At 37.8% G+C, this 63843-nt stretch overlaps 4 protein-coding genes across 6 annotated transcripts; 2 read left to right on the forward strand and 2 right to left on the reverse strand.

The window, feature by feature from the left end:
* The first annotated feature begins 19549 nt into the window (after positions 1 to 19549).
* On the forward strand, positions 19550 to 23802 carry LOC110875713 (E3 ubiquitin-protein ligase RZFP34). Its single transcript, XM_022123921.2, has 12 exons — positions 19550 to 19693; positions 19890 to 20007; positions 20716 to 20803; positions 21633 to 21692; positions 21791 to 21823; positions 21928 to 22005; positions 22095 to 22179; positions 22724 to 22806; positions 22903 to 22994; positions 23127 to 23196; positions 23293 to 23334; positions 23425 to 23802. The coding sequence occupies exons 2-12, from the start codon at positions 19913 to 19915 to the stop codon at positions 23584 to 23586; spliced, it is 888 nt and encodes a 295-aa protein (XP_021979613.1). The 5' UTR covers positions 19550 to 19693; positions 19890 to 19912; the 3' UTR covers positions 23587 to 23802.
* Positions 23803 to 24879: 1077 nt separating this feature from the next.
* On the reverse strand, positions 24880 to 27633 carry LOC110875700 (protein UPSTREAM OF FLC). 2 transcript variants are annotated; one of them, XM_022123914.2, is made up of 7 exons: positions 27499 to 27633; positions 26868 to 27051; positions 26550 to 26619; positions 26341 to 26456; positions 25463 to 26096; positions 25151 to 25369; positions 24880 to 25068 (listed from the first exon to the last, which is right to left on the reverse strand). In XM_022123914.2, exons 1-7 carry the CDS (start codon positions 27502 to 27504, stop codon positions 25005 to 25007), a joined length of 1293 nt encoding a protein of 430 aa, XP_021979606.1. In that variant the 5' UTR covers positions 27505 to 27633; the 3' UTR covers positions 24880 to 25004. The 2 variants fall into 2 exon arrangements, with proteins under 2 accessions (XP_021979606.1, XP_021979600.1); XM_022123908.2 differs by having other exon boundaries at positions 25463 to 26165.
* A 23469-nt stretch (positions 27634 to 51102) lies between these two features.
* LOC118491277 lies at positions 51103 to 54020 on the reverse strand. Its single transcript, XM_035988904.1, has 2 exons — positions 53003 to 54020; positions 51103 to 51122 (listed from the first exon to the last, which is right to left on the reverse strand). The coding sequence occupies exons 1-2, from the start codon at positions 54018 to 54020 to the stop codon at positions 51103 to 51105; spliced, it is 1038 nt and encodes a 345-aa protein (XP_035844797.1).
* Positions 54021 to 55146: 1126 nt separating this feature from the next.
* LOC110875688 (DNA ligase 1) lies at positions 55147 to 60524 on the forward strand. 2 transcript variants are annotated; one of them, XM_022123894.2, is made up of 16 exons: positions 55147 to 56112; positions 56177 to 56293; positions 56406 to 56507; positions 56596 to 56712; positions 56787 to 57017; positions 57097 to 57191; positions 57966 to 58053; positions 58158 to 58289; positions 58413 to 58525; positions 58657 to 58758; positions 58871 to 59004; positions 59602 to 59675; positions 59767 to 59826; positions 59923 to 60000; positions 60085 to 60162; positions 60291 to 60524. In XM_022123894.2, the coding sequence occupies exons 1-16, from the start codon at positions 55312 to 55314 to the stop codon at positions 60357 to 60359; spliced, it is 2391 nt and encodes a 796-aa protein (XP_021979586.1). In that variant the 5' UTR covers positions 55147 to 55311; the 3' UTR covers positions 60360 to 60524. The 2 variants fall into 2 exon arrangements, with proteins under 2 accessions (XP_021979586.1, XP_021979591.1); XM_022123899.2 differs by having other exon boundaries at positions 55148 to 56112; positions 59770 to 59826.
* Positions 60525 to 63843: the final 3319 nt, after the last annotated feature.

The following is a 63843-nucleotide window of genomic DNA, read 5'->3' on the forward strand; positions in this document are numbered from 1 at the left end:
ATTGCAAGGCTTTCTTTGTTGAATCTAACGATGAAACTCTTCCCCGTCTCATTGTCTCGCCGACGAATATAGAGGAGTTCGTTTTGATCTTTTGTGTGTCGCCTTTGTTGACTGAATTGTAGCCGGAACTTGACCACTAAATCTTCAAAACTGTGAATTTCCCCTACGGGTAGGCTATCCCACCATACTCGTGCCGCTCCTACCAGCGTTTGAACGAACATCTTGCATCAGATAGGCATGGGCCAGTAGGCTACCTCTCCCGCGCTTTTAACAAATTGAGGTGGTCATCAGGGTCGCTCAAACCATCATAATTGCCCACGGTCTGCGGCATCTTAGGTTTCTCCTTGATCAGGGATTCAGCGATTCTTCTTGTAAATTTGGACCTGAAAGTAGCGTCCGCAGGCTTGTAAGGCCTGGTAAGGTCGTCATCTTCCACGTTGATGAGCTGTACTTGTTGAGTCGCCCCGCCCTGGCTTGTTCCCTGGGTAACAGGGGGTTGGGCTGTGGTGATGTTGAGCGTAGAGCTGTAACCCCTGTTTGGAGAGAAACGAGGTCTTGATGTGTTTCCCCTGTCGTAAATAGGCTCCGCCGTAGGCGGGGATTGAACATAAGTTGGTTGTGACGTTGGAAAAGACCACCAGGGTGGCATGTAAGCCGCGTATGGCGGCTGCTGGGCATAACTCTACGCTGTCATCTGAGGTGAGTACGCCTGGTTGTTGTACAGGATTAGGTACCCATAAGAAGGTGCATAGTAATAACCCGGGAAATAAGCTTTATTCCCAGGTGTAACTGGAGCATTTATGATTCCAGCAGGCATGATTACTGGCTGATGGGATGGCATGAACAATGCTGCTGTAAGCGCCGCTGTAGAAAACGGTGGCATAGCGTGCGTGATAGGCCGCTGATAATACTGGGACATGCTCATCTGCTGTGTAATGTTGCCTGGACCCGCGGATGTGATAACAGGCATGGTGCTGTGACGTATAGTCTGTGCACTTGTCGTCGATGCTAGGGTAGAAACAATGGTGGTTGCTGTGGTTGGAGCTACCAGTCGTAGTTGCCACAATGTGTATGAGAGAGGGTCTACAGCAGCCGTCTCAGAGGGAGCGACTGAGGCGCTCGCAAACCCCGGTGGTGCTTCTGCTTCAAACTCCTAGTCTAAAGACCTGGTTATGGCGGGTGAGGCCGGCATGGTGGTAACCACAGAACTCGTCACCAGTAACGGATTACTGGTAATCACTGCTTGATTTGGTGTTGTTTCCGTTTTCTGATCGCTTGCCATTGCGTCTAAGTTTGCAGATGTTACCAAAAGGTCCCACGGATGGCGCCAATGAAGAAACACTGACCTGAACGGTAGGCTCCGACTAGGACTTCAACTCTTGGCGATCCGAACAACTGACTGCAAAACAGAACACCGTTAGGACTCGTTACAGGAATAGGGTTATTCCTGTAACCACCCACCGGTGTGACAATAAGTCTCGGTTTTGGGAGTAAAAGAATATATGTAGAGAGAGAGTAAACGAGAGCAAAATATGCATAGCTTTGATGTTTACCTCTATTTATAGTATACCATTAGGGTTTCCTCTAACTTAGGATGAGCTCCGATAAGTTAGGGATTTGCATGATATTCCCAAAAGTTTTAGGATTCGGTTACGTGGTTTATCCATGCAGAATAGAAGATTCTAGAATAAACATGTGTAATTATATATTAATAATAAAATAATAGGTAATGACTGGGTCGGGTTAGCCGTTCCGGGTCATACCTCGTCAGTCGGTAACATATTCATTTCAGCTCGCCACATAAAAATGTTACACTTGTTCGGGATCCATTTACACCATCTAAAAATGAACCTTCCATCTGAATCGCATTTACCCGCTAACCACTCTTTAGCTGATGAGACCGAGAAGGTATTTTCATTCTTATATCTCCATTTTCAAACATCTTGGTTACTGTTAAGTAATCTCCCTTGTAATAATCTCCCACAATCCTCCCTTTCCTTTATTAACTTTTTTAACATAGTTTCCCCGTTTCTAAGGGGACCGCTAAAATGAAAACCACCTCCAGTTGTAAGAACTGGGAGAACCACTTTCTAGCCATTAGATCAAGAAGATAGATAGATGAAATTGAAAGTAACTAAAATTAATATTAAATAGATTTTGTCTTATCATGTCTTTAATATTTTAATTCAAAAGGGTAGTTTAGTAAAATTACTCTATTTTGTCTTTTTGTCTTTATTATTTTTTAATATTTTTTTGTTTTATTGTATTACTTTTTATTTTTTAAAAAGAATTTTTTTATTAAAAGCATTTTTAAATTCAGATTTTTTTAACAAGACAATTTTTTTTTCGCGCCGGATTTTGCACGCCGTTTTTACGCCTGACTTTTTCACGCATAGTTTTTTAACGGGTCGTTTTTGCACGCCGTTTTTTACGCTCGGCTTTTTCAAGCGTCGTTTTTTTAACGCGCGGTTTTTGGCGTCCCGTTTTACCACGGCGTTTTTTTACGTCCCGTTTTTTTGCGGCGTTTTTATGCGCCGCATTCACGCCCCCTGTTTTTTACGCGCCTTTTTTTCAAGCGCCTTTTTTTCAAGCGTCGTTTTTTAGGTAAAACTTTTTACGTTTACTGTTTTACGTTTTACGTAAAACTTTTTACATTTTACATTTTACGTAAAACTTTTTACGTTTTACGTTTTACATTAAAAAGGTTACGGTTTACGTTAAAAACTTTACGGTTTAACTTTTTTTTTACAAAAACTTTTTTACACAAAAATGAACGCACCCAGAAATCGGAAACTCGGGAGGTGTCTCAGATATATTGTTATCATCATCGACTAGGGGGAAAAAATAAAAAACCAACAACATCAAAACAAAGTGTATCTCGAAAAAAAAAACGGGTTTTGGCTCAGATTATCCGATAATCAGAAGGCTGCAAAAAGTGGGGTTGCAGGTTCAAAAAACCTACCCTCCGCCGTCCTTGCCGCGCCATCGTCATCAAAATCTACGTTTTTTTTTTCGCATCATCGCCACCCAAATCCAAAACCACACTTCAATCGACCACCGGCACCACGGGGCACCACCGGCACCGCGCAAGGACCATGGGGCAACACCGGCACCACAAATCAAACAGTTTCTCTAAAATCAAGTTTTCAACCACAAAGATCAAACATTGAGGGTCACTTGTAACACCCTAGTGTTTCGGAAGTCAAAGTCAAAGTCAAGATTGAGGTCAAAGGAAGAAAAGATTGCTAATTGCAATCTGTCTCTCTTGGCTCAATTCCTGTTTTGACTTCTTTGACTATAGTTAGTCTATTTTATGTTTTACGTTAGTTGTATTATGTGTAGTAATTAATTATAATCGCAATGATCGACAATAATTGACGAATATTTATCGCTACGAATCGCTTTACGACTGTGAACAATAGGAAGTAACAATGCGATAAAGTCAACTAAACGCTAATCGAACTAATCTAATCAACATCGCGCTCGCAACTCGAATTACGCATTTTGGTGATTGTTATACATGTGTGTGTGCCTTATGTGTTACTTGTGCATGTTTATTTATGTTATGTGTGGTGATCAATCGAATCGCAATCGAACTCAATCGCAATCGAATCGCAAACGCAAAACGAATACGAAATAAGGATGAATGTATGTAGATATAGTATGATAATTAGTGGAGAAGAGATAGCGCAAGATATGAGTAGTTGGGATTAAAAGTAATTTGACTAGGAAACTCTATCGCATCACAACGCTCGCAATCGAAATTTCGAAACAGCAAAACTCGTCGCACCGAACACTCGAACCAGGCGACCGATCGAACTGGCTGTCTGATCGAGCTGCCTGGCCGATCGGCCAGCCCTTTCCTCTTTTGGAACTCTATAAATACCCATGTCACTTTCATTCTTTCCACTTTTGGAAACTCTCTGACCGACCAGCTCGTGCTCCCCACCTTTTCTTCGATTTCTCTCGATTCCGGTAAGATCTCACCTTAAATCTTGTACTTTCTTGATCTACACGCACTCCTACACCTTTCTATCTTTTGAATCTTAACTTTTAACTATGAAATCACCATGATTCAAGGTGTTCTAGAATGATGTCATCATGTGTTCTTGAAGAGCTTCATGTTTTGGCCTCAATCCACCAAGAACAACTTAGATCTAACCGATTTCCACATAAACTAACGAAGATCTTTTACAGATCTAAACATGTTCACGGTGAAAAGGATTGAGAGATGGTTCTCCAACTTTCTTTCAACTCTTTTGCACTCAATGCACTCAAAACCGATAGAATCAGGGCTTGTACCGACTTCCTACTCAATATGTGGATGTGTTGGTCCAATATCTGGATCCTATCAACGAGGGTTGCCGATTACGGGTTAAGCATGGAACACCGTCTTGAACAGTTAACTGACCGGATTTGGGTGGTTCCTGTCCGATCAGGAATACTAAGTATTGACGAGGTTCCTGTTGCCTAACACGTTATCAAAAACACCTCAATAAAACGACAAACAATCAAACAACCAAGTGTCAGATGAACGGAACGACCAGGACAGAATGCCGTCCGATTGGACCACCATCTGATCAGACTGTCATCCGAACGGGTTGTCACCCGATCGATCTGCACCATGGGTCCCACACTTAAACTATTCACCAACATTTGAAGTCTGATCGTTGAATGAGTCGTCGTCCGATCGAACTAGTATCCGATCGGGTTAACCACTCGAATGTGTGACCATTAGACTTCAACACTTAAATAATTTTCAACATGTTCAATGCACTAGGAATGCCACCCGATCGAATTACTGTCCGATCGAGTGACATCCTGCTGTGAACTTGTTCTCACTGAAGTGCCCAACCGAACGGGTTGCCGGCCGATCGAACGACCGTCCGATCGACCGACCTGAAAGGTAGAGACACTTCAATGCTTTCAAATGCTACAACAAAAACTTCAAAAGTCAAACCATCATACACAAACACATCCTTCCTAAAGGAATAAACAATCCACTCGAACGGCCATCCGACCGGACAGCCGTCCGAACGGACTGTCACTCGCACGATCAGCTGTCCGATCGGACTACCACCCGATCGACCAGCTGTTCGACCCACCAACACTTACTTTCGTTTTTATGCGTCACTTATCGTATTCTATCGAACTATTCAGGCTAACCTTACTCTCAAGCGTTCCCTTCAATCCATCAACCGTTGTGAGTATACTCGATCCCTTTTTGCTTTACGCACTTTTGGGTGTTACATACGTTACTTATACTAAATCACAATCGAACACACTACACAATACTTTTAACGCTGACCGTTACCGCATGTTATACGTGAGTTAATGAATGCTTGTTTGTTATGTTTACACATGGAATGTTGTCTACCTGCCTTAGCAAAGATAGTGCTATAGTTTGGACTCAGCACCCGTTCACACAGGGGTTGTTAAGGACAATTACTTGCATGGATTACAGTGGTGATCATGTATTGCGAACTGCTTTAGGCAGTCAACCCGCAGTCATTGGTATCGATAGGTTCATGTCTATAACTAACATGCTTCGTTTTACTCAGTGTACGTGCTGGTTATGCGTAAACTATTTCGAACTCTATATGCTATTATCAAACTTGTATACTCGCCTTTACACTATGTGTATTGACTGTTATTTTAACGTATGTGACAGGTGCTTAAGGTGTCTATTTGCTTGGAAATCAAGGCTAGGAAAGAGTTTTAGTGACCAACAAATAGTTATCTGTAGTGATGAAACCTGAGTTGTCGAAACAGAACAATTTGCCTAGATTTTGTCTGTAATAATTATTTTATCTTATATGACATGGTATGGGACGTGTTACTTAAAATATTTGGTAAATGTAATTGTTATGGAAACTTCTGGACAATCTGTTTCGCTCAGTGCCGCGCCCCGATGTTTCCGCCATCGGTTGGGGTGTGACATCACTTTATGCAAACACAAAACCCACCAGAATCACCATATGCAAAACATGGTCACTTTATGCAAACAGAAAACCACCTAAATCAAAAAACACTAATAAAGAATCCAAAACCAACATAATCAGAATCAAAGAATCCCAAACCAACATAATCAGAATCAAAGAAACCCCAAACCCAATCAACCCCCAACATACCAAAATAAACCCAGCAAGGTCGCAAAAGGGTGACCGGAGAGATGGTGGCCATGGCGGTTCGTTTTCAAGCGATGGTGGCCGGACACCACCGCGGCTGTCGCAAAGACTCCCACCAACCACCGCCCCACCACCGCCTTCCGCCTCTGCACAACTCCCACCAACCACCTCCCACACCACCGTCTTCCGACCAACCACCTCGCACAACCGTCTCCGCCACCGACCAACCACCTCCCCACCACCGCCTTCCGCCGCTATTGCCGTTGTTTGTGGTGCACCGCCGCCCAAAGTGGTGGTCGGATCTCTCTGCCGTCGATTACTGTGGAGATGGAGGGGAGGGGTGTTTGGCTAGTGGTAGTCGCCGAAAACAGGGGCACCTTGGGGATGTGGGTGGGTTGCAGGTTTTGTGATGAGAGAGATGAAAATAGAAGGTCTGCTACAACTTAAAGAGAAGAAAAGAATAGAGAGGAGAGATTAAAGATGTGCTATAATTAATGAAGAGAGAGATTAGACAATAGGAGTAAATTATCAAAACACCCTTTTTGTTGGCGTAATCTGATTTGTGGAGAGTGGCTCTCACGGTTCTTACAACTGGAGGTGGTTTTCATTTTAGCGGTCCCCTAGTTTCTAAATTTTCTAAATAAATACATTCTTAACTTTATATGTTAAGAATATACTAGTAATAAGTCTCGCGCGCGTTGCGGCGTGGGTACATCACAAACATTGAATGGATTAGTTCAAGCATTATGTGATGCGTTAATCATATGAAAACGCGTGTTTCGACGTGACCAATTGAACTCGAAGTAACCTATATAAGCATTGCGATTGGATCAAAACGTAATGTAATTTATACCGCACAACCATAACTTATTAAAAGAAAAATTGACACGTGTAATCAAATGAGATTAATTAGAACTTTAAAAAAACCACAATTTGACTTCATTCGGCATAGAACAAAATTTAGGAAACGTACATAAAATAAGCATGAAAAAGTAATATATTTGACTTGACTTGTTTCCAAAAACGTTTACGAACGCAGACCAATTAGAACTTATGCCGAGACGTATATAAAAATATGCAGTAGAAATGCTTTATTTTTAATGAAAATATATTATATTTAACCTAACTTGTTTCCAGAAAAAAGTTTGCGTTGAAAATAGACTAACTTGAATTTATACCAGCACATACATTAAAATATACACGTAAAAAAAATAGTCTTTATAAAGTAAAGAAACAATAGAAAAGAAATTAACGAGCGAAAGTTATTGAATGAAAAATAAAATAGTAAAAAACTTAATATAGTAAAAACATATATTATATATTCAATAAAATCCTCTTACTTTGACTAATGGTTTTTAAATTAAAGGGTATTTATGTATATTATATATTCAATAAAATCCACTTATTACTCTTGTTAAATAGTTTTCAAGTAGTAAAGGGAATCGGGAGAAACAACAATCCCTTTGAATGGAAAAGATCAAATAGGAAGTTAATTTTCGCTAGGAAGGATAGGAAGCCATAGGATTATGACATGTGGCAAATTTTAAAATAAAGAGAAAGGATATTTTAGTCAATCCAACTCCTTCTTCTTCATTTTTCAAAACCCAGTAAATTCAAAAACCCACCATTTTCAAAACCCACCATCTTCAACTATTTCTTCACTTTCTATCTCAATAATCACTACATTATAGTGCGATTTTCATCACCAATCAATGATTCAGAACCCGATCAACGTGTTCTTCAGCTTTTTTTGAAGAAAACCCAGTTTAATTTCATAAAAAAAATCTCGTTTTTCCGGTGATTTTGGAGATAATCACTCGATTCGTTCGATTCGAGTGTTGATAAGTGTTTCTATCATTCAAATTTCGTCAATTGATGAAGAAATCGGCTTCAATCCATGTAAGAAATTCTTTAATTTCATTTTCATGATCTGGGTTTTTGATTTAGTCATTGCGTTTTACGATCTTTACGGGGGTCCGGGGGCGGCAGCCCCTGGTGGGGTCCAAGGGGCAGAGCCCCTGGCTGGGGTTGAATTAAATTGTTGTACTAAAAACGCATCAGAAAATTAATTTTTTCAATTAAATTGCTGTACTAAAAACGCATCAGAAAAATTAATATAGATACAAATTAATTTTTTTCAATTAAATTGCTATACTAAAAACGCATCAGAAAAATTTTTTTTCAATTAAATTGCTGTACTAAAAACGCATCAGAAAAATTAATATAGATACAAATTAATTTTTTTCAATTAAATTGATGTACTAAAAACGCATCAGAAATTTTTTTTTCAATTAAATTGCTGTACTAAAAACGCATCAGAAAAATTAATATAGATACAAATTAAATTTTTTCAATTAAATTGCTGTACTAAAAACGCATCAGAAAAATTTTTTTTCAATTAAATTGCTGTACTAAAAACACATCAGAAAAATTAATATAGATACAAATTAATTTTTTTTCAATTAAATTGCTGTACTAAAAACGCATCAGAAAAATTAATATAGATACAAATTAATTTTTTTCAATTAAATTGCTGTACTAAAAACGCATCAGAAAATTTTTTTTTCAATTAAATTGCTGTACTAAAAACGCATCAGAAAAATTAATATAGATACAAATTAATTTTTTTCAATTAAATTGCTGTACTAAAAACGCATCAGAAAATTTTTTTTCAATTAAATTGCTGTACTAAAAACGCATCAGAAAAATTAATATAGATACAAATTAATTTTTTTCAATTAAATTGTTGTACTAAAAACTCATCAGAAAATTTTTTTTTCAATTAAATTGCTGTACTAAAAACGCATCAGAAAAATTAATATAGATACAAATTAATTTTTTTCAATTAAATTGCTGTACTAAAAACGCATCAGAAAATTTTTTTTCAATTAAATTGCTGTACTAAAAACGCATCAGAAAAATTAATATAGATACAAATTAATTTTTTTCAATTAAATTTCTGTACTAAAAACGCATCAGAAAATTTTTTTTTCAATTAAATTGATGTACTAAAAACGCATCAGAAAAATTAATATAGATACAAATTAATTTTTTTCAATTAAATTGCTGTACTAAAAACGCATCAGAAAAATTAATATAGATACAAATTAATTTTTTTCAATTAAATTGCTGTACTAAAAACGCATCAGAAAATTTTTTTTTCAATTAAATTGCTGTACTAAAAACGCATCAGAAAAATTAATATAGATACAAATTAATTTTTTTCAATTAAATTGCTGTACTAAAAACGCATCAGATAAATTTTTTTTAATTAAATTGCTGTACTAAAAACGCATCAGAAAAATTAATATAGATACAAATTAATTTTTTTCAATTAAATTGCTGTACTAAAAACGTATCAGAAATTTTTTTTTTCAATTAAATTGTTGTACTAAAAACGCATCAGAAAAATTAATATAGATACAAATTAATTTTTTTCAATTAAATTGCTGTACTAAAAACGCATCAGAAAATTTTTTTTTCAATTAAATTGCTGTACTAAAAACGCATCAGAAAAATTAATATAGATACAAATTAATTTTTTTCAATTAAATTGATGTACTAAAAACGCATCAGAAAATTTTTTTTTCAATTAAATTGCTGTACTAAAAACGCATCAGAAGAAGTAATATAGATACAAATTAATTTTTTTCAATTAAATTGCTGTACTAAAAACGCATCAGAAAATTTTTTTTTCAATTAAATTGCTGTACTAAAAACGCATCAGAAAAATTAATATAGATACAAATTAATTTTTTTCAATTAAATTGATGTACTAAAAACGCATCAGAAAATTTTTTTTTCAATTAAATTGCTGTACTAAAAACGCATCAGAAGAAGTAATATAGATACAAATTAATTTTTTTCAATTAAATTGCTGTACTAAAAACGCATCAGAAAAATTAATATAGATACAAATTAATTTTTTTCAATTAAATTGCTGTACTAAAAACGCATCAGAAAATTTTTTTTTCAATTAAATTGCTGTACTAAAAACGCATCAGAAAAATTAATATAGATACAAATTAATTTTTTTCAATTAAATTGATGTACTAAAAACGCATCAGAAATTTTTTTTTTCAATTAAATTGTTGTACTAAAAACGCATCAGAAGAATTAATATAGATACAAATTAATTTTTTTCAATTAAATTGCTGTACTAAAAACGCATCAGAAAAATTAATATAGATACAAATTAATTTTTTTCAATTAAATTGCTGTACTAAAAACGCATCAGAAAAATTAATATAGATACAAATTAATTTTTTTCAATTAAATTGCTGTACTAAAAACGCATCAGAAAAATTAATATAGATACAAATTAATTTTTTTCAATTAAATTGCTGTACTAAAAACGCATCAGAAAAATTTTTTTTCTATTAAATTGCTGTACTAAAAACGCATCAGAAAAATTAATATAGATACAAATTAATTTTTTTCAATTAAATTGCTATACTAAAAACGCATCAGATAAATTTTTTTTAATTAAATTGCTGTACTAAAAACGCATCAGAAAAATTAATATAGATACAAATTAATTTTTTCAATTAAATTGCTGTACTAAAAACGTATCAGAATTTTTTTTTTCAATTAAATTGCTGTACTAAAAACGCATCAGAAAAATTAATATAGATACAAATTAATTTTTTTCAATTAAATTGCTGTACTAAAAACGCATCAGAAAAATTAATATAGATACAAATTAATTTTTTTCAATTAAATTGCTGTACTAAAAACGCATCAGAAAAATTTTTTCAATTAAATTGTTGTACTAAAAACGCATCAGAAAAATTAATATAGATACAAATTAATTTTTTTCAATTAAATTGATGTACTAAAAACGCATCAGAAAAAAATTTTTTCAATTAAATTGCTGTACTAAAAACGCATCAGAAGAATTAATATAGATACAAATTAATTTTTTTCAATTAAATTGCTGTACTAAAAACGCATCGGAAAAATTAATATAGAGACAAATTAATTTTTTTCAATTAAATTGCTGTACTAAAAACGCATCAGAAAATTTTTTTTTTCAATTAAATTGCTGTACTAAAAACGCATCAGAAAAATTAATATAGATACAAATTAATTTTTTTCAATTAAATTGCTGTACTAAAAACGCATCAGAAAATGTTTTTTTCAATTAAATTGCTGTACTAAATACGCATCAGAAAAATTAATATAGATACAAATTACTTTTTTTCAATTAAATTGTTGTACTAAAAACGCATCAGAAAATTTTTTTTTCGATTAAATTGTTGTACTAAAAACGCATCAGAAAAATTAATATAGATACGAATTAATTTTTTTCAATTAAATTGCTGTACTAAAAGCGCATCAGAAAAAAAAAATTCAATTAAATTGCTATACTAAAAACGCATCAGAAAAATTAATATAGATACAAATTAATTTTTTTCAATTAAATTGTTGTACTAAAAACGCATCAGAAAATTTTTTTCAATTAAATTGTTGTACTAAAAACGCATCAGAAAAATTAATATAGATACAAATTAATTTTTTTCAATTAAATTGCTGTACTAAAAACGCATCAGAAAAATTTTTTTTCAATTAAATTGCTGTACTAAAAACGCATCAGAAAAATTAATATAGATACAAATTAATTTTTTTCAATTAAATTGCTGTACTAAAAACGCATCAGAAAAAAAATTTTTCAATTAAATTGCTGTACTAAAAACGCATCAGAAAAATTAATATAGATACAAATTAATTTTTTCAATTAAATTGCTGTATTAAAAACGCATCAGAATTTTTTTTTTCAATTAAAATGCTGTACTAAAAACGCATCAGAAAAATTAATATAGATACAAATTAATTTTTTTCAATTAAATTGCTGTACTAAAAACGCATCAGAAAAAAAAAATTTTCAATTAAATTGCTGTACTAAAAACGCATCAGAAAAATTAATATAGATACAAATTATTTTTTTTTCAATTAAATTGCTGTACTAAAAACGCATCAGAAAATTTTTTTTTCAATTAAATTGCTGTACTAAAAACGCATCAGAAAAATTAATATAGATACAAATTAATTTTTTTCATTTAAATTGCTGTACTAAAAACGGATCAGAAAAATTAATAAGCAAAGGGATATAACATATAATATGCACCGACATTTCTTTTTAATATAGATATATCATGGTTATTAATTACCAACCTACTAATTTAACCTCTACTCTTTGTTATACGTAATTACGTATTATTACCAACCTACTAATTTAACCTCTACTCTTTGTTATACGTAATTACGTATTAAAGGGATAAACGTGTTCTTTTAACAGTGAAAAAAATAACTTTATTAAAAAGAGTAAATTGCCAAAATCGACCCTGAGGTTTGGGCATGTTTGTCATTTCCATCTAAAACAACTTTTTTTATACCATGTATATTTTTGTGATTTTTTTTTATTTTCATCCAAACGTCTGATTTTTTTTTTTTTGCCAAAATCTTTTATGAGATTAGGGATTTTTTGTCATTTTCATCCAAATGTTTGATAGAAAAAATAAAACAACTTAGATGTTTGAATGAATTGAGTTAAATGCCATTTTAGTCCCTGTGGTTTGGGCCATTTTGTCAGTTTAGTCTAAAGGTTTCATTTTTCGTCTGTGGGTCCAAAAAGGTTTCACCGTTGCCATTTTAGTCCATTGGGTTAATTTCATCCATTTTTTTTGTTAACGAGAAGGGCAGTTCGGTCATTTTATATGGCCGAATTGCCCTTCTAGTTAACATAATTACATATAAAATGGCCGAATTGTCCTTTTTGTTAACAGAAAAAATAGATTAAGTTAACCCAGTAAACTAAAATGACAACGGTGAAACCTTTTTGGACCCACAGGCGAAAAATGAAACCTTTGGACTAAACTGGCAAAATAACTCAAACCACAGGGACTCAAATGGCATTTAACTCGGATGAAAATGACAAAAAATCTCAAAAGTGAATGACTATATTGTAAAAAAAATTATTTTAAATGAAAATGACAAATATACCTAAAATTCAGGATAATTTTAACAATTTACTCTATTGAAAAACATGTTAACAAAACTGTTATCACCCAAGCCGTACATACATCAATATATCTCATACACCTATACCAGCCAACTCAGAGTTACACCATGATCATGAAAGAACATGCACTTTAAATTGTGCCTTCTTATATAAAACTCACATTTTTATCTTATTTTATTTAGATTAGAGTGTTTATTATTCAAATCACACTCAGATAACCTGAAATTCAAATAAAAAATAAATTCAAATTTCGGGTTTACTTTATCATTTAGGGTAAAAGGGTTACACCCCTCATAAGATAGGGGGAAATTTTCACCCATCTAATCATAATATGTCATGTCAATTCTCATCTAATACACCACTTTTGCCTAAAAAAGATAAGACCATTGGGTGTGGTTTGGTTAATCTCTTTGGAGACCACCCGCCATGTAGGCGCCACATCACTACGGGAGGAGGACCATTCCCTTGGGGATTACCCACTTTAATAAAAAAATCAATATATAATTGAAGGGGAGAGAGAGAGAAACCTGAAGGATAGAGAGGGGGGGGGGGGCGTCGCTGCCGTCTTCCATGCGATGCCAGGGACGTGACGAGGGGTAGGGGGCGGTGTGGGACGAGGGGACGAGCCGGAGACGAGGGGGACGATCCCCACACCCACTGGTCTAAGGGGTGGTTTCACCCAAACCATTTTAAAAAAAATACATGATTGATTGAAAAAGAGTGAGGCCCACCACTACTCCCTCTCTTTCTTCTCCGCATGCGGCAACAACTCCCCGCTTAAGACCTTCACCGCGAGGCAATTGGGGGACGGCGGCGGACTCTCCACTCGGCAAACTCCTTCCCGCATGTTTTGCCGCTTCCACCTCTTCTCCCTTATGAACAACGAATATTGATTTTTGACATTTGCAATTATGTATGTGTTAAAAGTTTAGAAAAACAGTTATTTAATTTTCTATTATTAGTTAGTTTTGTTTTGTAATTTTTCGTAAAATGAATTCTAATTCGAACAAGTTAAATAAACATGAATCCACCAGTTATGAATTGACAAGTAGAGTAGATGTACCAGATTGAAGGTTGGGTCGGATGATTAAGCTCTTTTATATATTTTTTTTTCTTCCTATAATATAATAATATCTTATTAAATTAACATGGTTTTTTACAGGAAAATGCCCAGCTTAGACTAGAAGGTATGGGGGCCGGCTTGGCCCGGCGCCGGACCCCCACACCGCCCCCCTCTTCCGGCTTCCGTCACAAACGGCGACCCACAGCCGGGTCCGCCGTGCCTCCTTCTTCCTTTTCCTCTCACATATACCTACACATATATACATATATATATACATAAAGGGGTTCATCCCCCACCCCCCTAGGTCCATCCCCTCCAAGCCACTTCTACGTGGCGCCTATGTGGCGGCTCATCCCCTCCAAGCCCATCCAAACCATACCTTCTAGTCTTAGGTGTCTCAAAAGATATTTTGAGCTGATGTAGTGCCACGTCATTGAGCCTATCTAAACAATGGGCGCCGGCTACATCCAACGGCTACGACTGTTCTCTGTCAAACCAACATCCAATCACTTCAAACAATACCTCACGCGCCACCCTACTCTACCATCCTCACGCACTTCAAAGATCAAATGAATCACTCCCACACTCAAATATAGAGGTTAACACCCGGTAGTTTGGTGCTAAGGCTATGGGTATGGGCTTGGGTTGGGGCGTGGGTTGAGGAAAAACTCTTAAATTACCATCTTGGGTGGGCTTGGGTTGGGGCGTGGCCCAAGGGACGGGGGTTTGAAGCCAGGCGTGGGGCGGGCTAGCCATCCTATGTGGTGGGCTCCTATTCGATTTGTTGGCCATGTCGTAGCGGGGCGGGGTAATTTAAAATTTAAATTGTAACCGTTTGGCCAAGCCAAGCGGTCACTCCAACCCAACAGTCAACATCCACTATAAATTTAACCCCAACCCCACCGGCTACCCCATCCCAAACCATCGATGTCCACCGCTACCCCAACCATAACCCACTTGATCGAACCCGCTACCCCAACCCACTTGACCGATGGCCTCTTGGACCCACGAAGAAGAGCTAGCTCTCGTCACAAGCGTCGTTGACGCTATGAATGGGCGACAACCCGGTCAAACACGATATTGGCCGGAAGCCTTCGCAAGCTACCGACATAACGTCGGACACGACCGGCACAACTTAAACGCGTGCCAACATAAATAGCGCGAGCTACGGCCCAAGCTTGATCGTTTCAAGGCCTACTACGAAGTCGTTCCAAGCGGTGAGTTAAGCCACGAGGACCGAGTGGCGATGGCGAACATTGAGTTTCGGGGCAAGGAGCGAAGGCCGTTCGACAAGCTCGCGCTTTTTGAAATTTTACCTAACGCTCTAGGTTTTTTTTTATTTTGTAATCGTTTTTAGGTTTTTTTTTTTGTAATTTTTAGGTTTTTTTTATTTTGTAATTAATAAAATTTTAGACTTTTTTTTAATGTTGTGTGTATTTTTTTAATTTTTTGTAATTTTTTTAATAAACTGCCAAGCCACGTCATACCCCACGGACACGTCACTCACCGGTGGGGGGGCTCGAACTCCACGTGTCAACTCATGCCCCCAACCCAAGCCCCACCATACCCCACGGTCTAACCTCCTTAGAGTTTATTTTCAAAAATTTGATGTCTTATTTCCGGTATTTGCCTAATTGCATCAATGTTCACCTCTTAGCGTGGGAAAAAAACGTTTTTTCCTTGATAATAAAAAAATTAGACTAAACGACACATTTACACCTTATGTTTTACCTCAACTGACACGTTTACACCCTGTTTTATTAAAGTTGTCTTCTCCGGCAATGTTCAGACCACTCTGACGATATTCCGACCACCAGAGTAAAATTTGCAACTCGTCTCTAAACTAACTGGGTTCATGCTCGCCTAGTCGAACCTATAATGCCTCACATTGCTCCGTTCAACCGTCTCATCCCGAACCCATGACCCGTTTGCAACCAAGTTGCACCAGCCCTACTCGAAATCCCATGAACGCACAAGACAAATATTGACGATGGTAGTCAGATAGTCGGCTTCGGTTTTGGCAGGCGTTCAAACTCTCTAACGAGTCTCTGAAAGTCATAGACAACAAAGCATGAACAAATTGAAAGTGTAGATAGAGTAGTTTAGACATCAAGCGATGTTTAGCCAGAGTTACAGAACTCCAACGGGCTTCCGACTCGGTCTCAGTGGCACTAGGGAAGAAATCGTGTGATCTTTTAGATATGAAAGGGTGTGGATGAGGATTGAGGAAGACGACTTTAATAAAACAAGTTTTGCTCTGCCATGCTTCCGACTCGATCCTGATGACATCAGGTTTTGCTTCGGTGATCGGAATATTGCTGGAGTGGTTGGAACATCGCCAGAGAATACAACTTTAATAAAATAGGGTGTAAACCTATTAGAGTAGGTAAAACACAAGATGTACAACTGAAGTTTACAATATTAATATGGGTAAAATTATGAAAAATGCTTTTTTGGTAAGGTTACAATTTTACCCCTTAGGGGGTACATTGATGCAATCAGGAAACGTCGGGCTGTAAAACAACAATTTTTTGAAAATAGGAGGTAAGGGTGTCAACGCCTCCAAACCACATGATGTAAAATTACAGTTTACTCAATATTTTATCTCTCCTTCATCACAACTATTTCCTAAAATATACAAAGTTTACTCACAACTATTTTCCTTAACTACACATAGGCGTCACATCACCTACTTGACCCTCTTTCACTTCACCTCACAACAAGGTAACGTCCCTTAAATTAATTAAAATACACATATATATATATATAGCATGTTGTGTGCGTGTAAATTTTGCAATGCTTGATTCTCTCCCTCTCTCTCATAGTCAACTTCTTAACATATGAAGCTTTTAATGTCTCTTAACACCCTTCAGGAACGATATAACAAGTGTTAACGAATGCCAATTAGAATTAACACCTGTAAATGTTAGAGTATACCAAATGGCCTAATATCTTTTAATCTTGAAGTGCCAAAGTATAGTCACTTAATAAACTATCCTAAAACACCTAATTTCATGGCATCAAATACCCTAAACTATTGTATTCCTTTTTTATTTAAAAATAAATTCCCATTTTAATTTAAAGAGTAAAACATACAATTAAAGAAATAGAAAACAGAATAACCTACGATCAATCTTTCTCAGTTACTCAATAATATTCCTAACCATATAGTGCCGCTATTTCTTGTTTTCGTTGTAGAATTACTTGCAACATTTTACTCTGATTATTGTTGTGCGGTTTTAAAAACGTGGCCGAGTCTTGGTTAAATTGCCTTTGCTTCTGAAACTCGTGTTGTTCATCCAACAAAACTATAGTTTTTTGAACTTGTTTCGTTTGTATTTCCACCAAATTGTGAAGCTTGTCTAACTTCATTGCGAATCGGATGTGAGGTTTTTTTTTTAAGTAATCAAGTTCTTTGAGTAAATGTGTATTTTGATTAAATCATATCATTGGGGATGAAGGTCCTATTGTGAATGCTCTAAGCGTGTGTCTACGTCTCCCTCCTCAAAGCAGGTAACACAGTTTTACATCCTCTGTTTCGCAACTCGAGGGGCTTAAAACTTATTAAGGAACATTTTTTTTTTGTAATTACAATATGTTATATATATTTTGTACTAAAAGTTTTTTTTTTTTTTTTCAAACGGTTCTAAACAATTTGATTTGAGGCATATTTGTTGCATACAAAGACTTTTTAAAAGAGGTGGCTTGTCACGGCTTACACAACATAGCGTGTAAGGAACAATTATACATTGATTGAAAACAAGAATTTAGTCAAGTTTCTTCATGTCATAAATTGTGTGGCATGACAGAAACGTATTTTTTTAAATATTTTATATTTGATCTAAATTAAGAATTTAAAGAGTTGAATCAATTAATTGATCCTAATTAAAGTAAAACTGTTTTGGGTTAGATCAAATATCATCCAAGAAGGTCTAAGTAAAATGGGGGTAAGCATTGATTATCCGATTTACGCAAACCATATTCTATTAGATTGCGAAAAGGACATACGCACAAGTCTATTATTGATGTCGTGTTACAGTACAGGGCTTGCGTTGCGTTTAACTTGGTAGCAGGGGTATTAAAGTTTACAAATTACATGCTAATAAATGCGTAGTGATTGAGGTGAATAATGCCCCACCCTTGGGTGTTGTCCGCCACGTGTCGTCAAAGGGGCGGTTTTTCTAAAATGGGTGTAGTGGGGATATAGGTATTATGTTAATATGAGTGTAAAGAATTAAATAAATAAAAAAAACCATGAAAAAAATTGATTTGACAAAAAATAGGATGATGAAGGGTGATTGGACAAATAAATGGGGGGCAAGGGCGTGGAAAATAGCACGCTTCAACTGATTTGGACCATAAAAACGCCCACAGGGGCGGAGGTGGTGGCGTGCTCCGGCGTTGTTGGGCAAAAAAACGCCCGAAATATACACCACTATGGGTGGTTTAACAAATGCTCTTTGGAAAATAAAAAACATTGCATTCGATATTATTGGCAATGTTGTGGTTCATTTGGTATGAAAAAAACTATTTCGTAAGGAGTCAAAGATATTATTGGCAATGGCAATGTTGTGGGTCATGTATGAAAAAAAAATGATTTAACTATTTCGTAAGGAGTCAAAATCAGTGGATGGTTTTCATGTTAGAGGATTTCGTAAGGAGTCAAAATCTGTGGATGATTTTCATGTTAGAGGAGATCAAAACGGGCAAATTCTATTTGATAAAAAAAAGATTAACAAACATGCGTGAGAATAAATTCATGGTTTACATTTAATTTCTAACTAGTCACCCTACTAGGGGTGTTTAAGATCGGATTATCTGATTTTCGGATATCCGAAAATTTCAAATAGTAAATACTTATATCCGAATCCGTATTAAAAAATTTCGGATAGTGAATATTGCCACCAAACTGAGTGTTTTAGGTAGTGGATGATTAGAGTGATGTGGCACTACAGGATTTGGGGAGGGGGGGGGGGGTTAGAGTACGTTAGGGTAATGATTCCACGCATGGTTATAAAAATCTTGAATAAGCACCAATTAATCTTAATAAATTTCTGATTAATTACAATTAATCCTGATTAACTCCGATTAGTCCCCAATTAATTACTAGTCCCTACCTTACCGACTAATTAACGACTAACGAATCATGAAATATGGAGACCCGATAAATAATATCAATCTCAAATTGCAAACATTTTTCTGCTTAGAGCGTGTAAAACACACGAAAAGTGAACGAGTGGGCTTCCAAAATTAGGCCATCAAAAAGTTCAAAATATCATCAATAATTAATTAATATTATTATATATCTTGCTAAATATATATATTATCTCTCTCTCCGATCATCAAACCCCATCAATCATTCGGTTTACATAAAATATTCAAGCAAGCGATCCCTGTCATCTCGTTTATCTTCACTTGGATATAAACATCAGCCAGCGTTCTAATCCACAACACCCAATCGCTTCAAATTCGTCAAATCAGGTGTCTACATTCATCACCGCTAGCTAATCTCCAGCTTTATTAATATTATAACAATGACTGCATTAATTAAAATTTGAACACCCAATTTCTGAGCTGTATCACTCGATTCGATTAACGTGTTGTCACAATGAATGTTTTCAAGATGTATATTAAGATCGTATCTAATTCAATATTTTTTTTTTGGGATTAAAAACAGATAAAGTTGAAGGGAACACGAGAATGGAGAATGAAATTGATCCTCAAGCACCGGTTATTAATGTACAAGTGGCCAATGCAGATGATTGTTTGGTGAAGGTTGATGAAGGAAATTATGGGTATGTTCTTGTTTTCTTTTTAATTCATGTTGCTTTAAGTGTTGTTTATCCTATACTATGAATGTTATGTTAATTTAGGGGTGTTTGAATGTCTGATATAAGTGATTATTGTGTGTTTATCAAAGTGGTGCGGGTTCGAGTCCACAGACAAACAAGGCATTACTAGGAGTAGATTTTAGGGGGGTGTTTGTCGTTTTAAAAAAAGAGTTAAATGTCATTTTAGTCCCGGTTTAGGCCATTTTGTCAGTTGAGTCCAAAGGCTTGAAACATTGCCATTTTAGTCCAAATAGTTTGGAACGTAGCCATTTTAGTCCACCGGATTAACTCCATCCTTTTTTTCTGTTAACTAGAAGGGTATTCTGGTCATTTAAAATGTAATTCTGTTAACTAGAAGGGTAATTCGGCCATATAAAATAACCGAATTACCCTTTTAGATTACAGAAAAAATGGATGGAGTTAACCAAGTGGACTAAAATGGCAACCTTTGAAACTATTTGGACTAAAATGGCAACGTTTCAAACCTTTGGACTAAACTGGGAAAATGACCCAAACCACACGGACTAAAATGGCATTTAACTAAAAAAAAAAAAACTTAAAAAGTTTATAATCACCTTTTAACACGCATCCAAACACCACTTAGTTAAATATACTTGAAGAGGAAACATATAAATTTTCAGGGATTTATACCTTGTTTATTGGTTTATTTAGTTGCATACATTATAAGAGGAGATGCAAGATCAGGGCACCATGTTGTGATGAAGTTTTCGATTGCCGCCATTGCCATAACGAAGCCAAGGTAAATTCTTTATGATTTTGATTATATACTAATTTGGGTATTCATTCATATGAATATAGAAAAAGATTCAAGGGGTGACGTTATGGTAAGCGCGTCTGATTCCCATATAAACGGGTCTCAGGCTTCCCGCCTTAACCCCTTGAAGGCCACATGCCTGGTATAAGTTGCACTTTAGCGGGTCCCGCTGATAACAAGGTATTGGTGGGGCCGTGAGTTTTATATAATAGGTTCTCAATTTTGGGTTGCAAACGAATCAAACGTTCAGCGAACAGTTTGTGAACCGTTTGACAGGAAGTTCATTTGTGTTTGCTCGTTTATTAAACAAACAAATATGATCAAGAAATTTCGTTCGTTTAGTTAAATGAACCAACATCAACAAAGGCCGCTTTCGTTCATTTATGTTTTTGAAAGTTTGGTAATGTGTTCGTTTATGTTCGATAGTTCATTAGTGTTTTTAGTTTTTATATTTAATATAAATACTTCAAACTTCCGACAAATAAAATATATAACAAGTGTCAGTGTATTATATATCATGTTCATGAACGGTTGTTAGTGTTCGTTTGTTTCCATTTGTGTTCATCAACGTCCGTTTTCATTCTTTGCCTAAAATTAACAAACAAACACAAACGACCACGAACACGCTCATTTCCTTAACAAATGAACACGAACTTAAAATCTCGCATGAACACATATATTTCTTAACAAACGAACATGTTCGGTTCGCTTGCAGCCCTAGACTTCTCATGGTACCAAATAGAAAAGAAAAAAAAAAGAAAAAAGATTTTGAACTTTATTAGCTGCTAACTTTTTACTTGTTTCAATAAACCAGAATTCCATTGACATTGACCCGCTTCATCGGCACGATGTTCCTCGACATGAAGTTAAGAAGGTAATTAATTATAGTGTTTTTAATATTCCAATTTCTAGTCTAAATTCCCATTTTGGTTCTTATCCTGATTGTTTTTGGTTTCATTTTGTTTATTTTAGGTCATATGTTCTGTCTGTGACACCGAACAAGACGTGAGTCGTTTAGCTAATATACATACATTACAATCAAGAAAGTCGGTTAATTAAATTCGCATGATTTATGGTTTAAACAATTAAACTTTGCATACTTTCTTCAGGTTCAACAAAATTGTATCAATTGTGGGATATGTATGGGGAATTACTTCTGTCAGAAATGCAAATTCTTTGATGATGATGTAAGTCTTCGACATTATATGTTAATATTTTGCGAGTTCTTTTATCTGCAAAATCAAACACATTTATAATTCTCTTAAATCATCTTCAGGTTTCTAAGAATCAGTATCATTGTGAAAAATGTGGGATATGTAGAACCGGCGGCCAGGATAATTTCTTTCATTGTGACAAATGTGGTAAGTAACAATACAAAATACCCTAATCGTTCGTTAAACCACAAAGTAATTTGTATATTCATTGTATATAATAAAGTAATTTGTATATTAATTGTGTATATATATATATATATATATATATATAGAGAGAGAGAGAGAGAGAGAGACCAATAACTATGGCTGCAATCTATGCAGTTAATATCGGTCATATATTAATTATATCGGTGTCAAATATCGGTCAGAATATTGGTACCGATATTATCGGCAATATTGACCGATACTTGACCGACATATTACCGATAATTGACCAATATAACACTGAATTGTTAGTGTTAAATTGCTATATATATAATTCTGCATGATACAAGAATTACCGATATCCCACCGTCATCTCACCAAGATAACCTATATCTCAAATATCGGTCCTTGACCGATATCTGATAATTTACCGCATTAACTGCATAGGCTACAATGTTACATACATATATTAAATATATATCTAGTTATCTTTTGTTTCTATAAATCATCTTTAAACAAGTTTTGTGGATTCGGATTAATATTGTAGGATGCTGCTATTCAAGATCGATTAAAGATACACATGTATGTGTGGAAAGAGCAATGCACCATGATTGTCCTATTTGCTTTGAGGTAATAACACGATGCACTCATTGTTTTTAAACTTTTTTTATAGTTAGAAATGTTTTCTTGACTTCTAGAATGAACCATTTGCGTTTCGCTTTGCAGTTTTTGTTTGATACGTTGAAGGATCTTACCATCTTACAATGTGGGCATACTATGCATTTGGATTGCTTGAAAGAGATGCAACAACATCATAGGTAAAAAACCAAAAATCCTATTTTAAGTTTTAAGCGCGTTATTAAAGTATAATCGTGACAGTGGGTCCCGCTTAGAAACGAAACAAAAAACGTTACGAACGATAAAACCTGATTTTCTTGATGACGTCACAGGTATTCTTGCCCGGTTTGCTCGAAATCTATATGCGATTTATCAGATGTTTGGGAAAAGCTTGATCATGAGGTGTGTGTATAGTCAAAGTAGTCAAACCATATGCCGATTATTTAAATAATGTTTTTTTTTTGGTTTTGTTAATCTGACGTTTGTTAATATCTTTAGGTTGAAGTAACTCCTATGCCCCAAACATATCGAAACAAAATGGTAAGTGTTCGTTTAGATTCAAAAACGCATTTTCGAACATTTTTTTTGGCATAAAGTTGAAATGGGATTTTTGTGTTTGTTTATGACTAGGTGTGGATATTGTGTAATGACTGTGAGAATATATCAAGAGTGCAATTTCACATAGTGGGACATAAATGTGATAAGTGCAAATCTTATAACACAAGACAAATAAGAGGACACCCTTCTTCTTCATCATACACATCATCAGTTTCTGAGGAAGTTGTTCATTAGGTACACATAAATGTTGGCAATCATGAAGGAATCAAAGCATTTGTGGGGAAAAAGGTGCCATTTTGATGGTTTGATAAGTTGTTTCAAGTTTTTATGTGGAGGAAATAGTGAATGAATGATGGTGGGTGGGTAGTGGTGGTTTTTGGGGGGTTGATAGTAAAAGCTTGTATTTTATATTTACTATGATGGGTAAATTGAAGTAAAAAAGCTTGATAATTGATTGTGTTTGGTGATGAATGACCCCTATTTCCTAAAGTGCAAGATAACTAGGATATGGTAAAAATGTTGACTGACTGAAAAAACTGGGCGTCGATCGGTATATATGTTGTTAATTCGTTAAGACCGTGTTTACTTGTCCAAATACATAAACATTATTTCCATTAACCTCAACTTGCTATTTTCATACATCTTAAAAAATTGAATACAAATGTTAGGGTGCACGGAGTGGGTACGGGGAAGGGCTCAGTGAGTGCAGCCCCGATCAGGAACATTGCCCCATTCCTTTTGGGGCTGATTTTTGGCAATCAATATTTTAGGGTAGTCCCGAATGGTATCCTAACGAGACTCTCTCTCTCTCACACACGTATGTGTGTGTATTATTTTTTTAAGTTAGGGAAATATGGTATTTAGGGAGTTTGGAGAGGACACCTTTCATGAATTCCCCATGTTATTCAAGTAAAAGAATTCAATGCATTTCACATATAAGAAATCTCTCTATAACTATTCCACATTCCAATTTTTTTTAAATAAATTTACAAACTTTTAATTATTTTGTCAACTTAACCATAATATAAATCACTATTTTTTTGACAGATTTTAATTCCATTAAATTTTATTTACTTTGACACATTCAATGTCCGGTCCCTTAAATCTAACTCCTTTTGATATATTCAATTTCTTTCAAAACCAAACACCCAAGTATTGCCCAAACTTTTTAATTTAAAAATGAGTGACACATATTCCACATACCTTTATGTGGAATCCATGTTTTCAGTGAGGATAGTTCAGAAAAACATGGGAATGGGACATATTGTGTACTGAAATTCAAAAGCCAAAATGCAAACAAAAACTTTTTAAAGTTTGACTTCTTTTGGTCAAACCACTTGAAAGTAATTGAAAATTTGCTACATTTGACTCCACAACAATATCAGCAACAGACAGGAAGATCATATTCATATCTCCAAAGTTGAAAAACTAAACACACACCCAACAACTTCACATAATGCCAAAAACATAAGTAAATTAATAAAACTAACACAAAACTATAATGCAAATGTAACACACATTTGGGTATAAAGAACCAATCCAACACTATTTCTTCCATATTTTGGTTCACTTTTTTGTCAAATTTAAAGAGTGAATTGACTAAAAAACCCCTCGTGAATCATTAACCAGGTAAGTTTGTCTCTAAAACTACCTTAACTTAACGCGGGACAATCATTAGCTTCCAAGTGGATGATGACTCGCGCTCCTGAAGAAAGCCTGTTGAAAGGAAACCGAATATAATTCCAAGTTTTAAACAACTTAATATTTTATTTATAATTTAAATAATTAAGTAACTTAACTTTCTTCGATTTTGATCACATTCTCCTTATTATCTCCAAAGGATTCGGTTCTCTTAGATGGTTTCTTGGATAAGCACGAGCTAGTGATTCGGTTGCTACCGTTGTTGGATAAGCAAGGTGATTGAATGCATGAATTTGGATTTTCACAGAATCTCATTGACGCACTTTTAGAATGTCTGCTCAACGAACCCATGATCGATCTAGGCGTGCACTTCATCCTGCATAATGGAACTAATTACAGGTCTAAATTTGCACCCGAGTCGTAACACAAATGTAAATAATAATGTGTACAACCAACCAAACAAACAAACCTGTTAGCACTAAAGGAAGACGATCGTTTTAGATTATGGATTTCTTCGTTCTTGAGCAATTTTGTCTCTACCAAACTCCCACTGAAGTATTGCTTATCTCCTAATTGCATACCCGTATATTTCCGATTTTCAGACAAGCAATCTAGCTCACCCAACATTACTGACGACGAGATTATACGTGATTTTGAATCTAAGGACTTCGATCTGCAAGTCAAACTTTGACTTAAGTTGTGATCTTGTGGTGAAACTGACCCGCATGAGATTAGTTGCAACAGTCCCCTGATCTTCGTGTTGGTTGGAACTTGATATTCATCATCATTGTCTTCTTCTTCTTCTTCTTCTTCGATTTTTTTAGAGGTGTGAAAGTGATGATCATCGGCTTTCATTAAAGATTCTAATGTATCCGTCTTGCAAGCGGATGAGCATGCACCGGATGAAGATGGAGAGTCATTGGTCAATGAGTCAACAGGTCCATTATCAGTTAACAGACTTCTTGTGCACGTTTGTTGTACGTTTACATGTTCATCCGTTTGAGTTGAAGCGTCCGCAAGGCCATGAGTGCTCTTGTAGATCTTGTATTTTGTCAAGCTGCGACAACCGTCGTCCATTACGTTCGTTGAAGACGAATAATCGTCTTGAGTAATCGACGACGGTTGTTCAGATAACAATTGTAAGCTTTGCAATTTCATGTTTCTAGCGCGGCCTATAAACAAATAATTTATAGAATAATAAATTTACCAGGGTAACCTTTACCCAAAAAAAAAAACAATTTATAGAATAATGAAAACCCCGCAAGTATACAAATATACAATAATATATAAATAATTACAATAAATCCTAACTAATATAAACGTATAATCAATTGATCTGTTAATTACCTGAATAATTTTCTTCAACAAGTTCTGAGCCTTTAAGAATATACTCATTTTCATGAGCAGGAACAATAAGGTCATCTTCACCAAGATCATTCCAAACAAAAGCATTCTTGTAGCTTCTGCATCATCATCATCAACAACAGGACAATCTAACAATATGCCACGTGGACACAAAAAAAAAAAAAAAAAAAACAGATTAAGAAAAAGTCTACCTCTTGCAAGACCATGAATACATTGAAGCCATGCCTCTTCCTCTTAGAGAATCAAACTTTTCAATCACATCTGCAACACAAATTTCACAAAACAAATTATTCTTAATACATATGTTTTAAAATTTAAACAACACAATCTGTAATATTGTGTGCTTTGCTCCCGAGCTGCCCGGAAACTTATGGTTTTGTTTTCGTCAAACAACTCGCCCAGTCAAAACGCGTCTTGGTAGAGTTGTGTTTTTAATTAAATTATTTATTTTGAACTATTTGCCGAAGAGTAAATCCAACAAATGAGACCCTCGGGTTTGGGACGTTTACCTCTCAAGTACAAACCATCCGGTGAGACGAGAGTGACTTCAATAAAGTGAGGATGCTCAAGCTGTTGATTCCGGCAGAGATAATAAAGCACGGGAACTTTCCGGCCTTTTCGCTCCCGGGTTAGCTCCATATCCGGCTCCGGGTGCCCCTGCTGATCCACACGGTTCATTGTCTTCTCTTCTAACTGTGAAAATTCATTGGTAGCTGAGTTAAAAGTGTAGCTAACTTTGTAACTTCAAACTGTGAAAATTCATTGGTAGCTGAGTTAAAAGTGTAGCTAACTTTGTAACTTCAAACTGTGAAAATTCATTGGTAGCTGAGTTAAAAGTGTAGCTAACTTTGTAACTTCAAACTGTGAAAAATTCATTTGGTGAGTGAATAATCTTTTGTCCAAATTGTTGGGATTCTGACGAGCATTAATGACAGTTTGGTCGATTAGACGAGTCAAAATATGAGAGCATTAAATCAGGTTGAGTATATCTGTGTGTATGACAAAATTATGAGTGAATGATAAGCAAGTTCGAACAGAAAGTGAGTTCAAATGATGACAAAAAACTGTAACGAAATCTGTGTTTGTTTGTTTCTGTGTGTGTGTGAGAGTGTGTGAAGGGGGGTTTTAGGTTTCGTCTACCTCCATTAATGTTCATGTGGAAAACCTTGAAGCACCATTATTGTGCACAAATTGAGCGGATTTATGGTGGCACAGTATTTCATTCAAATTTACAACACCTGCAATGAAGGGGTTTAAATATATGGTTTTAAGCTGGTTTTTTTTTATAGTAATTAATAAATAATTGACTAGTGGGATTTCCCAACGTTATGCGAATAAATTTCGGTTTAGTTCGATAGTTGTTTAATTCGTTATAGCGTTACGATATTAAAAAGATATTGAAAACAATTTCGCTCTTAACAAAATTTATACCGGATGTTAAGATTCAAGAAGAAAAAAGTAAAATCGGCTCAAGTTAACGAACACACGTTATCAAAAAAATCTTATTTAATCAAAAATTAAATAAGGTAAATGCTATTTAATATTATATTATATATATTTTTATTTATTTATATATAATTAAAAAGGTTTCATTAATAGTAATTTTGATTTTTTAATAATATATAGCTTTTGTAATATGTTTATTATTTTAATATGATAATAGTTTATTATTATATTTACTTTTGACCTTAAACACATTAAAGAATACTTATTATTTTGGTATCGTAATACTGGTACCGTAACGAACCGAATCGATATTGACTAAACAACACCAGTATTAGTACGTGTAAACACGTGTTAATTGCTATACTGAGTGTCGCTATCGTTATGGTACTGTAATCAAACAAACCGATACTGACTGAAAGCCTGCTGCGAAACGCAAAGAAATCCAACTAGCATATAATAATTGTTGTAGTTCTTTGAACCATTTTCTCTTGAAATATATAATAATTGTTGTAGATATTAAAAATTAAAATATAAAAGATAATTTGAATATTCAAAACTAGTAAAATATATTTATTTAACCATCTCTACATAATGCTTTAAGACACATCTCTGTTATAAAACGTCTTGTCTGTTTTCAGAAAAGTTACAATATAAAATCACTTTGTGTGTCACATGGTATAATATTAACTATATATATAACATGCAAAGAACATGTGGTGTAGAAAATAATTTTAGAATACAAGTCACCTTGTGTTATTTTTCCTGCAGAACTCATATTATATTTGTCATATTTAATGTTAGTTTAGTTAAAAAAAATATATATTATGTATTCACGTAACAAAGTTATATATTAATACCCAACTTTTTCTTAGCATCGTAAATACATATAGGTCGGTTCCCCATTAAGTGGTTTAATGTATTTTAAAACAAACGAAGCTTGACCAAAAGTTACGTGAAGACTGAAAGTTATGGGTTTTAATTTATTTTTCCTATCGCTATATTTCGGATTGTATGTTCGGGTTGACGATTCGGTTCGAATTGGGTCAAACAATGATAACTCTAAATATCTAATTAATCTTGATCCATTCAAACTTCAAAGAATCGTTCTTACACATTAAAAAACCAAATATTGTTTAGTAAACAAAGACCTAAAATAATTATGATGATCCGAGAGAAATGGTAAGTACGTGGAAGAAGAATTATAACTCAGCCCGTTTTTCAAGTTTAAAAACTATTTTCAAACTTAATTAAAAACCCACTTCAAGTTTAAAAACAAGTATAAAACTTTATTAATAGCCCGGTTCTTCACTTGTTTTAAAACTCAATACGACAACACCTTTAAAATTTTTTGACAAGAAAATTGGTAGAAGCCGAGAATTGTTAGGCAAAATAATTGGTGGAGGCGGACTTCTACATTTATAAAAATTTTGAACAAAAAATTAACACTACTAATCGAAATGTCGGCGAGGTCGGGGCATCCATGGGCCCTTGTAAGTTGATCCCTTGAAAACAAGTATATATGTGTGTGCGTAATATAAAAAGGTGATTTTGACATAATCATAATCATTTAGTTCATTCATACGCCAAACGTATACAACTTTGTACGACGATTGTTATACTTAGTTGAATATATCTGTGGTGAGGTTAAAGAGATTGTTTTTTTGTGGTACATGTCTAGAACTAAAGGAATTTCTACGTCTTGAGTAGATTGGTGTAAATTTGTAAATTTGTAATGTTGTTCTCGGTTGCCTCGGTTTGAGGCACCTTGTGTCTTAATGAAGTTTACCTTTCAAAAAAAAAAAAATGATATACTTAGTTTAAGCGCATTGTTATAACTAATTTAGATGCACTTTATGAGGGTGTTTGGGATTGCTTAATTAACTCCAAAAGTGCTTTTTGTCAAAAATGTTTATTGACTTATAACTTTTTTAAAATGAGTTTTTAAAAAAGTATTTGGATTAGCTTTTGTAGTAAGAAAAGATAATAAGTCAATAAGTTGTTTTATTAAAATGTATTTAACTTAGCTTATTCATGTACAGTAGAAACTCTATAAAATAATACACTTGGGACCACCAAAATTTATTAATTAAAAGAGTTATTAATTAATCGATAAATTAATAATATTAATTTATATATTAATTAATATGTTATTAATTTATAGTATAATACTTAGTTTACAAACACCTTTCAAGCTTCCACTTAATTATTGTATACAATGCATGTATATCAAATGAACGGCCCAATTTGAAAGAAACCTTCAATCTCCCACCTTATTATGCTTCTTGTGTTCAATGTATCACTTTATGGACATGAAAAATATTTTCTATATAAATACAAGATCAAAATAGGTTAACACAAACAAATCATACACACAACATGGCTTCCCATCTTAAAGGTGTGAAAAAAACAACAATGACAGACGAGATTCGAAGAGCATTATGCAAGCACAACAAGGATAATCCAAGTCTCACTCAAAAGCAATTGCAAGAATGGGTTCATAGTAACTATGGTTTGCAGGTGAGTCAAGCGACAATATCGAATACAGTTAAGCGGTCTTTAGAGTATCTCTCACTTGCTCCCGAAAGAGGCGATGTTAAGCGACAACCGGCAAAATTTCTTGTTGAGCTATGAGAAAACAACACCAGAACTTCTTACCATGCTAAGGAAAATTAGAGACGAGATTCAAGGGGAAATTGATTTCAACAAAAAACAAAAGACAATTGAGTCATTTTTCAAGAAACCTTCATAAATCATTCATGTAATATGCTATATATAAGGAATTATTAATTTATATTTTATATGGGGTCTAAAGAAATTATCAAAAATGTATTATCTTATAATTTTAGCGAATTATTAATTTAGCACCCTATCCCCGAGTCGGGACCGGCAAAAAATATTATCTTAGAGAGTTTATTAAATAATCGAGTTTCTACTATAGAATGACTAAAAAGAACATTCTTATATATTTAACTCCATTTACTACTTTTGTTATATAATATTATATACTTAACAATTTTTCTTTGAACAAAATTATCATTTAGAAGAAAAACTACAAAATATAAAATATAAAATACCAGAATAATGTAAATAATCATAACAACAATTTGATCTAAATACAATTGTTATCACACAAGTTGATAACACATAACACTTTGAAAAAAAATAATCATATCGGTAGAAAGAACTTTATTTCAACATATAAAACAGACTAACAGATAACAATTTGCTTCAACATATAAAACGATCTATAATAGAAAGAACTTTTATTAAACAGTTGTTAAAAAGATAATTACGCTGGTAAGCTTGCCTCTAAAAAAAAGGAACAATTAATAATGGAATTCAAGTGCTCAAGAGGCCTTCAACAAGGGATCCGCTCTATCCTTTCTTTTTCGTTATCACCATGGAAGCATTAACCACCATGGAAGCATTAACGGGGATCATGAAAAAAGTCGTCTCTATTGGCCTTTATAATGATCTTCGTTGCACAAATGATGGCCCTTGTCTTTCACATTTTACTTAGGCGGACGACGTAATGTTTATTGGTGAATGGTCACTTTTGAATGTAATGAACCTTCGTAGAATCCTAAGACGTTTTTATTTGATATCCGGGTTGAAGGTAAATCTTGCTAAATGTAGTATTTATGGCATTGGGGTTAGTAACCAAATGGTCGGAAATATGGGTTTTCTTAAATGCAAACAAGGGGGTTTTCCATTTAAGCACCTTCGTTTGCTTATTGGAGCCAATATGAACCTTGTTCGGAATTGGAAACCGGTGGTGGATATATTTAGGAATTGTCTCTCAATATGGAAGGCGAAGAATCTATCTTATGGGGGTAGGATCACACTCTATAATTCGGTATTGAACTCTTTACTCACATACTACTTTTCATTATTTAAAGCGCCGGTGCAAGTTTTGGATTCTCTTGAACAAATTAGAAGGGTATTCTTTTGGGGCAGGTCAAAAGAAAAGGCGAAGATGAATTGGGTAGCTTGGGATAAAACAATTGCACCTATTGAATAAGGTGGACTCGGGTTTGGTCCCCTTAAAGACACCAATTTAGCAATGCTTGCTAAATGGTGGTGGCAATTTAGGGCAGAAAAAACCGGGTTGTGGCAAAGAGTAATATGGGCCATTCATCATAATTTTAGATCATGGACGACGATTCCATGAAAATCACAATATCCGGTCCATGGAAGCAAATTGTGGGTATTCATGAGTCATTAAATAATGTTGGCATAGACTTGGAAAAGGCTATCTCTACTGTGGTGGCGGATGGGTCAAAAACTGTTTTGGCTTGACATTTAGGCTGGGAATGCCCCGTTGTACACGATATACCCGTGTCTATTCAATATCGAGGCTGAGAAAAGCTTTGTACAGTTGCTGAACGGATTGTTGATGGCAACGCTCGGCTGTTTTTCAACTAGAAGTGGGCCATGCCCAATCTATCCATTGGCCAACAACATGATCTCTAGGGCATTTCTTCCTTTCTAGGTATGATAAATTTGTCTTCTGGCCTCGACAGGTTGGTGTGGGAGCATGACGGGTCTAGACACTTTTCAGTGTCTAGCGTCAAAAAATTCATGAGCTCGTTTAATAGATCACGTCTCGGACGTGTATTCGTGTGGAATAATTGGGTTCTCAAGAAAGTGGGGTTTGTTTCGTGGAGAGCGGAGATGGAAAGTCTTCCGACTAGGAACGTGATGGCTATACGAAAAATAAACGTGTTGGATTCGCCGTGCATCTTTTGTGGGGAATATGCGGAGTCTAGTGGCCACCTAATTGTCTCATGCCATTTCGCTCAGACCCTATGACAATATTTTGCTACATGGTGCAAAATTTCTCCCATAGTGACATTTGACATAAAGGATCTCTTAGATTTACACGCTTTTAGTCCGGGTTCGAGGAAGAAGAAAACAGCTTTACATGCCATCGTTCTAATAGTATTTTGGTGTATCTGGAGAATGCGAAATGAGGTAATATTCAACCAAGCTCAACCGGAGGCTGTCAAAGTTATAGAGGATGCAAAGTCATTGGGTTTCTTATGGGTCAGAAATCGTTCAAAAGAGATGTCATTCACATGGGAAGATTCGTGCAGGTTTCAGGTTTTTAATTAGTTGTTTTTATGTTCTATTAATCTGGTGAATTTTTCCGTATGCATTGTGTAATTGTGATGCCTAGCTCCTTGCTAGTTTTAAATAAAATTTTTGATTGACCGTTTAAAAAAAATTAATAATGAAGTTATTAAACAACCATAACAACCATAAACATTCATGGATTATGGCACACAAAGATAATACATAAAAAGTAAACAATCATGATAATACTGAACCTATTAAAATTGGATGTCATCCCAATTATCAAGAACCCCCCAAAACACATGATTATTTATTATTCAATATTTTCTAATTATCGACAAAGTAATAAAAATATATACAAGATTAATAGAAACTTACCAGAGAGTAGGAAAAGAGCGATAGTTGCAAAAAGTTCGATGGAAAAATAGGGCGACATCAACGTGGGATGATTGTTAGTTATTAACTTATTATATATACTAGTTAAGAGTGAAGGTAGATTGGTAAATTTATTTTTAAAAAGTCAAAAGTTATTAAAAAGCCAGGTCAACAAAGTCAAAAGTTATTAAAAAGTCAGGGATTTTATGTCTTTTAAAAAACATTTTTTTACCTTTGTCAAAAAAAAAAAAAAAAAAAAAACTAAAACGAAAAGGACTTTTAATAATGCCAAACATTTATAACTTATTAGCTTTTTAGAAAAGGTTAGAGTAAATTGTCATTTTAGTATCTGACATTTGACTAAAATTATCACTTTACTTTAAATAATTTTTTTCTTTCCATTTTAGTCCAATTAGTTTTGTTTTCTGCCATTTTAGTCCTTGAGTTTTGTCATTTTTTTGCCATATTCATCGACCACCACCTCCCACCACCCATCCCATCACAACCTTCTATCATCGCCACCACCTGCCTGCACCGTCACCACCCACACCACCACCATCACCACCCACCATTTCCACCATCACCGACCACTTTTTCGCCATTATCGTAAAACCAACAACCACCGCCATCATTTTCACTGTAAACCAGCACAACATCATCCCCATACCATCACACCTGAAAAAAAATAAAGAAAAATATGGTTTGACCAAAATTCACCTAAGTTAACTAATTTTTTGAATGGAGTTAGTAGGTTGGATGAAAATGGTAAAAAATGACAAAAGTCAGAGACTAAAATGGCTTTAAACAAAACTATTTAGACTAAAATGACAAGAAAAAAACTATTTGGATTAAAGTGACAATTTTGATAAAATCTCAAAGACTAAAATGACAATTTACTCAAAAGGTTAATAAGTCAAAAAGTTATTTCTAATTAGCTTTTTTTAAAAAGGTTAATAAGTCAAAAGGTTATTTCTAAACTCAATCCCAAACACACTCTATAATTTATTTTCGAAAAATCAAAAACTACTAAAAAGTGGATTTACAACCTTTTACCCTTATCAAAAAGCTAATAATGCTAAACATCTTTTTAACTTATTAGCTTTTTTAAAAAATAAATATATCAAAAAAGTTATTTCTAAACTCAGTACCAAACACCCTCTATAATCAACAGTATCTATTAAAATAGCGTCGCATTTTCAAAATATATCAATACTACTAAAACTAAGTTAATAAATTTCTTGATTTTAATTTATACTTTTTTAATAATAAAGTATTTAAGAGTTGTTGAAGTATAAAAAAACGATGGAACTGTGTTTAAATAAATAAAAAAAAGTCAACACAACGACGAAGTTTGAGATTTTCGATCGGGGGCGGAAGTCATTGAACCTAATACTTAGATTTTTGTATCGAGTGATTTTTATACGAAAACATACCAATATCTTAATATGACACGTGTATTTTAGAGTAAGATTATATGTAAATATTACATAAAATGAGCGTTTAGACACGCCATTATACTCGCACATAGCATGCATGTATGATAACTTGATAGCTTATTCGCACTTTTATACATAAAACGGCGCTAAAAATGGTGAAGTGGCCAGGGACCGGCATACCACATCACCTGGCCTAAACACACTGGCTATGTGTTGAAACACTGGTTAACACAAGGGGAATCAGTGGGGTTGTTTCGTCTAATGGGTTCAACCTCTTCTTCTACTCGTATTGATGGCTCGAGATCTGCAAAACAGTAAACACCGTTAGTCTCGTTAAGAGGGGAGAAGGGGGTTTTCCCTCTTAACCAGGCTCCGGCGTGAGAATAAGTACTGTTCTGAGAGGAAATAAACAGTGTGTGTATAGAGTGAGTAAGGAGAGTAAAGATCCTGAACCTGAATGATGAAGGGTCCTATTTATAGCCGTAGGGTGAAGAATGAAGGAGCAGCTGTGCCAGCTGTGGGCGCGTGCCAGCTGTCCGACCAAGGGGAATATCCTCTTGGTCTGCTCTGTCATGGCAGGTGTAGTGGTACACGTGGCGTTCTCGCATTCGCCCACGCTGGATACCTCGTACTGGTACTGTCAGCTCTGCTCCCTAAATTGTCGCAGGCCTATGTGGCATTCTGCTAGTGGTGACACGTGTTGTCCTTTATGTCGGATAGAGCATCTTTGGTGCCAGCTGTGAATCATCCAGAAGTTTCTGGAAGCTTCTGGAGTGTTCCGCTGACATGGATGCCTTGTGTGCACAAAAGTGGTGTGGTCCCTGCCATGTAGGCAGGGGATTGGGACCATACCTCTACAAGTCCCCCAGTCCAGTGTGCCTTCTAGTTGAGTTGACCGTCTAGGAGGGATTCTGGACTTATGAGAGTTGTGATTTCTATGCATCGCGTATAATTTGGTACATATAAAGTGGACCAAAATGGGCGCGTTGCGTGTGGATTTTGTATTTTGCATCGGGTGGGCCAAAGGGACGCATGGCGCATGGGTTTTGGCCCTTTGAAAAAAAGTGAGCCAAATGGACGCATGGCGCATGGGTTTTGGCCCTTTGAAAAAAGTGAGCCAAATGGACGCATGGCGCATGGGTTTTGGCCCCTTGAAAAAAAAAGTGAGCCAAATGGACGCATGGCGCATGGGTTTTGGCCTTTTGAAAAAAGTGAGCCAAATGGACGCATGGCGCATGGGTTTTGCTCTTTGAAAAAAAAGTGACCCAAATGGACGCATGGCGCATGGGTTTTGGCCTTTTGAAAAAGTGAGCCAAATGGACGCATGGCGCATGGGTTTTGTCCCTTTGAAAAAAGTGAGCCAAATGGACGCATGGCGCATGTGTTTTGGCTCTTGGTGTTTCCTTCTGGCGGAAGTTTGGTGGTTATGGGGAAGTGTTTGGTGTGACTGTCTGACATCCCTATCTTATCGGAGGTGAACAGTTGCTTTTTCAGTGACTTTCTGTCACGTCAGCCGGCCTTGTCGCCCATGCTTCCCGAAAAAAGAGCCGACGTCTTCTCTCTCTTCTGACGTGTCAGTCATCTATTGGGTGCTTTTTCTGTGCTCCGCCGTTCCACTACCCATCGCATTAAATGCGATGGGTATAAATAAGATGCAGTTACCCCTTTCTTCTCTCATTTTCAAATTCCAAGTGTGATTTTCTCTCTATCTTCTTCCCTTATTTTCCGTTTCTTCATATTTTTCTTGAAATCTGATTTACCTCTTGGTACTTACACCATGTCTGAGAAGAATCCTACCCAAAAGAAGAGAAAACACAGGGGAAGGGCCCCTCCTGGTCCGGATCAGGCTGTGATTGGATGGAAGGAGGAGGAGTTTCAAAATCTGGTAAGGGGTATGAACTTCCGCCCTGAATGGAGAGCTCAGTACCCTCCTCCCGGATCTACTGCTTTGGATGCCCCTCCGGGCTATATCACCTTATATGTAGCGTTTTTCCGGGAAGGTAGTTTCCTGTTACCGATAACGAAGTTTACTGCTGCTGTGCTGAGGGGTTATGGACTTCATATTTCTCAGATAAATGCGATTGGGCTTCCACATATTACCCATTTTGAATACGTTTGTAGGGCTTATCGTATTGAGCTTACTTTTGAGATGTTTAACGTGTTCTATAGTGTTACCTACGCCAATGGTTTCTATTCTTTTCAAGCGAGAACGGGTGTTGCTCCGGTTTGCTCTGTGCCGTTAAAGAGTCTTCATGACTGGAAACAAAAATTTTTCTACATCCGCCGTGGTGTAATTCCGATAGATATGCCGTATAGGCATGTGAATCAAGGGATTCCGAAGGTGGATGTTATAGCGGATTTTGCTGCTCAGGATTGGTTTAAGAGGATAACCCAGAAGGCGACTGCTATTTCCCAACTGGATGAGATGGCCTTGGTTGGTGCTGGGATGAGTTTGTTGTGGGTGCCCAAGAATCCATTGGGTCAGCCCGTATACAGTTTACAGGGTAAATATATGTTTCTTTCTCTGGTTCTTATCGCTGAATTATTCTCCCTTATGTTTATTATGTTTTCTCATTTACTTGCCTTATTGCAGTTGGCTATAGCTTGTTGAATGTCCTGGACCATAAGGCGGCGGGTGCCATGGTTGAAGCTATCCAAGCGGAAGGGAACCGACGTGGTTAGACCAGATCCGGGGTCGTTTTTTGCATCCAACAGATGAGAGCTTGAATAAATATGTCGCCGAAGTTCTAGGTGAAGATGTGTTGAATGACCCTGTCGAGCCAGGTCGCGAAGAAGTCATTGTTCTTTCAAGTGAAAGTTCTGACCAAAACTTTGAATATCTAACCTCTCGTTGCGCGCGTGCAGGTACCGTGCAGGGTGATGCTGTTGAACCCGTGCACGAGGTTGTTGGTGACGACGATGATGTAGAGGTGCCCGTTGATCCTTCTACTCAGTTGGAGTCGAGGAAAAAAGCGAGAACTGATAGGTCTGGAAGGAGAGAGGGAAAGCCTGAGGGTAAAGCTACTGGTTCTTCTCGTAAGCGACCCTCTACTCATCCTTGTCTAGATTATGTGGTGGTTTCTGATACGTTGTCTGGCTTAGGGGTTGGTGAAAGGAGTCAACAGTCGGATCCTGATGACAGTGCTACTCTGACTGAGCACATGAAGAAAAAAGCCCTTGAGGATCACAAACGCAAGCTTGATGAGCAGTCCGCTGCTCTTCTTGCTGCTAAAAAGGCAAAACTTCACAAGGAAGCTCCCCCCCGCACCTTCTGAGTCTGAGATTGACCTTGGTGTTTTTAGTGGGGGTCGTGGGAATTTGTTGGAGGAGCTTTATGCTGCATCTGCCCCTCCTACTGGTAATTTAGCTTCTATTTGTATATTGTTGTTTTTTTTTCTCGGGGTTGTTCTTGATTTATGTTCCATGACAGCACTCAAGATTAGTAAGAAGCCTCGTGCGGTAGATATTTCTCAAATTACTCCACCTACTTCTCCTCCATCGAGGACAGTTGGTTTGACCCCTCCTCGTGATGATGTTGATGTGGACACGAGGGGTGGTGAGAGGTTTACTGAAGGTGTGGTTGAAGCAGGTGTTGCTCCTGGAGGTGATGGCGGAGCTGATGGTGGAGCTGATAAGGGCAAAGGTATTGAAGTGGAGGTGGAGTCTAGTGAGACTACTCCACAACAAACCGTTTATACTAAGCGTCCCCCTGGTGGAGGTGGGGCTACTTCTGGCGTGGTGCGTAGCCCGCAGTTTGAGCATGACCCTGCTGATTCCTGGGGTAACCCGGCTTGTGATGACTTGCCACACGTTCCTCGGTGGAATCTTACTCAGGGTTCTCGGATGAGTGAGTTGGATAATTGTCATGATTTCTTCTCTCTGTCTCTCCCTCCTGCGGAAAGAATGTTTTAAAAGAGGCGGAATCGATTTGAGTTGCTAGACGACCATGTTCATACTGGAGTGAACTTCTTTGCCACCTCTCAGGAGATTTTACGCGAGTGGCGATTGATGGGTGAAGAGACCACGGAGTTTGAGAATGCTAAAAGGTTGTTTTCGGAGGAGAGGGAAAAATTTAATGCAGAGAAGAAGGGTTTGCAATGGAGGGTATCGGATGCTGAACAGAAGCTTCAAGAGCAAAAACAGCTGAATGAGCAAAAGCAGAAAGATTGGGAGGCCGCGTGCGCGCGTACGAACGTTGAGATGCAGTTGCAGCGTGATGCTATCGTGCGGTTATCTGGTGAAAAAACAACACTTGCTGAAGAAGCGCAGCAGGCGCGTGTTGCATCCGAAAAGAAGGAGAAGGAGTATATCGCTCGGATTGATAAGTTAGAGGTTCTTGCTCAGCAAAAGGCAACTGAGTGTGAGGATGCACAGCGCCTTCTTGCTGAAAAGGCTGCTGAAGTCCAAGCAGCAGAACTCCTTGCGGAGGAAACGTCTGCTAACACCAGATGGTTGCTTTCCCGTGGAGTGCCCTTGGTAATTTCTTTTGCTCTTTCTTATTCTTTTGTTTTTGCGATTTTTATCTGATTGCCTTGTTTTATGCAGCTTGCTGACCGTATTCTGAATTCGACTGAGCTTGCCACGTATATGTTTGAATTGGGTCGAGCGGGTTATAATAGCGGTCGTAAGTTTGGGTATGCTGAAGGCAAGTCTGCGGCTATCAATAATGAGAGAGACTACCACTTTGAGCTGTATAAAGAGGATTGTGATGGTGCTTATGCTGCTAAGCGCAAGGACTTTTCAACCCTAGAGTTCGCCGTTGTCCGAGCGGCGCAGAAGTTGTCTCGGAAACCGGATGGGGTTGCCTTGTTGAAGAAGGCTTTGGGAGAAGATGTTGACGCGGCAGGGGGTGCTGGCCCCAGTCAGACTTGAACGGTGGATTCCGGCCTGTGTGCCGTGTATGGTCGTGAATCGGCCTGTAATGTTGGTTGTTTTAAGACAATTTAAATTTTGTTTACCTGTGGGTGTGTGTACCTGAGATTTTTGTGAATATTTTACCGCTTTTTTATTCGGTTATGCGAATTTTGTTATCGTCATAATATGTGTATGTTTAATTACTTTGATCAGGTGTCACGAATGAATGATGGCGCTGACAGGTGATGTTGTGTTACTACAATGTTTTTATTATGTCGTTTAAGTATGTGCGCTTGTATGTGACATACGAAGTGATCGAGTTGCAGGTTATTGTGTGAGCTCAGCTGTGATCAGCCTTGGGAGCATTACAATGTTTAGTTACCTTGCTATCGATATTTTCGTGTTTATGTGGGCACGAAGTTATGTTTTGGCGTTTTGTAGGCTTTGGTTGTGTTTCTAACCCGGCTGTTCACTTGGTTGTGACGAGCCTTGGAGGTTTACAACGTTTCCTATGGTCGAGCCATTGATGTTTTCGTGTACGCCCAAAGTAATAAATGCAGTTGTGACAAGAAATTTGCATGAAATAAAAGTAGCCAAACACTTCTTGTATTAAAGTAAATGTGTTGGCTGTACGCCCTTTACGATTACATGGTTGTGTTACATGTAGCACTTTCGGAGTTGTTGGGCATTCCAGGTTCGTGGAACCTCTTTGTCGTTGATGGTGCGTAGTTTGTAGGTTCCCTTGCCGAGCACTGCATCGATTATGTACGGGCCTTCCTATTTGGGAGCCAGTTTTCCAGGCTTTTCTGCGTTGGAGGCTTCATTGTCCCTTAAGACATAGTCTCCCGGATTAAAAGTGCAGACTCGGACTCTGGAGTTGTAATATTTCTCCAGCTTCGTTTTGTATTTGGCCTCGTTGATTGCTGCCATCTCTCTCCATTCTTCTAGGAGGTCTAGGTCGATCCTCCTTTCTTCTTCATTGTTGATTACATTCATGGAGGGCATCCTTGGCGATGGCAGCCCGATTTCTGCTGGGATAACAGCTTCAGACCCATAGACCAAACTGAACGGTGTTTCACCGTTGCTTGTTTTTGGCATTGTTCTATGGGCCCACAGTATGCTTGGTAGTTCGTCGACCCAGCCTCTTCGTTTCTCGCCGAGCCTTGCCTTGATGCCATCAACGATACTTTTGTTGACTGCCTCTACTTGACCATTCTCTTGCGGGTGCGCAACCGAAGAGAAGGTATGCTCGATGTGTAGTTCTTTGAACAATCGTTCGAGGTCGTCTGCTGCAAAGTTAGTTCCATTATCGGTGATGATTCGGAGAGGTAAGCCGAACCGGCATATGATTTGTTCCCATATGAATCGTTTGACGACTGCCGATGTGGTTGATGCAAGCGCCTTTGCTTCTACCCACTTGGTGAAGTAGTCCACCGCGACTATTATGAACTTGACTGCCCCCGGTGCTTCTGGGAAAGGGCCTACCATGTCTATGCCCCATTGTTGGAAAGGCCATGCGGTTGTTACGGGTACTAGTTCGTTCTTGGGGCGCATGGTCTTTGGCGCATGTCTCTGACAGCCACTACACTTTCTCAATTCTTTCACAGCATCAAGATGCATCCCGGGCCAGTAATATCCGACATTCATCACTTTTGCCACTACCATTCAAGGCCCGGCATGGATACCACAGATTCCTTCATGCACTTCCCGGATCAGATAATTTGCGTCGTCGGCGTCGACACATCTTAGCAGCGGGCCGAGATACGACTTTCGGTACAGTATACCGTCCGCCATCTGATAATGCTCTGATTTGTATTGGATCTTTCGCGCCTCGGCTTTGTTTTCTGGGAGTATCCCAGACTGCAAGTACATGATTATCGGCGTCATCCAGGACGTTGTGCCTGTCTGGATAACGCTGACTTCTCTGAGTGGAACGGATGGGTTGCTTAAAACCTCTATGCGCACATCCTTCGCTAGGTGCTGGAAGCTTGTTGATGCGAGCTTGCTTAATGCGTCCGCTGGCTTGTTTTCGCTTCGGTTTATGTGGTGCACCTTGTAGGAATAGAAGGTTTGCAGCAACGTTTTTGCTTGGTTGAGATAGAGTGCCATTATGTCGCCCTTGGCTTCGTATTGGCCGTTGATTTGGCCTGCTACTAACATGGAGTCCACATGCGCTTCGATGTGTCGGACCCTCATTTTGATTGCCAATCGTAAGCCAACCAGGAAGGCTTCATACTCTGCTTCGTTGTTTGTACTCTTGAAATCCAGGCGTATGGCGTATGTGAATTCATGTTTGTCTGGACTTACCAGCCTTAGCCCCGCGCCTGCTCCATCTTCGTTAGATGCACCATCTGTGTACAACAGCCATGGCTCCTCTGTTTGCTTTTTCTCAGCTTTCTCCATCGCTTTACATTCTCTGTCTTTGTCATCTGGGACTTCCGTCATAAAATCTGCCAAGACATGGCCTTTGATTGATGGTCTTGGTCTGAAAACCACGTTATGGCCTCCCAGTTCTATTGCCCATTTGGCTAACCTTCCTGATACTTCTGGCCTTGCAAGGATATTTCCAATGTTGTAGTTTGTTAGCACGTGGATGATGTGGTTGGCAAAATACCTGCACAGCCGTCTTGAAGCGTGAATCAGTGCAAGGCCTAGCTTCTCCATGATTGCATACCGAGTCTCTGGATCGGTCAAGGTTCGCGACACATAGTACACTGGTGTTTGAACACCTTGACGATCGACGAGTAGTACAGCCCCGACTGCCCTGTCGGAAGCTGACAGGTAAAGTACCAAAGGTTCTCCCTTGTTTGGTGCGGTTAATGTTGGCAGTTTTATGAGGCAATCTTTCATCTCGCGGAACGCACTTTCTGCTTCCGGAGTCCATTGGAACTGGCTTTTCTTCATGCAGTTGCGTAAGGTCTTGATGAATGGGAAGGATTTTGCAGCGTGGTTAGCTAGGAAGCGATTGAGTGCGGCTAATCGTCCTGCTAGTTTTTGCATGTCTTTGATGTTTGATGGTGAAGGCATCCTTTCTATGGCTTGGACCTTTTCCGGATTTACCTTAAAACCATCCTTTGTGACGATGAAACCCAAGAACTTCCCTTCTTCCATTCCGAATGAGCACTTTGCTGGGTTCAACTTGATACTTACGCTGCGTAGCGTATTGAAGGTCTTCTGTATGTTCGCCAGCATCGTGCTTTCCTCTTTGCTCATGATTACCAGATCATCCATGTACACTTCTATGTACTTACCAATGGCGTCACTGAATGTTTCGTTCATCAACCTTTGGTATGTCGCGCCTGCATTTTTCAAGCCGAAAGGCATCTTGGTGTAGCAATACAGGCCTGTTGGCGTGCGAAATGCGGTTTTATCTTCGTCTTGAACGGCCATTTGAACTTTATGGTACCCTTTGTAGCAATCCAGAAAACATTTCCACCGGAATGTTGCCAAAGAATCGATTTTCTCGTCTATGTCTGGTAAAGCGTAGCAGTCACGGGGACATGCCTTGTTCAGATCCTTATAGTCGACACACATTCTCCAGCTGCCATTTGGTTTCTTTACCATTACTGGGCTTGCTACCCATGTTTGGTACCTGACTTCTCTGATGATTCCTGCGTTTAGCAACTCTAGCACTTGTTCTTTCATGGCATCGTGTTTGATGTCGCCTAGGTGGCGTTTGGCGTGCACCACTGGCTTTGCGTCTTCTGAGACATTTAGACGGTGTTCTGCTATGTGCCGTGGAACACCGACCATATCAGCCGGTGTGCAGGCGAACACGTCCATGTTATCGTGCAGTAATTTCTTGAGCGCCGCGTGCGTCAAGTCAGACATGGCGGGCCCCAGGGTGACTGTTTGTTCTGGGTATGTGTTGTTCAATACCCATTTTTCTGCCTCTATGCGCGGTGCTGGTTTGCTTGCTTTTGCTGGCCTGATTTCGTCTGTTGCTAGCACTTCTTTGCTTGCGTATATCAACGCGATGCCTGTTTCGGTTGGAAATCCTACGGCGGAGTGTGGTGCAGAACAGATCATACTGAAATCTCCCTGTGATTCTCTTCCTAGGAGGATGTCATGTCTTGAGTGCGCCGGAAGTACCATGAATGTGACTTATTCAGTCCTTGAATTCCTTCCGTCTGAAAGCAACACCGGGAATGATATTTGCCCTAGGGGAAAGACGGCTTCGTTGCAAAAACCAGTTAGTGGATAATCGACTGGCTCTAAGCGCGCCTTGTCCTCTTGATCAAATTGGTTGAAGCATTGTTCATATATGATATCCGCGGTGCTCCCCGGATCAATGAAGATGTAATCTGTTTGGTAGTGGCCAATCACCCCTGGAATGACTATCAGTCGCTTTTCTCTCGGACCTCCTCTAACAACTGTAAAAATAACTTGCTTTTCGCGCCATGAATCATCCTGCGCGCGCTTGTTGTAGTTTTTCCTTGGTCTTCGTGGACCTCCCTGCACCATGTGGGTTTCTAGCTTTCTGAGCTTTTTGTTATCTGGCCCCTCATCTCTTCTTTGTATTTGGCGGTAATCGCGCTTTCCGCCTTTGACCAAATGAGTGAGCTTTCCATCTCTCAGGGCTCTCTCGATTTCTTGCTTTAGACTGAAACAGTCGTCGGTTAAGTGGCCCGTATCTTTGTGGAATTCACAGAAGAGATTTGGGTCTTGGCCTCTATAACAACCCTCGGTAAAACCGACATCTCTCATAATAATTATGTCACCCTAATATATCTTTAAATATATCAACTTGTCTTTATATGCACCCCGTATGTGAAAACCGCGTACATGTCGGGTTAAGTTAACGCGGGCCGCGAGTACCTAGAATTGTGGCACAGCCCGGTGCGGCCACGTGTCCAAAGCGTGTCGAGCCTATATGATGACCGGACCAAGCTACACCATTGACCGAGGTTGACGCGGGCCGCGTGAGCCCGACCCAAACCCCACGCGGGTCGCGAGAAAGTGCGTTTTCAGCACTATAAAGAGAAGGCAACGGGCCTTCAGTTCAACCGTTCATTTCCTTTCTTTCTCTCTTAAATTCTGTAGTGGCGTTATTATACCCGGGCATTATACCCCCTAAAATAGCGAGGTTCTGCTACGATGTAAGTATTATAACCCCTGGAGACGTATTAGATACGCTGCCCGATTGATCTAGGGTTCCGTAACGGCTGTCGTGGTTCTGCCCGACGTAGTCGTTGGAATGCCGTCTCGGGGAGGGTATTACTAATGTTAAAATGGGTTATTATACTAACACACGTGCATTTGTGTAAATTATAGATATTCACCAGGAAACCCTAAAGAATCACCTAAGACAGCAATGTGAGTTGATCCACTTTTTGTTAACTGTTTTTACAAAACCTTAAATTTCCATGCGAATAACAGTTATTGAGTATTTGTAAGAATACAATTACAGTCGGTAAATTTGGGGTTTTGTATACAAAATTTGTTACCACCTGGTAAAGGAGTAACATGACCATAAGTCGGAACGACATTACCGTGTGGTGGTAATTGATATAACTTGGAAACAAATGTAATTGCGGATGCGCCCTCAATACTGTTCACTGTGAATTTTTATTTAAACTTGATTAAACTGGGATTCACTCACCAGTATTTCCCACTGACAAAATGTTTTTAAAACGCGTTTCAGGTAACAATATGTGAAAGCCAAATAGAAGCCAGCTGGACAGCACTGAAGGCTTGGAAAAGTGGCAATAAAGTTACCTAAGAATAAAAGAGATGCTTCTTAATAAATAAATAGGATTTATTCCTATGAAACGTGTGTATTGAAAACTTGGGTTTTACCCATATGTTTAATATTATAAAACATGGTGGTTTACTCTGATTAAAATATTTCCTAACTACGGTCCTGATGAAAATTTCCGCTGCCAAATTGGATAAATAAATGTGATACCACCAAAACTAGCTCACGGCCGCCCGTTCCCGGAAGATAGGGATCGAGGGCTGTGACAGAAGGTGGTATCAGAGCTATGCCACTGATTCAGCCACAGAAGTGTTCCGCTGACATCAAAATTCAAAGTGTTAGGAAATAAACTATGGAAATACGTGTATAATTGTATTTCTTGCTATGTGTTATCTGACTATTTGTTAGTTTACAGTATGAGTGACCAAGTACCTTCTGACGCCTATCGTCAACTGTCTGGTTCGCCTAGGAGCGAAGGCACCTCCTCTTCTCAGCCTGCCCTCTCAGGGTATTCTGCTGACACAGAAGAAGGGATCTTTGTGTTTAAGGCTCAGTCTGAAGAGCCATTTCCTCAGAAAAAGAGGGGATGGTTCAGTAGGGGAGCGCACGAGCGTAGGAAAAGAATGAAAAAGTTGCAGGAACAGCGAGTGTTAGCCGCAGCAAAAAGAGAAACTGATGCTTATAATCAGGATATGCTCAATAGGGGTATCGCTAATATCCATATTTTAGCAACCACTGCTGCCGACCCAAACCTGGAACAAATGCTAGCACCCCAACCACAAAATCCTGACCAACCCATGGAAGTAGAAGACCAGATAGAAATGCCTGATTACAACCCGGAGGAGATACCTAGGGTACCTGCACCTGATCCTCTAGACCCAAACAATTACGACCCCTGGTGGGACGATGTTAGGGACTACGTGCAACAAAACCCAATATAGGAGAATGTGCCAATGCCCAACTTAGGAGCTTATCCAGGGTTAGATCCTCAAGATCCCTACAACATTAGTGATGCATATGTTAGGGAAATTTTAGAGAATCCATACCCGTACCAGGCCCCTATGCCTCCGTATCAGGAACCCATACCTCAGTTTCCAAACCCAGTCCTAGAACCTGCACCCCCAATGAGTGCAGAAAATGTCCAAGAACTTAGGACTTTTGGGGAGGAAATTTTAGAAAGCAGTGATCGTATGCGACAGGTGGGAGAACGCCTCGTATGGAAATACGATGAGCGTAATATGGATTTTTGGATGAATCCATATCAGTGAAGGTGATGGTAGAAACAGTAATAATAATAATAATAAAATAATATATGTGTGTATGTGCTAGAAAAAAAAAAAACTACGGATGCTTATTATTAGTATTGTAGCTTTACATTCCAGTCAGTATTGTAATTTAAATTTCAGCACTAGTGTGTAATGATGCATACTATATAAATAGAGTAAAAGTCGCAATGCTCGACGTTTTTGGTTAAACGTGCGTGTCATGTGATTGGCTATATATAAATATTATTTGTGATATTAATATTTGGTAAATGTCTAAAATTCAGATGGCCGACGCGGGAAATCAAGAAAATCTGAATAACGATAACCAGAGTAACATTAACGTGGTTAATGAGAATTCGGACAATAATAACAACGGAAACCAAATGGATAACAGGGCCGTTCAGCATATTGTGGCACAGGGAATTATAGATGCGATGCCATTTATTATTCAAACAGTTCAAGAAGCGAATAATAAAAGTAAGCATAGCAGTAAACGACCCAGTGAACTGGAAAACAGCGTGAACAATGGACCCGTACTTCAAGCGCCCATTCCCAAAAGAAGAAGAACCATGCCATATGGTTGTTCTTACAAAGAATTCTGGTCCTGTAAACCAATAGAATTCTCGGGCAATGAAGGACCCATTGCAGCCCTACGCTGGATAGAGAAAACTGAGGCTGTTCTAAAAATAAGCAAATGTGCTGAAGAAGATAAGATAATGTTTGCTTCAAATTTGTTTAAAAATGCAGCCTTAGAATGGTGGAACACTATCCTCCAGTCAAAAGGAAGTGATAGGATTTATAACATGGAATGGGAGGAATTTAAGAATACGGTAGAAAGAAAATTCTGCCCTCCCAATGAAAAGGAACAAATAGCAAATAAGTTTCTGAATCTGAGAATGACCGGAGTAGACAGTAAGGGTTACACTACCACATTCTTTGAATATGCTAGGATAGTACCTACCCTTGCATCACCTGAACCGGTATTAATCTCCCGTTACATCTGGGGATTAATTGGAGAAATTAGACATGTAGTCAAGGCAGCTAGACCCCAAACCATAGAAGAAGCTGTAGAACTAGCCAATACCTTGACAGATGAGTTAATCCGTACTAGAGAAGAAGACCAGAGAAGAAACCTAACCCAAAGGCTTATTCAAGAATTCCGTTCTGGGAATTCCAATCGTAGGAATGTAGGTTCTACCTCTGCACCATACTGCAAAGCCTGCAAAAAGAAGCATTCTGGAAGATGCTCTACTTACTGCAATTTCTGCAAAGCACCAGGACATAAGGAGGAGACATGCAGAAGAAAACCAACTAATGGGATGTGCTTCAATTGTGGAGAAAAAGGTCATATCAAGCCAAACTGTCCAAAGTTAGCCCCAGCTGCGAACAACAAGAACACTAAAAATGCTAGAGCATTCGTTCTAACTACAGAGGAAGCCAGGATGATTCCAGACGTAATTGCTGGTACGTTTTTAGTTAATGATATTTTTGCTAAAGTATTATTTGACTCTGGTGCCAACCAAAGTTTTATTAATACTTCATTTTGCAAACTCCTAAATCAATCATTAACTAAACTACCACAAGAATGTCTAGTAGAAACTGCAAATGGAGAAACTGTTAGGATTTCTGAAATCTTGCAGGGGGCAAGAATAGAAATTTTTAATCAAAAATTTATGGCAAACCTTTACCCAATGAATCTGGTTGGATTTGATGTAGTATTAGGAATGGATTGGTTAATAGCCAATAAAGCCAGTATTTTATGTGATCAAAAGACAATTCAATTAAAATCACCAAGAGGTGAAAAGATCTCAATTAAAGGAGATAAACCATTTAGATCCACTAAATTCATCTCTGTGATGAAAACTGCAAGTTGTATAAGGAAAGGATCTATAGTGTATTTGATTTCTATAATCACTAACACTAAAGGAAAAAAAATTAAAAGACATTCCAGTAGTATCCCAATTTCAGATATCTTTCCAGAAGAATTGCCAGGATTACCACCAGACAGAGAAGTCGAATTCAGAATCCATCTGCTACCAGGAACAACACCAATTGCCAAAGCACCTTACCGTTTAGCACCCGCTGAAATGCAAGAACTGAAGAGACAACTAGACGAATTGTTGGAGAAAGGATTCATACAGCCAAGTTCATCGCCATGGGGAGCACCAATATTATTTGTCAAAAAGAAGGACGGATCGATGCGTATGTGCATTGACTACCGTGAATTGAACAAAATCACGATTAAGAATCGATACCCATTACCGAGGATCGATGATTTGTTTGATCAACTTCAAGGAGCTCGATTTTTCTCTAAAATCGATTTAAGATCAGGATATCATCAATTAAAGGTACAGGAAGAGGACATTCCTAAAACCGCATTCAGAACAAGGTATGGTCATTATGAATTTACGGTCATGCCATTTGGTTTAACCAATGCCCCAGCCGCATTTATGGACATGATGAACAGAATATGTAAGCCATATTTGGATAAATTCATAATTGTTTTCATAGATGATATTCTAATTTACTCTAAAAGTAAAGAAGAGCATGCAAAGCACTTGCACTTACTTTTAAGTTTATTGAGAAAGGAGAAGCTTTATGCTAAGTTTTCAAAGTGCGAATTTTGGTTAAAACAAGTACAATTTCTCGGACATTTAGTTAACCATGAAAGAATTCATGTAGATCCAACAAAGATCGAGGCAATTACCAAATGGAAAACCCCAGAGTCACCAACCGAGGTTAGAAGTTTCTTAGGATTGGCCGGTTATTATAGAAGATTTATTCAAAATTTTTCTAGAATAGCCATTCCTTTAACTAAGTTAACCTGTAAATCTGTTAAGTTTGAATGGGGACCAAAACAAGAAGAAGCCTTTAGTATCCTTAAGCAAAGATTAACCCATACACCAATACTAGCATTACCAGAAGGAACTGAAGACTTTGTAGTCTTTTGTGACGCTTCTAAGTTAGGTTATGGATGCGTATTAATGCAACGCCAAAAGGTTATAGCCTATGCATCTAGACAGCTTAAGAGTCATGAAGGAAATTATTCGACCCATGATTTGGAATTAGGAGCCATAATTTTTGCCCTTAAGATTTGGAGACATTATCTTTATGGTAGTAAGTTTACCATATTCACAGATCATAAGAGTTTAAGATATGTCTTCGGGCAAAAAGAATTGAATATGAGACAGAGACGCTGGATGGAATTACTTAGTGACTATGATTGTGATATCCAGTATCATGCAGGAAAAGCCAATGTGGTGGCTGATGCTTTAAGTCAAAAATATCACGAAAAGCCAAAAAGGGTACGTTCTCTTAAATTAAATCTACAAGTAGATTTAAACAATCAGATTAGGAAAGCACAAGAATCAGTAATCAAGGAGGATACTGAAAAATTAAAAGGAATGATTAAGGAATTAGAACAAGGAACAGATGGAATTTGGAGGTTCCATAAAAAGAGAATGTGGATACCTAAATTAGGAAATTTACGTCACCGTATATTAGAAGAAGCTCATAAGTCTAAATATACGATGCATCCAGGAAGTGATAAAATGTACCAGGATTTAAGGAAAAATTTCTGGTGGATAGGAATGAAAAAGGATGTAGCAGCTTATGTTTCTAAATGCTTAACTTGCTCACAAGTTAAAGCTGAACATCAGAAACCCTCAGGTTTGTTACAGCAATTAGAAATACCAGTTTGGAAGTGGGAATTGATAACAATGGATTTTGTTACCAAATTGCCTAAAACAAGAAAAAGGTAATGATACAATCTGGGTGATTGTAGACAGGTTAACCAAATCAGCCCATTTCTTACCAATGAAGGAAACCTTTAGCATGGAACAATTAGCCAAATTGTATGTAAATGAAATCGTTTCTTTACATGGCATTCCTTTATCAATTGTTTCCGATAGAGATAGCCGTTTTACTTCTCATTTTTGGTCAAGTTTCCAAAAATCAATGGGAACCAGGTTAAATCTAAGCACAGCTTATCATCCTCAAACGGACGGACAAAGCGAAAGGACAATTCAGACAATGGAGGACATGCTTAGAGCTTGTGTAATTGATTTTGGAGGTAATTGGGACGAACACTTACCTTTAATAGAATTTTCTTATAATAATAGTTATCACACAAGTATCAATGCTGCACCATTCGAAGCACTTTATGGACGAAAGTGCAGAACCCCAGTCTGTTGGGCAGAAATTGGGGAAAAACAATTATCTGGACCCGAAATAGTACAAGAAACAACTGATAAAATCATTCAAGTCAAAGAACGACTGAAAACAGCACGTGATCGCCAAAAGAGCTATGCTGATAACAGATGCAAACCACTAGAATTTCAAGTGGGAGATAAAGTATTATTGAAAGTCTCTCCCTGGAAAGGAGTGGTAAGATTCATCAAAAGAGGAAAGCTTAGTCCCAGATATATTGGACCTTTCAAAATTCTTGAAAGAATAGGACCGGTAGCCTATCAGCTACAACTGCCAGAGGAAATGGCAGGAATACATGATGTGTTTCATGTATCTAATCTCAAAAAGTGTTTAACTGATGAATCACTCGTAGTACCTCTTAAGGATATAGAGGTTAATGAACAACTCAAGTTTGTGGAGAAGCCTCTGCAAATTAAAGATAGGAAAATTAAGAATCTCAAGCACAAAAGACTAGTTCTAGTCAAAGTAAAGTGGGACTCCAAAAGAGGACCCGAGTACACATGGGAGCTTGAATCCGAAATGCAAAAGAAATATCCACACTTGTTCCAGTAGATCTCGAGGACGAGCTCTAAAACAAGGTGGGGAGGATATAACAACCCTCGGTAAAACCGACATCTCTCATAATAATTATGTCACCCTAATATATCTTTAAATATATCAACTTGTCTTTATATGCACCCCGTATGTGAAAACCGAGCCCCAAAATAGATTATACTATATAAAATAAATAAAAACAATAATTATTAAGCTGAGGCGGGCCGCGTAGGGCCTCACCTCAAGTTCATGCGGGTCGCGCGAGTAGGTGACCAGACTTCTCTTAAATCATAAGTCCAGGCGGGCCGCGTACATGTCGGGTTAAGTTAACGCGGGCCGCGAGTACCTAGAATTGTGGCACAGCCCGGTGCGGCCACGTGTCCAAAGCGTGTCGAGCCTATATGATGACCGGACCAAGCTACACCGTTGACCGAGGTTGACGCGGGCCGCGTGAGCCCGGCCCAAACCCCACGCGGGCCGCGAGAAAGTGTGTTTTCAGCACTATAAAGAGAAGGCAACGGGCCTTCAGTTCAACCGTTCATTTCCTTTCTTTCTCTCTTAAATTCTGTAGTGGCGTTATTATACCCGGGCATTATACCCCCTAAAATAGCGAGGTTCTGCTACGATGTAAGTATTATAACCCCTGGAGACGTATTAGATACGCTGCCCGATTGATCTAGGGTTCCGTAACGGCTGTCGTGGTTCTGCCCGACGTAGTCGTTGGAATGCCGTCTCGGGGAGGGTATTACTAATGTTAAAATGGGTTATTATACTAACACACGTGCATTTGTGTAAATTATAGATATTCACCAGGAAACCCTAAAGAATCACCTAAGACAGCAATGTGAGTTGATCCACTTTTTGTTAACTGTTTTTACAAAACCTTAAATTTCCATGCGAATAACAGTTATTGAGTATTTGTAAGAATACAATTACAGTCGGTAAATTTGGGGTTTTGTATACAAAATTTGTTACCACCTGGTAAAGGAGTAACATGACCATAAGTCGGAACGACATTACCGTGTGGTGGTAATTGATATAACTTGGAAACAAATGTAATTGCGGATGCGCCCTCAATACTGTTCACTGTGAATTTTTATTTAAACTTGATTAAACTGGGATTCACTCACCAGTATTTCCCACTGACAAAATGTTTTTAAAACGCGTTTCAGGTAACAATATGTGAAAGCCAAATAGAAGCCAGCTGGACAGCACTGAAGGCTTGGAAAAGTGGCAATAAAGTTACCTAAGAATAAAAGAGATGCTTTTTAATAAATAAATAGGATTTATTCCTATGAAACGTGTGTATTGAAAACTTGGGTTTTACCCATATGTTTAATATTATAAAACATGGTGGTTTACTCTGATTAAAATATTTCCTAACTACGGTCCTGATGAAAATTTCCGCTGCCAAATTGGATAAATAAATGTGATACCACCAAAACTGGCTCACGGCCGCCCGTTCCCGGAAGATAGGGATCGGGGGCTGTGACAGCCTCTCTTGTTGCGCATCTGCAAGGGTGGTTTGAACTGATGGTTCTCTGTGGCCAAGACTTCAGAAGGTGTTTTGGTCAGTGGAGTCCATTGTTTTTCTCTGTTTTCTCGCTTTACTTCTTTTCGATGGGCTATTTGATTGATTGTATGGCGTGCGTCTTCCCGTGGAGGGCTTCTTTCTCTGTGCCCAGAAGCCTTCCAGGGTTGATTTCTACCCATTCTGTTGTGTCGATCATTATGGTTGTGCGCGCGCTGACGGTGATCGTCACCGGTCAACTGCCTGTCTGTCTGCGCAATTGTTTTGGCTGCTTCTACGAAGGTTTCCCAATCTTTGGGTCCTCCGTCTCGCCCTTTGATTCTTTTAACCAAATCATCGCACTTGACCGCTCTCATGAAGTGCGCGCGCATCATCTTTTCTGGTATGTCGCCGATCTCCAAACATTCTTTGTTGTATCTTGTGATGAAATCCTCTACGCTCTCGTAGTCTTTTCTCCGTATGTTTAAACAATCACGAGGGTCTCTGGCTTGTCTTCGCTGTTGAGAGAAGTGTGCTAGGAACTTCTCTCGGAAATCGACCCATGATTTGATTTTGCCTGCTGGTAAGTTGTCGAACCAAATGCGCGCCGCGCCGACGAATGTCTGAGCAAACAGGTGGCACCATGTTGGTAAGTTCCATCCGCCTGTTGCCCCTGCGCCCTTAAACACCTGGAGGTGATCATCTGGGTCCGTCAACCCGTTGTATTTACCAACGTTGTGTGGTAATTTCGTTTTGTCGATGGCCGCGCATGCGATTTCTCGGATGAATTTTGAATTTTCAGCCATGTCCTTAGGACGATAGCTCAAGGTGTAATCATGCTCTGCTTTTGGGTTGTACCCTGCGCGATTGGTTGGTTTGTATGCTTCGTGCTCCGGATGAAGTCTGCTAAACACTGTGGATTCCTCCTTGTAAGTTGGGTCGTCTTCTTCTTCATCCCATTCCGTATTCATGTTGCGCGCGCCCAAACGGGTTTGGATCGGCCTTCGTTGTAGATTGGAGTTTTGCACGAAGTTGCTCTCTGTTTCAGCATAAGTATCGCGCGTGTCGTGTACGCTGGGTCTTCTTATATTTTGCACTGGTCCTCTTTCTGGACGTAAGTTCCACGCATTTGTCTGCTGAGCCGTGTGTGTACTCAGAGACCTTGGTTGTGGAGTTACGAATGCTGATTGGTTAGCTTGCGCTTGGAGCAGGGCTTGTTGTGCACTGAGCTGCGTATAAACGAGGTTTATGGACGCCATCTGTTCGGCATAACAGGAAGCCAGAGTTTTTCCCTCGGGTAGCCCTAAAAGTGCAGAATAGTTGAGTTGTGCTTGTTCCGATGGAGCAGAGGGGCCTGCTCCATGGCTTAGAGTCTGCATCGGCGGAGGTGTTTGGTGTAGTACCCCCGTTGGGGTTTGGAAAGCAGCTCCGTTTGTTGTTTGAGTGATGATTCTTGTTGGTGTTTGGAAAGTGGGTCCAGTTGTGGTTTGGCTAACAGGCCTGGATGCACTTCCAAAGATGGGTGGAAAATCGTTGTTCAGCTGACCCTCCTGGATGGTTTCGTTCCTTTGACCCCTTTGGACGTGTGCCGTGTCCGAAACGAGTTCAAAGGAAGAGACTTCTCCGTCGACTGGGTGTGAATGATTTTGTTCTGCCATTTTCACGAGTGTTTTTTAGAAAAGAAAAGAGGTGAGAATGGTTTTGCAAAAAAACGGATGACGCCAATGTTGAAACACTGGTTAACACAAGGGGAATCAGTGGGGTTGTTTCGTCTAATGGGTTCAACCTCTTCTTCTACTCGTATTGATGGCTCGAGATCTGCAAAACAGTAAACACCGTTAGTATCGTTAAGAGGGGAGAAGGGGGTTTTCCCTCTTAACCAGGCTCCGGCGTGAGAATACGTACTGTTCTGAGAGGAAATAAACAGTGTGTGTATAGAGTGAGTAAGGAGAGTAAAGATCCCGAACCTGAATGATGAAGGGTCCTATTTATAGCCGGAGGGTGAAGAAGGAAGGAGCAGCTGTGACAGCTGTGGGCGCGTGCCAGCTGTGCGACCAAGGGGAATATCCTCTTGGTCTGCTCTGTCATGGCAGGTGTAGTGGTACACGTGGCGTTCTCGCATTCGCCCACGCTGGATACCTCGTACTGGTACTGTCAGCTCTGCTCCCTAAATTGTCGCAGGCCTGTGTGGCATTCTGCTAGTGGTGACACGTATTGTCCTTTATGTCGGATAGAGCATCTTTGGTGCCAGCTGTAAATCATCCAGAAGTTTCTGGAGTGTTTCGCTGACATGGATGCCTTGTGTGCACAAAAGTGATATGGTCCCTGCCATGTAGGCAGGGGATTGGGACCATACCTCTACACTATGAGTTACGGGCAAAGGCGTTATCGGTACCACATCACCTGTGCGTGAGACGTCGTCTTCGGCTTGGCTGGAGTCGCATTTCCGGCAACGCAATATTAAGGGTTTACTTTTTCCCGCCAAGTGTGAAACGAAGCATTTCACTAATTTTCCCTCTAAAACCACCGACCGGAATCCACCACCGGTTAATGTTACCGCTCCGGTCATGTTGTTTCACCGCCACTCACACCACCACCACCATAACCACCGTACTCTGTAACCCTATCAAACATCATCTTCTTAAACTTAAACAACTATCATACTCCAAAATGTCATCATCACGCCCCTCTGCGTTCGACGCACTCATGTGCAACTCACGTGCCGCCGCGTCCAAGAACAAAACGCCGTCGTCTTCATCTTCTTCTTCATTTTCCCCCAAAAAACGCAAAACCCTAATTTCAAAATCCCCAATTAATCCCACTCCAGTTACCGAATTAAAGCACTCAGAAGATGAAATTCATGAATCAAACTTCAAAAAAGTTGATAAAAACCAAGTTAAAGATGAAATTAATGAATCAAATGGGACGAATGAAAAAAATCCAAACCCTAATTTTGTTCAATTGGAGGAACAAAAGGTTTTGAAGAAAGTAAAACTGGTTAATGTGGATGAGAGTGTTGTTGAATTGAAGAAGAAACCGGGTGAATTCGACCCGGAGAAAGCCGGGTACTGGGGGGCGGGTGAGCGGGTGCCGTTTATGTTTGTAGTCAAGGTGTTCGATGAAATTTCGAGGGTGTCGGGTCGGATTATGATTACTGAAATGGTGTGTAACATGTTGAGGACTGTGGTTAGGACCACACCAGATGATTTGGTTGCGGTCGTATACCTTTTAGCGAATAGAATCGCGCCGGCTCATGAGGGGCTGGAGCTCGGGATTGGGGATGCTTCTCTTATTAAGGCACTTGCGGAAGCGTGTGGTGCGACTGAAGCACATATTAAAAAGCAATATAAGGTGTGTTTGTGGTGTAAAATAGATGCATATTAAGAAACTGATGTTTGTTAGGTGTTTATGATAGGAGCTTGGAGACTTGGGTCTTGTTGCTAAAGCGAGCCGGTTGTCTCAACCTTTGATGCGGAAACCGCAACCGTTGACTGTGGCTAAAGTTTTTGATACGTTTCGGGTTATTGCCAAGGTGGGGTCTTTAAATACTAATTTCGGATTTGAACTTGTTTGTGAACGAAATTACCCTTGCCAATTATCTTACTTATCTTGTCTATTTGTTTTTTTTAAAATACTTTTGATAGGAATCTGGAAAGGATAGTCAAGATAAGAAGAAGAATCACATCAAGGGACTTCTTGTTGCAGCAACCGACTGCGAACCCCAATATTTAATCCGTCTGCTTCAGGTTATCATATCAAAGTAATATATGCTTCAAATTATCGCGCTAAGTTCATATCATTATTGATATAACCGTTTCATTTTTTTTTTTGCAGACAAAATTGAGAATCGGTTTAGCAGAGCAAACTCTCTTGACAGCCCTGGGTCACGCCATTTTCTATACTGAAAAACACCCATCACCACCAGCTCGCACCAATTCACCTCTAGAAGACGTCAGTTGACTTTAATTATAAATTGCATATTTCTAATTTTGACCCGTTGCTAACTTCATTCATAATGTGTTCAGGCTGCTAAGATTGTTAAACAAGTGTATTCGGTAATTCCGGTATATGACAAAATTGTCCCTGCTCTTCTTTCTGGGGGTGTTTGGGATTTGCCCGAAACGTGTTGTTTTTCACCTGGTATTCCGGTTGGACCTATGCTAGCTAAGCCTACTAAAGGTGTATCTGAGATTTTAGATAAATTTCAGAATATGGAGTTCACTTGTGAATATAAATATGACGGTGAACGGGCCCAGGTGAAATATTAATTAGTTAATGAGTTTATAAAGCATGAACGATTTTTAATAAATGGTTAACAAGTTTCACTTTACACAGATACATTATTTAGAGGATGGCACGGTTCAAATATACAGCAGAAATGCTGAAAGAAACACTGAGAAGTTTCCGGATGTTGTTGTTGCTGCTTCAAGGTACTTTGTCGGGATTACTTTCTCAGCGAGCAATGTGGGCTGGTAGGCCGGGCTCGTTATGGGTTAAAATGAGCCTTTTTTAAAAGTTGAAACGAGACAGACCGGGTTGGTTCAAACACTTTTTTTTTTCTTTCTGTTTTTGATGTTTTAAACAAATAATGAATTTGTTAATTTTAAGAGTGAAGTACATGGATGGTCCCTATGGTTTACCAAAATTTTGGATTTGGTCCCTAGATTTTCAAAAGTACACGGATGGTCCCTGTGGTTTGTACTTTGTAACGCATTTGGTCCCAAGCCAACAAATCTAAAGGCTTTAACAGGTCTAAGTTAGGGACTAAATGCATTACAAAGTGCAAAGCATAGGGACCATCCATGTACTTTTGAAAAAAAGATGGGGACTAAATGTGTTACAAAGTACAAACCACAGGGATCATCCGTGTACTTTTGGAAACTTATGGACTAAGTCCAAAATTTTGGTGAACCACAGGGACCATGCGTGTAGCTTACTCTAATTTTAGTTACGAAAACAATATTCTTACAACAATAATCCATATCTTTTATTAGTATGATGTAGGTGGTTGTTTGCATAATGCATTAAAAGCGGACGTACGAGTTCAACCAGTTTGACCTTTTCAACTCACTTGACCCGTTTTTCCTTCAAACTGTGTTTTTTTTTCAAGCCATTTATATGCAAATGGATCGAAATTAACCTTGGCCGATATGATGTATATTGAGCCAAAGAAGCCATTTGTAACTTCTGCAGTTATTTTACAGAGTTAAAAAACCAAATGTAACATCATATGTTCTGGACTGTGAACTGGTTGCATACGATCGCAAGAAGCAGAAAATTCTACCATTTCAGGTTACCATTATTTTATTATCATGTTATGGTTTATCTTTATCGGAATAGAAATGATTTTTTTTGTCATAAATGGATCATTTGCTATTGATTATTTTCTTTTATAGATTTTAAGTACGCGTGCTCGCAAAAATGTTGTGATGAGTGAAATTAAGGTTGATGTATGCATATATGCATTTGATTTGTTGTATCTGAATGGAAAGCAGCTGTTGCACGAACAACTTAGTACTCGTAGAGAGGTGAGAAAACGGTATAATGTTTTTTATTATTATGGCTTTTAAGTATTAAAGCAAAGCTTTTATAAGCCAGCTTATAGTTAATAAAATATGAACTTAATCGTGTTGAATTATTGCCTTTTTCAGCGGTTATATGAATCATTTGAGGAAGAATGTGGGTATTTTCAGTTGGCAACAGCCATAACATCCAACGATCTGGAGGAAATACAAGCATTTTTAGATACTGCTGTGAATGCAAGGTAATAAGCCTCTATATTTAGTTTTAAGAGGTGTTTGGATGTTTGTTTTCAAACTGATTATGTGATATTGAATAATCAGAATTATATAATCAACTGTAATAAACTTGACTTATATGTTATTGTTTTATCAGTTGTGAGGGATTAATCATCAAAACATTAACTCAAGATGCTACATACGCGCCTGCAAAACGATCAAATAACTGGCTCAAGTTAAAGAAAGACTATATGGATACGTATTCAACATTCCTTTCTCTCTCTCTCTCTCTATATATATATATATATATAAAATTATATGGTTTCAAATGGCAGCTCACTTAAGATGATGACGGCTCATATTTTGTGCAGTATTGGTGACTCGTTAGATTTAGTACCCATTGCTGCCTTTCACGGTCGAGGAAAACGTGTCGGTGGATACGGAGCCTTTCTTCTCGCTTGTTATGATATTAACAAGGATGAATATCAAACCATTTGCAAGATTGGTAAGTTAACTTTTTTTGTTTGAGTAAAATGCCATTTTCTCCCTGAGGTTTGGCCAGTTTTACGACTTTCGTCCAAAGGTTTGTTTTTCCGCATCCGCATCCAAAATGTTTGAAATCTTGCCATTTTCATCCAGCTCGTTAACTTCATTCATTTTTCTCCGTTATGTGAGGGGGGATTTCATCTTTTTTGTTAACTTAAAGGGCAATCCGGTCTTTTTAAGGGGTGTTTGGTCTTTTTACATACAGTGAAAAAGAGCGAGTTGCCCTTTAAGTTAACAAAAAAGACGGAAATACCCCTGACTTAATGAAGAAAAATGGATGGAGTTAACGAGCCGGATGAAAATGGCAAGATTTCAAACCTTTTGGATCCGAATGCGGAAAAACAAACCTTTGGACGGAAGTCGTATAACTGGCCAAACCTCAGGGACGAAAATGACATTTTACTCTTTTCGTTTTATGGGTGTTTGAATGTGAGTTTTGGAAGTGATTGCGTGATTTTAAATAATTAGAATCAGAAAATCGGTTGTAACAAACGGACTGTAAAAACTGATTATCCAAAACTAATGTTTTCAACTTTACTGATTGCGTCTCTTATAGGCACTGGATTTTCAGAAGCCATGCTTGAAGAGCGGTCCAAGAGTCTTAGTCTTAAAGTGATCCCAAAACCGAAGGTTCGATGCTAATTTTGATTATTAATAATTTAATATCCAGGCATCCTATTAAGTTATATTATATATGCTAATTTTGATGTCTAAATACCAGCAGTCATACTATCGATATTCAGATACCATAAATCCAGATGTGTGGTTTGAGGCATCTGAGGTAATTAATCTTTAGCATTTCATAAACTTTTTTTTTTTTTTTCGTTTCTTTTTAAAGTATTTAATGTGTCGCACAAAACATTTGTGGATCATTCAGGTTTGGGAGGTTAAAGCTGCAGACTTGACCATCAGCCCGGTTTATTGTGCTGCACTCGGTGCAGTTGATCCTAATAAGGTTTATTTAAAATTTAAATTTGTATATTCTAAGATTTAATATATCATTGTTACTAATGTATATACTTACGGTTATTATTTTAAGGGTATTTCACTACGATTTCCACGTTTACTTCGTGTTCGAGAAGACAAGGGCCCCGAGGAAGCTTCATCTTCAGAAATGGTGAGAAACAGAAACCATCTATTTTTTTTTTTCCTTATTTTGTGTTCACAAATCGTGCGTGTTTGATTTTATGGAGTTAGAAGTGAAGTCTAATTACGGATCGTGAGTTTATGTTTGCTTGCATGCAGGTTGCTGACATGTATAATGCTCAGAAGCATACCCAAAATAACAATCAAAATGATAATGAAGATGAATGAAGTCAAGTTGATGGGAATGGCCCTTTAATAATTTTCTTTTCTGTTTATGTAAATACTTATAAGAAAAGTGATTTTGTATTCTTTCTGCCGTAAAATTTTGGATTTTCGGTGACTAAAATTTAAAATGATTTTTGAAAGAAAGATAAGGAGCCTTAAATTTTGAAATTTGAACTTTTGTGCCATATTTGCATTTTTTGAATATAATTTTTAGTTAACAATTGCTAAAACACTTTATTTTGCGGGTTTGAGCTCGGGCAGAAGTAGTGATTGTTAGACTAATCTTGTGTTCAGATTATAAGTGACAGACTTATAAAGCTTGGGTAAAAAGTGACTGAGTTACAAACTTAGGGTTTTTTAGATAGTTTTTTTAATTCTAGTTTGAATCAAATAGGTTTCATGTTTGTTAAGTTTGTTAGGCTTATAAATAGAAGGATTATTTGTAACCTAATTATACCAATTAATAATACGAGACAAGTTTTGATTCGTTCTTTTCCTTACATTCTTTGTTATTCAATTCTAATAATGATGAATGGTAACCTGTTAATCGTATGACTGGTCAAATTTTCTATTAATATAAGCATGTAACATAGCGCGCTTTTGAATATACCTTCGCCTAGAAAGGAAATAACTAAAGAAAGCCACCACCAAGGGTATGTTTGGCAAAAGTAGCTGGTAGCTGTAAGCTGAAAGCTGGTGGCTGGAAACTGGTAGCTGTAGCAGGTAGCTAGTAGCTATAGCTTTTTAGATATATTTGGTGTTTGGTAGAGTAGCTGGGGCTTTTAATAAAATGTATAAAATGACCAAAATGGACATAACTAAAAATTTAGAAAGTTGGTGCATTAAAAAGTTCCTTATTTTTAGAGGTTAAAATAGTCATTTTTTCCTAAAAGCTTGTAGCTCCTTCTAAACGCTACTACTAGGAGCGTTCAACCAAAAGCTTCAAGCTCCTAACCTAAAAGCTTAAAGCTACTTCAACCAAACAAGACTTTTTATTTAGTAGGAGCTTTTTCTTAAAAACTTAAAGCTAGAAGCTTCTAAAAGCTCTATGCCAAACATACCCCAAGTGTTAATCATTGTTATTCTTTTCTAGAACCTAATGATCTTTGTTGAGATGTATTGGACTTATATTGTTTCTCTAATTCATTCAGTGGGTATTTATTTGGGCTCTTATTTACTGGGCTCCTGTTGACTGGGCCTGTTCAGGTTGTTACTGGCCTGTTGAGGTTGTTACTGTGCAAGATATTTTGTTGCAACTTGTTGTAACTGATTATGGGCTATTTGTGACATTGTTATAAGTGCAAGGGTTGAAAGTGTTTATATTGAGGGGCTCCGGTTGTTACATCATATCCTTGAGGACTAAAGTGTAACATCTATTGTTACATCATATATAAGCTGATTGTCTTGTTAGGGTTTCATTATTCGAGACTCTTCTCTTTCTCTCTTGTTACGCAGACTTGTGGATCGCTCAGTTCTTCAAGTTTGGATTGCTGCTGTTGAAGATCTGTTCCAGATCAGTTTTAGTTGTATTTTCTGTTGTTAGATCCTGTGGATCTCAGTTGTTTTGGTTGTATCGTTCTAGTTAATCAACTGATTTATCATCAGTTGATTATCTGTTCTTGTATTGTTCATAGATCTTATGTTTTGTAAGATCAAGGGTGGTTTGGGTGTTTTCTGGGTTGGCTAAATAATAAAATTTTGTGTCACCGTTTTATCGCTATTTCTGGTGTTATTGTTGTTGGTTGTTCTTGTGTACACCTGTTTATACCATTTTTACATGGTATCAGAGCTTCATCGCTCCTGATCTGTTATTTCCGCTGTTTGATTTTGATTTTTTGTTGTTGTTGTTTGTGTTTAGGTTCTTCCCTGGTGTTCTAGGGTTTGGATCGGCTTGATCTTGGGAATATTAGTTCAGATCTGTTCACTGAAACCCTATCTTAGGGTTTCTTGGGTTGTGTGAGGGCTCGTTTACTGCTGGTGTTCATACTGCGTTGGTCTCTAAAACCCTTGAAGGTTTTAGGGCAAACTAACCTGTGTGACACTTGGTTTTCTGCATATCAGGTTTAGTAGTTCTTGAAAACTACGAATCTGATATATATTCAAGAAATTGCACCCTCTGTAAGATCGTTCTATCCTATCTTGTTTTTTCTGTTGTTGGATAGTTGAAGTCGGGGTAGTGAGGACCGGCACATATTTGTATTGTTTGTTTGTTTTTGGTTGGTTGTTGTTAGCTATTGTTCTGCGATTAGGGTTCGGCTCCTGAGTAAAGGCTTGTCCAGGCACCTTTGAGTGATGAACCTGGAATCTGGTCCCTGACTCAGTTTCGCCTTAGTTGTTTGATTGTTTGGTTCTTTGTGTGTTTTCTCTTGATAACCTGCTGTTGTCTGTTTGTATATTTGGTGTCTATTTGTTGTTGTCATTATGCCTGATACTGCTCCTAGTACTTCTCAGACATTGATTAGTAAATTGGATATAGGAGATCCGTTGTACTTACATCCTAGTGACTCCAGTAGTTTAACCATTGTTAGTATTAAACTCAAAGGAACTGAGAATTATGCTGTATGGTCTAGTGCCATGAAATTGGCTTTAGAAGCTAAAAACAAGTATGGGTTTATAGATGGTAAAGTTGAAAAATCTAAAGATGATGAAGTTTTGGCAGCCCAATGGGATAGATGCAATTCTGTTGTACTTACTTGGTTATTAAATTCTATTTCAGAAGAACTATTTCTTGGTCAAGTTTTTTCTAAACTAGCTTCTGAAGTTTGGACTGATTTAAAAGAATCCTTTGATAAGATTGATGGTTCTGTTGTATATGATCTGTATAAAAAAATAAACTGTATTTCACAAAATGGTACTACTGTTGCAGAATATTATAACAGGTTGACAACAATGTGGAAGCAGTTTGATGCAATGCTTCAACTGCCTTCATGTTCTTGTCAAGCTGCTAAGGATTACAATGATTTTTCAGCTCTTATAAAATTAATGCAGTTTCTCATGGGGCTTGATGATGTGTATCAGCCTGTGAGAACCAATATTTTGACAAGAGAATCATTTCCATCAGTTAAAGTGGCTTTCTCTATTGTATCTAGAGAAGAGTCACACAGGCTTTCTAGTAATGGAACTAAAAGTCAGAATGTGTCATTTGTCTCTAAGGCTAGCCAAAGTTTTGATAATAAGAAAAGATCAACAAGAGGACCTAACAATCTTAAATGTTCTCACTGTAATATGTTAGGTCATACTATAGACAGATGTTTTGAAATTATTGGTTATCCATCAGGGTTTAGAAGAAGAAATAATAATAATACTAATAATAACTCTTCTAATAGAGTTAATTCCACTAGTGTTAATAATAATAATAATAATAATAATAATAATAATAATAATAAGTCTAATTCTTCTGTTGGTAAATCTGCTGTTTCTTCTATGTCTGGATTGCCATTTACTTCTGAGCAGATTACCAAGTTGTTAAATCTTGTTGGTGAGAATT

Source organism: Helianthus annuus, chromosome 1 (genome assembly GCF_002127325.2).
Source record: "Helianthus annuus cultivar XRQ/B chromosome 1, HanXRQr2.0-SUNRISE, whole genome shotgun sequence".
Taxonomy (NCBI): domain Eukaryota; kingdom Viridiplantae; phylum Streptophyta; class Magnoliopsida; order Asterales; family Asteraceae; genus Helianthus; species Helianthus annuus.

Excerpts from the sequence above, each read along its gene's own strand:
- LOC110875713 (XM_022123921.2), top strand. The coding sequence starts at position 19,913 with ATGGAGAATGAAATTGATCCTCAAGCACCGGTTATTAATGTACAAGTG. Across the intron at positions 20,804-21,632 it reads ATTGCCATAACGAAGCCAAG|AATTCCATTGACATTGACCC; the intron begins GTAAATTCTTTA and ends TCAATAAACCAG. Across the intron at positions 23,335-23,424 it reads AAACATATCGAAACAAAATG|GTGTGGATATTGTGTAATGA; the intron begins GTAAGTGTTCGT and ends GTTTATGACTAG.
- LOC118491277 (XM_035988904.1), bottom strand. The coding sequence starts at position 54,020 with ATGGCGTCCATAAACCTCGTTTATACGCAGCTCAGTGCACAACAAGCC. Across the intron at positions 51,123-53,002 it reads GTTGACCGGTGACGATCACC|AGGCTTCTCCACAAACTTGA; the intron begins GTCAGCGCGCGC and ends TTTAATTTGCAG.
- LOC110875688 (XM_022123894.2), top strand. The coding sequence starts at position 55,312 with ATGTTACCGCTCCGGTCATGTTGTTTCACCGCCACTCACACCACCACC. Across the intron at positions 58,054-58,157 it reads AGAAAATTCTACCATTTCAG|ATTTTAAGTACGCGTGCTCG; the intron begins GTTACCATTATT and ends TTTCTTTTATAG. Across the intron at positions 58,759-58,870 it reads AAGAAAGACTATATGGATAC|TATTGGTGACTCGTTAGATT; the intron begins GTATTCAACATT and ends TATTTTGTGCAG.
- LOC110875700 (XM_022123908.2), bottom strand. Across the intron at positions 26,457-26,549 it reads TATTCATGGTCTTGCAAGAG|AAGCTACAAGAATGCTTTTG; the intron begins GTAGACTTTTTC and ends ATGATGATGCAG. Across the intron at positions 25,370-25,462 it reads TCTTCCTTTAGTGCTAACAG|GATGAAGTGCACGCCTAGAT; the intron begins GTTTGTTTGTTT and ends TCCATTATGCAG.